We start from the raw sequence: 72,089 nt of genomic DNA, 5'->3' as shown, positions 1-72,089 counted from the left end.
AGTGGATAGAGCACTGGCCTTGGAGTCAGCTGTGCCTGAGTTCAAATCCGGCCTCAGACACTTAATAATTACCTAGCCACATGGCCTTGGGCAAGCCACTTAACCCCATTGCCTTGCAAAAACTAAAAAAAAAATTGGGGCAGCTAGGTGGCATAGTGGATAAAGCACCGGCCTTGGAGTCAGGAGTACTTGGGTTCAAATCTGGCCTCAGACACTTAGTAATTACCTAGCCGCATGGCCTTGGGCAAGCCACTTAACCCCGTTTGCCTTGCAAAAACCTAAAAAACAAAACAAAAACAAAAAAAAGCACTTGGTGCCACTGAAATGCATGATCCAAATAGTAATCTTCCTCTGAAAAAACTAAATTTAATTTGATTCAGAAAGAAATAGTTCCATCCTTTCATTTTATGGATGAAGTCATTGAATCACAGAATGAATTTGTCCAAGTTTAGATTCTGAAAAATCCTCAGTTTAAAAACTGCAACTGTATTATGCTCTTCTACCATAATTCTAGTGTTTTAGTTAATTCTCTTGCCTAATTCCCTCTTAATTCTCATTCCCTCTATTGATTATTTTAAACTTACCTTGTTTATAGCTTGTTTTTACATAATTGTTTGCATGTTATCTCTCCCATTAGGTTATTAGCTCCTTAAGAACAGAATTTGTCTTTAGCTTTTCTTTTTATCTCATTGCTTAGAATAATGCTTGGCTTAGCACATTAAGTAGACAATGAATGTATATTGACTGATAGAGCAATATGAGAAATACCTTTTTGCAGTGGAAACAGTAGTCAACTAGGACTCGCCATAGCTCTGCTAACAACAGGATGTGTGACCTTGAACATATTATTTAAACTCTCTAGCTTTTAGTTTTCTTACATGTAAAATCTGGTGGTTGGGCTAGATTACCTCTAAAGTTTCTTCCAGCTATAAAAAAGAATAAGTGGTACAGGAACATCATGGTTAAAAAATGACCTATGATTATTTCTGTTAATAATTATAAATATAATTATCTATATATGGTATGACAGTAATACCAAGCCATACATTTAGCCAATAAACCTCATCTGTGCTTTTCATCTACCCCTAAAACAACCTTAAGTCTCTGAAATCTTCACAAAAATTATCTTCCTAGGCATCAATATGACATAGAGGTAAGGGATGGATGTGTTTGGTTAGCCCAAATTGGGTCCAGAGAGCCAATTGTTAAATTTTCAATTTGAGTGTTCACATCTTGAAAATTATCAAACAATCTAAAACAAAGTTTGATGTATTTTTTGTAGATTGCCATAATGAAACAATCAAGGAAATATTAATAATGCAGATTAAATTTAAATGTGCCCAGCTCATTTTATTTTCCCCTAAAGAGTCAGAAGTTGAACACATCATAACATACCTTCCAGGGATATGGTCCCAACCTCTGTGAACAGATCTCAAGTGGTAGACATAGTTATGACATGTGATATGTTAGTGCCCCAAAACTTTTCCCTCTTCTCTAATCACTGATTGTGACTTATACTACTTAGCTCTCATACATCATGTGCATAAGGGTGTAAAGTTTAGATAGAAGATAAATTCTTGCTTATAGCCATTTCAGAATTACTTGATTACATTTTATTTATTTGTTTGTTTGTTTATTCATTCATTTATTGATTTATTTAGGTTTTTTTGCAAGACAATGGGGTTAAGTGGCTTGCCCAATGCCACACAGCTAGGTAATTATTAAGTGTCTGAGGCAGAATTTGAACTCAGGTACTCCTGAATCCAGGGCTGGTGCTCTATCAACTGCACCACCTAGCCATCCCTTAATTACATTTTACTGAACTCTTCCTAGAATCCCTATTTCTAGAAAAGAAGAGTGCCTAGAGGTAAGTTCAGGACCTCAACACCAGATCATCTGGCTTTCAACTTTAATAATCTTTCTACTAGTCTATTAAGCATGTATTTCCCTATGCTTATTTAAATTATTTGTTCACTGAGATTAGATATAATTAGTTCTCATATGAAGGCTGAGCCCATAGAGTATGACTCTTCCTTTGTTATAGTGTGAATTTATCCATCCTGATGGCAGAAGAGACAAAATTATTTATTTGCACATATATCCAAATAAAAAATAATTTGATAAGACTGTCCAAATTAAATCAGCATACACTTATATTGATCACTTTAATGCAGAGGTAGGAAAATATGAGGGAGGGGAAAATGTATGGGAAAATATGCATCAAGATGAAGGAAGGAGAGAACCCAAAGAATTTTATGGACTGCATTAAGCTTCATGTCTTTATGTTATAGATAATTTCTTTGAGGTAAAATATTCATAGGCACTGGCACTAAATAACACCACAAACACTGAAATAGATTATATTTTAATGAAGAGTAAAAGACTTGTTTTTGATGTGGGAGTCAGCTCAGAATCAGACATCGCTGCAAAGTCAGACAATTGACTCACCAGTGCTAAGATCAGAATTGTGAAATAAAAGTAACAAGAAATTAATTTTTAGGAAAAAAGTATTGAGTAAAATAAAGTATCTTAAAACTGAACTTTTTAAACAATAATTGACAACAAAATAGGAAATACTCAACAAAATGTAAATTCATTTCCATAATAAGGAGACTAGATGACTTCTTAGGAAATACCTAACTTATTTGTCAAATAAAGAGGTGAGGTCCAAAGGCAAGTGCAGGTTAGAAAATAAACTTATTTTTGAAATCTTACAAGGAAGGATGATGGATAACTATGAATAATATCATCATAAAGTAGTACAAAGCAGTAGAGAGTTCATTTAAAGTGGGGGGGGGGTTGCAAGACAAATGGGGTTGAGTGGCTTGCCCAAGGCCACACAGCTAGGTAATTATTAACTGTCTGAGGCCAAATTTGAACTCAGGTACTCCTGACTCCAGGGCCGGTGCTCTATCAACTGCGCCACCTAGCCACCCCCATTTAAACAAAGTTTGATGAGACAATCAATTAAACAGTCATCTCAAAAACATTTGAGAATGAAAAGGGAATGGGAAAAACATACAAGAAAACTGGAAAAGTTTCATAAAAATAATTTTAACAGGTTTTACTCCATTAAATAATAATATCACTTTTGGACTCTAATATAGTCCCATATATTATAAAGAAGATTAAAAATGACACTATGGAGAACACAGACAGATAAAGCAGCTGGATTGAAGCAAATGAAGCTTAAGGTAGATCATCCTGAGAACATTAAGGAAACAAATAAAAGGAAAACAAAAAAAATCTAATGAAAAATGAAAAATATTTCTCAAGGTCACTATAGGAAGTTATTCTATCTGTTACTGTCATGTAGAGACATCATATTCGCAGTCCATGATAAGCTGTCTGAAAAATAGAAATAGTTCTAAAGAAAATACAGGGTAAAAAGATATAAATTAATCTAAATATATACAGAGGATGTATGGATGCAACATTTGGAAATTCAGGATTTGATTCTCAAGCACAGGCACATTGTAAAGCTCTTACATTCAAGTATTTATTTAAAATTTTTGAAAGAAAAGATGATACCAAAGTTTAGGAAAATTATTACTTCCCCAAAGTCCGCAAAAAATATTAAATTACAAATTCACATTGTATTCTTAAGTTTTATATAGTATTTATGATAATAACCTATACATGACCAAGAGTATCCTTGATGTAAGTATGACCTAAAGATATTGTAAAACCAAATCCAACTGTACTGTACTTTTTATATATTTTTTGAATTTTAGGAAACAAACAACCCATTTCTATTTTAGCAGAGCTAAGTGCCCCTTGAAAAGGTTCCCTTCTAATTAGTTATTTCTTATATGCACATTAAAATAATATATAAGTGTTTGAAAGCTAAAACCACAAAGAATATACTAGAAAACTGATATCCCAAACTAAGGAGCATTTAAAAATTCATTGAATTTGAATTATGTGATAATGAATTTGTTCAAAATATAGATTGTGGTTATGCCTTAAGTTTTTTCCCATCATGTTTTTAAATTTATATCTGATAATGATCAATCCAGAGGGGTTCGTTTATACTCACCTGGAATTGTGATATCTTTGATTTGGAAGTTCCCTGTAATGAGACAGATTCCAATTTATTTGTGCCTTATGATGGTATTTGACCCTTGTCCATCCCCTCTCATTGACTTGGTACAGGGGGAACAACTTTCATATTGATGCCTTCCTTCATATTTCTTGATATCATAAAATACTTCTCACGATCCACTCCCTTTGCTTTGGGACTAATCCATTTCTTCTTCTTCTCATTTAATTCTTAGATCATTTATTTTCTTCTCATTATTCCTTGAAGATTCTCATTGATTGTTTAATTTAGACTGTCACAATTAAGACTTTTCTCTCTTGGCAATCTCAAGCATTTTCATGGATGATTTATTTTCTTTTCATTTTTCTTTGGGGTTCCTCAATGATTATTTTAGGCTGTCACAGTTAAGACTTTCTCTCTTGGCAATCTTAAGCATTTTCAATCAAAGCAGATTATTTTAAAATGTAATCCATATATTTCTATGTTAGTAAAACCAATTTTAATCATTGAGATGCTCAGAAAAGTTAGAACTCTGGACATCAAACTACTTCATTAAGATCAATGAAGTTTCATGGAAGATCTAAGTTGGGAATTTTAATTCTACAGTGCCTTTTTCTTATTTAGAGTAGGGTCATGGTTTAAAAGATCATATGGTCATGCATTGTCCTTTCCATTGGAAAATTCTTTCTCCCACTATCATGCCTTAGTACAGAGGTCTCCCATATTTTGTCTTCACTTCTACCTTCACCTTGTAGAATGTTCAAATATCTTCCTACAAAAGATTTTTCCTATTTTCCTAAAATTTAACACTTTGTTCCTGAATGAAACAATCTCTTTTCACAAAGAATTTATATTCTAATGAAAAAAAAAACCCAAGTATATAAAAGACACAAAACACAAAAATAAAGTTCAGGCATATATAAGATAATTTGTAGGGAAAAAGTTGCAACAGTTAGGAGGATCAAGAAAGATTTCATACAGATGATTACACTTGAACTGCATTTTAAAGCAAGAGAAGGACTTAATAAAGCAGAAATATAAAGGCAATGTATACAAAGGCATCTGATGAAAATAAAGTGAATATCACAAAGAATAATGAAAAGACAGGACACTTGGTGAGGATTGAGAGTGGTGGAGAATAGAAATATATCTTTTGATATGAGGTCAAGTGAGGGTTAGGAATTAAGAAGTCAGTTTTTTTGATGAGATCAGAGGCTTCATCAAATAACTTAGATTAAAAATATGTACAAGGATATTTCTATTATTTTAATATAAGGAATCCAGGATAGGTAACAAAAGATGCATATTATAATTTTATGTGGTCCTGTAAAAATGGAATACTCAGGATTAGTTGAGAACAATGGAGTCAACAAAGAACGGCAAATATATGTATATGAAAGAGGAGATTAGATAGAATGATGATAGTAGATAACAGAGAGTAAGTCAAATTGATTAATTTTTATTTGGTTTCATTTTCCTTGTTGCAGTTGGTAAAACAAAAATAAAAAAATGGTTAATAGAAAGTGAAATTCAAAAAAAATGAGAAAAGGTAGGTGAATTCTGGTCACAGGCCCATGTAAATACTTCTTTGGATACTAAAGGAATTGGGAATTGGCTAATGCAATTGTTAAAACCATTTTCAGTGTGAGATATACATATATACATATATATATATATATATATATATATATATATATATATATGAAAGATCATGGAACATAGGAGATTATTGTAGGTATGAAGGACTCATAAGTCCATATTTTTTTGAAAAAAGTCTGAAAGCTATTGAGCTTGATTTAGTTCTTTGGGTAAATTTTTAGATTGATATTTAAAATGATGGTAAGTGAAAATTCAGTCACAAAGAATGAATGTAACTTCATCAAAGACTGAATCTATTTTTTAAAAGCCACTAAGCTACTAATAGAGCACAAAAATGCATTAGATTTAGTTTATTTGAATTTTATCAAAAATTTGATAAAAATTTCATAATATTCTTGTGAAATAAATGAAGATAAGTGCATTAGACAGAAACATGATTAGTTGGATTTTAATCAGGTTGAATGACTGGAACCAAAGAGTAGTTGGCAGAAAGTCTCCAGTAGAATTCTTCAGGATTTCATATTCGGTTCAGCATTGTTTAATATTTATTTAAATCAATGAGTTGGATAAAAGCATAGATGGAATGGTCATCAAATTTAGACATGGCACATGTTGGGAGGGTGAACTAACACAATGAATGATATAATGAAGATGTTGAAAAATTATTGACTATCTAGAGCATTAGTCTGATAATTCTGATAAAATAAAATTTAAATAAGATGAATGTAAAGTATTGGTTTGGAAGGGCATGGTTAAAGAAGGCTATTTGGGGGAAAATATGGAATTTTAGTGAACTACCACCTGAATGTGAGCCAGCAATATGATGCAGCAATAAAAAAAAAAGGTTAGCATGATCATAGATAATACTGAATGATGAATTTGGAATAAAATGGAATTAGACTGTATTTGAAATAATATGTTCAGGTCTGGGCTTCTCAGTTTAAGAAGGACATTGATTAATAAATAGAAGATTATTTAGTTCAGGGCAGCTAGGTGGCACAGTGGATAAAGTACAGGCCCTGGAGTCAGGAGTACCTGGGTTCAAATCTGGTCTCAGACAATAATTACCTAGCCGTGTTGCCTTGGGCAAGCCATTAAACCCGATTGTCTTGCAAAAAAAAAAAACCCTTAAAAAAAAGAAGATTATTTAGGATGATGAAGGGCATTGTGTTTATTCCACATCAGAGTAGGTTTATGAAATTGGAATGTTTAGCTTAGAAAATATGGTGGAGGGGGTTTGAGGGTAGGAATATTTCAAATATATTGGAAAAAATATTGAAGATTTGTTCTGTGTGATACCAAGAGGGTAGAACTAAAACCCATAGGTTGAAACTATAAATAGGTAAATTTATTCTAGATGTCAGGAAGAATTTCCTAAAAATTAATGTATTGACGGAAAGGAGAATGAAAGTTTTCAAAAGGTGGTTTGATTCCTTTCTTTGGAGATCTTTTGGTGTGTTGTAGTAGGGATTCTTTTTTGGCAATGGGTTAGACTACATGGCTAATGAGATCTTTTCCAATTCTAAAATTCTGTGATCCATCCTTGGAATGGCAGAAAAGGAAGAAGATTGTGATCATGGTACTAAAATGAAAGTAAAAGGGGAAAAAGTGGAGATTGGGAAATAGTGGCAAATAAGGATTGCAATTTGGTAATACAGATGGGTTTATAGAACCCCAAAATGAGAGATGCTATTGAATGGTTTTGAAGTGACAGAGGAATAAGATGTATATACCACCAACCATATCCATTCCTGTCAGTCTCCTGCAATAATAAGAGGAGTAGACTAGAGTGAAAAGTGTTTTTTTAATTGAATGTGAAGTCCCCATGGAAAGTCAATTTTCTGTTAAGTTTAATTAATATTGATTGAAAAGTTCAAGTATGTAGGATAATTTTCAATCAACACTGACATAATGGCAAAAGGACAAAATGAAATGGTCTAATTGATAGGAAAATCCCATTTGCTTGAAACTGAAGGTTCATAGACTAAATATGTCATCATTTGGGAAATGATTATCTATTAACCAGGAATCCTTAAAACTATTTGAATCTCAGCAGTCCTTTCCTTAATAATCAAACAGTTTTGAAATTACAAATAGAATTCCATACTTCCAAATACAAAAGACATTATCTTTTATTACCAAATATATTTATGGTTATTCTAGACCCCACTCTTAGTTTCTCTAAACTCCAACCATTATTAGCAATAAGCATAAATTCCTCCTTTAGTGTATCCTATAACACTTCTAGTTCTTCAAGTTGTAATACAGATCTCTTTGTTTTACTCCCTTGTTTTTCTTTGAATACCTTTGAACTTTTCTTTGGTCTTTCTAATTATCATATATGTGCAGGGAAAGTATAAATTCTCATTTATTCATTTTCCTAAATTTTAGAATTATACAATTCAGGTACATTTTGTGTTATAGAAAATGTCCTTTCTATTTATAGTAATCTCAAATGACTGGACTTTACTGGAATGGATATGTATTTCGGTTGAAAATAATCACTTTCCTCGTAACTTTATTCGGTCAAGATAAGTAAGAAACTGATTTGTTGTTTAGTATCAATGTGTAGTCCTTTTCTATTAGTTTAAAGAATGAGGGTGATGGCACTTCTCATAGCACTGCAGAGTTGCTATAATAGAAAGTTAGAAGTGGGAGCTATGCTTTTAATTTGGCATTCAATTCAATTTTGAATGACATTTCCTTTTTATTCACATCTGTCACTGTAGGCAGTGTGAAACTGAAGAACAAGTTCACCTCTTGTCTTATAGCAAGGACATATTCTATCGTTAGTTTGGAGTGGTTTATTTTAAGCAATTTAAGGTGTCACAGTTAGCTAACACATTAGGAAAGGAGCCAACTCTAACACATGAAATTATAGTGTAAATGTTAATGATTATAGCAGAACATTTTGAATTTTGCTTGACTTCCTAAACTACCTTTTGCTTCCCTAATCTTGAAACTAGGAAAGTTTTGTAAGAAAATTATAATAATTGAGTTTCTAAGTTCATATGACCATAATACACATAAGAATATTATGTAAATGTATTTTAATATGTGTATTCTGGAGTCTTCTCTCCATAATCTATGCTATGGGATGACCTTTCAGAAGAGATATCTTGAGTCATTAAGTAATTAAGCCTCTTGGATGACATAAAAGTAATACTGAGCTCTCACTAGATAGGAAATACATTTTATACAATGCATACGTATCATATGTAGCAGTGAGTTGTCTTCCTATGTTACTCAGAGTAATGTGTATACAGCTCTAATGGAGGCAAAATTGTAATCTCTACTTTCTTTTATTTTCATCTTTCTCCAATAGAGATTTTCATTCCTGTCAGTATGAGAAACAAGAAATTGGGTCTAGGCATCATTCTATTTTTCTCAGAGATTGGGGGGGGGGGTACCAGGCTTGAATTTATCTACCTTATCCCTAAAGTATTATTAGCCTAGGGGACATGAATGGATTTGATTTAACTTCTGATCAATGTGTCATTAAATGGGATAAGGGATTTCTAAACTCTATCTCTAAGTTTTGATCTCTTTCCCACAAATTTCATCTCCATATTGAGCACACATGGTAAATAGGAAAGAAGTCTAAATTTGCTAATTATAGAAATACGGCAAATAAAATTCCAAGAAACAAAGTTGCAGGTATAATTCATTAATTAGGCTAACAAATAAACAATAAACTGAGGTAGTGGTCTTTCTCAGTGATCAAAAAATCACAAAAGAGTATCCAGCCACTTTGAATCTCAGTCCATCATTCTGAAAGCACATTTTTGGAAACTCCCTGACAAGTAAAAGTCAGACCTGATTGGTAGACCCTTAATGAGGAAGTAGACTAAAAGCTCTCTACTCTGTTTGATTACTTCATCAATGTGGTAGATAGAACAAAGAACCAGGTTAGAACAGAGCTCTGGACTTCAGCATTCTCTAATAATTTGGACTAGGAAAACCAAACTATTCAGGATCTCTCTGTCTTAATTTCTACTTCATACGCCAGATCACCCCCAATTCTATTTTAATTAATGGGATATTTCTGAGTTAAGAGATGGGGATTTTAATAGAAAATGGAATAATATGGATTAATATTAATAATCAAATGATACAGAATTAAAATTTATTTTCCTTACAAAATAGCTGGAGAAGGTATACATGGGAGGACATATACTAGATAATACAAAATAAAGGAGCTTTCCACTGGGAATGTGAAATAGTATTTTATGATCTCTCAGGTTCCTTCAAACTCAAAATCTATTATCCCAAAACAGATCAAAAATGATCTGAGATATGTTTCCAAGTTTTTGAAGGCTTATCAAGAAATTTATGGTTTAAAACTTGTTCAACTTGGCCCACTCAATGTGTGTAAGTTGCAGAGAAGCTAATATAGGGTTGAGATAAGGAAAAACTTCATAAGAATTAGAGCAACTTATATGAAATGTAAATGATTAGATGGTGGTGTGCTCCCTTCATTAGAGTTTTTTCCAGGGAAGTTAGATGGTGATTTGTCAGGTCAGATTTGATCTAGGTTCTTGCTCAGGTACAACTTGGACTAGGTGAATTTTGATATCCCTTTTAACTCTGAGATTTTTTGATTATGTAGGGAAATGAGAATAATAATAGCTACCCTGCCTTTCTCTAGAAATGATCTGGAATAGTTATGGAAAACTACCTCTGACACATTCTGCCAGTGTAACTTGGACAAATCACTTTATCTCTCAATGATCTAGTCAACTGTAAGACTAGAAAATTCAAAGTAGGTACTAACATGTACTCCTCTTTCAGGAGTTCCCTATAAAATCATAGGTCCAGTTCATATCTCTATTTGTTCAATTTCACAGAGATGTAAAGTTGTATATATAATCATATGAAAAAAATGCTCCAAATCACTATTGATTAGAATAATACAAAGTAAGACAAAACTGCATATCATGTCATACTTGTTAGTTTAGCCCAGGTGAGAAAAAGTGAAAATGATCAATGTTGGAGAGGTTGTGGGAAGACTGGGAAATTGATGCATTGCTAGTGGAGTTGTGAACAGATCCAACCTTTCTGGAAAGTAATATGGAACTATTCCCAAAGAACAATAAAACTGTTTATACACTTTGACATGGCAATTCCAATTCTAGGACTATGTCCAGAAGAAATTATAAAAAAATGCGAAAAGCCCTACATGTTCCAAAGGATTCATAGCAGCTCTTTTTGTAGTGGAAAAGAATTAGAAACTGAAGGGATGCACAACATTATAGTACATGAATACTATAGAATATTATTGTTCTATAAGAAACTATTAATAGTCAGACTCTAGAGAAGCATGGAATGACTTGTGGGATTTGATACTGAGTGAAGGGAGTAGAGAAAAGAGAACAATGTATGTATCAACAATATTATGAGATGAACAATCTTGATGGAAGCAATTCTTCTCAACAGTACAGAGAGCTAGGACAATTGTATTTAACTAATTATGGACTATATTATCCCTAACCAGAGGAATAAAAACAACACAAAACAAAAAGAAAAAAACAAAAAAAAAACCAACCCTTCCCAAATCTGATGAACACTTTATGAAAATTAACTCTTGTGTACCTCTTTCCCTTAATCCTAATTCCTCATGACAAAAACTACTAATTTGTAAATATGTTTGACCAAATATTTATGTAAAATGCTAACATGACTATACCCTGCTGCGGGGGGGGGGGGGGGGATGAATAAACAGTGAAAGAAACAAAAAGTCAAATAAATACATATATAGAAAGGAAGTAATTATACCTGACTAGAATCCACCTTGATCAGCATTTTAAGCTAGGAGGAAATACAATTAAACATAGAAGATTGCTCTCAAATTCCCATGAGTCCTTGTAAAGAGCATATCAAATCATTCTACTCCAATACCATTAATGCTCATATTTTTAACATCAGTTACATATTAACTTTACTACAGCACTAACTTCAGGGTTATTTCCATCATTGTTAAATTTTAGATTTGCAGCTCCAATTATCCAACATTGTCTACATGGCCCTCTCTCTCCCTCCCTCTCCCCACCTTTCCCTCTCTCTCTTTCTCTCTGTATGTTTCTCTGTCTCTATCACTATCTCTGTCATCATAAGCATCTTGGCAGTCAGAATAAACCAGGTTGGGGTAACCAACAAGCCTCAAACCTGTCTATGAATTAGTGATCTATCCCAAATGATGTTGAAAGCAGATGAAAGCAATTTGTTCTATGGGCCATGAAGGTGCTATGAATGGAATAGGTGCTTAGCGTTTGGTCAGACATCAAAGATTCTAAGCTCATTCACTACATCCCAGGTTATTGCCAGTTGTTTTAACTTTTGTCTTGTCATTGAACTTGACTCTGGAAGAGAGAGAGAGTGAAGGTAAGACTATGCATCTCTGTCTCACTTAAATTCAATTTATAAGCAATTTACAACATCACCCTATGAGGTCATTGGTCTTATTCAAAAATGAAAGACAAACATTGTCCTTCTTTGGTTCTCTCTTTCTGTCTGTCTCTTTCTCTGGCTTTGTGTATCTGTCTCTTTGATTCTCTTTTTGTCTTTGAGTCTATGTCTCTCTCTCTGTTTCTGTCTCTCTGACTCTGTGTCTCTTTCTATCTTTCTGCTGTCTGTCTCTCTGTCTCACTCTCCCCATGCCTTTAAGGAAAATTGTCTGTCAGGCAGTGCTTAAAAAGGCCAAACAAGTCACCATTCCTTGTCCTATTTACCTGATATGTTTTCATATGATGGCAAAGAAGTTAAATATACACTTAACCTTTATGAATATTCTTTCTAATGCATAACTAAGTAAACTTCATTTTGCTAGCTCTTAAATAATCTAAAAGTGTCTAATTTCATTTGTGTCAAATATAATCTAACATAAGGTAGTCCCAGATAATTAGCCCATATACTTATTCTAACTTATAATACAGATAGATAGATAGACATAGATTATTTATATTCTGAGTTCACTTGACTGACAAAGGAAAGCTTAATCAACTGATACTTCCCTACCATATCTTATAGTAATAAAAAAATAGTTTTCATATCTAATTTGAACCCCAAATCCACAAATTGTGGTCCATTTATCATGGCTATTTATGGAAACACAGATAATACTTCAAATCATGAATTAGACAAGACAGTTAACCAACATACATTTACACTGTGCCTGCTGCTGGAGGATGCAAATACAACAAATGAAAGAACCAAGTACTTATATTTGTTTTTCTGACAAGTAAGAAAATAAATCTTTATGTTCACTTTATTTTACACTGTACAGATTTATTCCTGAGAGTAATCATTTTCTGTTTTTCCTTGCCAACAATAATTTTTTATTTTTTTTTTCTTGACTCAGGCAGGACTGTTATGTCCTTGGCATTATGGCTTTGTGGGCTGTCAGGTTTTCATAAGGTATAACAACCTTCTCCTGGGTCAAGGATATGGTCCTTTTGACAAAGTAACTTTTCAAGCTGAGAGGGTTTCTCACTTCAGCAGGATTCCTTCCTTCCTTCCCTCTCTACCACTCCCTCAGCCCCCCCCCCCCCCGCCAACCTCTTTTGCTCTTCTGTTTCTGGTCAGAGTTGTTTTTTCTCAAATGTACACTGAAGAGGGAATGTTCTAAAACTTCAATCAAAAGATGAAACTGAAATTGACTGTTTCCTCAAATTAATGTGCAAACTAACCCTTCTGAGCCTTTGGGGGTATCTAAACCTAAAATAATAAAATAAAACATTCTCTAACATTACTTTTCTTAGAGATAAAACCCCAAATTTCCAATTAGTCCTGAAAAACACCTCGCTAAAGTTCAAGAGGAAAAAGGAGAGTCTAAAAACCTGACCTGCACCTCAAAAGAAATCTGTGCTCTGTGTGAGTGATTGCAACTAAAAATCTCTTCATGTTTGTCTATCTGTGCCTGTTGATGTATAATGTGACTGGTTCAATAAGAATGGTAAATATCTTGAATTTAGCTGTAGTCAGTTTTGGGAGGAGAGAGAAATTTTAATAAAAAGTACTTATGTTCAATCACCAGCAGTTACTTTGATTTTATCCCTCTGTTCTGACCTGGTCATGCCAGTGAAGTGAAAATAGCTTTCCCTCCTGTGGAGTTTTTATTGCTTGGAAGATATATAGTAAAACCATCACACAGAGAGATTATATATTTCAAAAATGAATTTGCAAACTAATGGAAATAAGATTGAGGGAAGTTCATTTTTCTGTATTAATTGAAGATTGTAAGACTTGAAAATAAACTTTGAGTGTTCACAGTCAGTCACAGAGTAGTTTAGTCACAGAAAATAAAAAATTTTAATTGTTCCATTATTTTTATTCATTGCACAAAATTAATTGAACCTTGTGATCCTGTTAACTAATTATTTTGTTGAACCAACTGAACCTTTTCCTCTACTATATTGCTGTCATTTCCCAACACTTTTTTAGTACTTGCTTGTTTTAGAGATGAACATATAAAAATGTAGACTACAATATTTGACTTAGAAAAATCTTGTGAAAATCATGTGAAAGACTCAAGCTGCATTTCCAAATTCAGAAGCAAGCAGCCTTGAGAAATAAATTGGTCTGTATATAACCAATAGAGAAAATGGAATGAGTGACAAAGGTAATAATATGAAGCCTTAATAAGCTTTGAGAATAATCTTTAGCAATAAAAATTTGGCCTCCCCAAATAATACCTATGTGTGGTACTTGATATTGGTATTAAATATTGAATTAATACCATTTTTATTATGTTTTATGTTTCATTAATTAGAAACCATGCCTTTAAGGTATGAGGCATCTATTACCAGAAAATATTCAGGGTCAATGATTAGTCAAACAATGACTGACAAATGTTGTTTGGGAAACATGAATAATACCTGGGAACACTTGGGGGGAAAAAAATCTTAACAACTTTTGTGTTTGTGAGAATATGAAGGAGAATAAAAGATCCATCTTGTCACGGATTTAAGCTGTTATCAAGCAGTTTCTTTCACTTTTACTTGACCTAGCTACCAGTCATAAGTTCTTGAGGAATAAGTCAAAATAATTGAACAGAATACTACTCTTTGGTATTTTTATAGAATAAATTTTACAAATATTCTAATATACTGATGTTGTATATTAGAAATTTACATTTTTAGAATCTAGATTTGATGCAAGCCATTGAGAAGAGAGACTTGCTGTCTAAAAGCCCACTGGAAGAAAGACCTCCCCAGGGAGCCAGGTCTATTAACACTATTATTTTTAAAAACATGAAGCCTTTAACTGCAGATCCACGGACATCACTTTAAAAGACTCTTGAAAGATTTCCATTGAAATAGAAAGTCAAGATGATGTATTGGTAATCTTTTTTTCTGTTGTAGAAGTATATTATAACAACACCAATAAAAATCTGCAAGGTGCACCCTACAATCTCAGAAATATTAAGTCACTTTTGGAAGCATAATTAATATCTTTCTGGTATCGACTGACCATTTTCCTGTAAAAGTTTGCCACATCATTGCTTCATTTTGTGATTTTTCATTTTTCTTAACTGATATTTGTTTTGAAATATACTATGAATAGATCATTATATTAATAAATCAATGCAAGATAGAGTTATTAGCATGGCAAAAGAACTAAAAGCATTTAAAATGCCTTTTAAAAACTTAGCAGGTACAAGATATGGCTTCAGTGGTGTAGTATCCCAAGTTGTATGTATAAAACAATCACAGTGTTTTCTGTTATCAATATTAACATAGTCACTATTGCTCCATACTTCTAACTGTCAACAGTGAATCTTACTTCTTGATTTAGAACTCTTAGGACTATAGACTTGGTTATTTCTTCTGATCTTGCTATGAACTCCTGGTGAATAAATTTATGTTAATCTTTCAATGATCACCAAAAAGGGGGAAATGCTAAAAATTCTTGCAATCTGTTCTTGCTTTCATAACCAAAGTGCCACATAGGTTTCTTCTGGATATAGATTGCTAAGAAGATTAACATAATAATCATGAAGATAATGAAACTTCCACCCTAATTGATTCTCCCAGTGTTTGTTTCTTCCCTTTTAGGAGGAAATCATCTCACCTATAAAACCATCTTGGCCTGAATCTTAAACCCCTTCTTTACTGTGGAATTATGAGTTAGAAATTTGCTATCCCTTTTGTTTGAATCAAAGTGGGACAAAAACTAGAAAACAGAAAGTGATGCTGTGGAGAAGTGTAACTACCAATCTGTTTTATGTACTTTCCTTTTACTATCTTTTAAGTGAACTGCAATCTGGTTTCCTACTTCATTATTCTACTCAGAATGTTCCAGTGCTACAAATGATCTCTCTTGATTACAAAATCTAATGACTTTTTCTTAGTCCTCATCTTTCTTTACATGATTTGACATTATTTAAAACCTCTATAACATTTGACACTATCAAACCTGTTCCTCTAAGATACTCTCTTCTCTCCAGGTTCTCCTAATAGTTCTCTCCTGTATCTCCTCTTACCTTTATGATGATTTCTCAATCTCTTTGTGTACTTTTCTCTTTTATTTCTATGTACTCTATCATTGCTATTTCCCATTTCAATCATGAACTTTCTACAGATGATTCCAAGATCTATATATTCAGGACTAGTATGTCAAACTAGATGAACCATATACATCTAAAACTCAGGCTCTCTGAAGCAGAACTCATTTATCCTCCAAACTTTCCCCTTTTCCTGACTTCATTATTCATGTTGAGAGCACTATCATCTTCTTCAGCCGGTAACCAGTCTGATCATTATTATTTTTATAGGAAAAAAATTACCATCATCTTTTATTCCTAAGTTGTGTACTGATTGTCAAATAACCTTAGGAATAGAACATGGTAGTTTATGACATCAATATTTATAGTTTTAAAACACTTTTCCCACTTGCCCAATTTTTTTCATCAAAATCTATTTAACTTTAATTTGTCTTAGTGAGCTTTCTTTTAGCCACACTTGTTCTTTTGTTCTGAAGTTCTTTTGCTTTTATTGTTCTCGTATCAGAAATATATTAGAAAATTTGCACACTACATGAGAAAATCATTTCCTGATGAGTGGTATAGATAACTAGAAAGAATATTGGGGACAGAGTCAAGATGGCAAAGTAGGGAAGCACTTCAACTGAGTTGTTCCCACATTCCTCTTACAAAAACTTTAAAATAATATTGTTTTAATTCTGGAATGGCAGAGTTAAGTTAAACATTCTCTAAATCCAAGGCAACATAAGAAGTCAGATGGAGAGATGTGGAACCCTGGCATAGCACTCAACTCAGAGAACACATAAGAGTAAACCAGTTTTGGGACTTGGAGGTGGCAGCTTCAGGACTTCTCAAGTCATAGACAATAAGTAAATTGGACAACTGGTCAGAAAGATTATAGGAGACTCTGTGATAGCAATGGCAACTCTATTACCTACACTGTCTTCTGCATTTAAAGGTTGAAGAAAAGTACTTTCAGTCATAATGAAGTAGAGACCCTTAGGATCAGTATCACCTGAAGCTTCAAGGGATCAGGGTTCTTTCCTGGGTCTTATACTGGTCTGGGGAAGGACCATAGCTATACCAGGAAAGCAGTGACCAAACCTGTCCCCAGATCACTCCAACTTGGAAGCACTAAAAACTTTCAAACTCTTATAACTAGCTCTGAAAATATCAAAACAAAAGAAGCTGAGTAAAATACCCTTTCCTCACCCAATAATGCCAAGAACAAAACTCAACTTTAGCATATTAAAAAGTTAAAAAAACACAATATATATTAGAAAAGGAGCAAATAACAAAAAAGAATCTGACCATAAAAATCTACCATGGTGACAGAGAAGATTAAGGCACAAATTCAGAAGATAATGACTAGAAACAGTTATAAGGAAAGACTCAAAGAAAAAAATAGATTAGACATAAGTACAATAAGAATTCCAGAAGGGGATAAAGAATGAGTCTTCTAACTCAATTAAGAGTGGAAGAGAGTTAATTGAATACATAGCTGAGAGCAAAAGGGAAAGATATTGAAAAGATAATAGTTTGGCAAAAAGAGGCACAAACTATTGAAGGAAATAACATCTTAAAATAAGAATTGGAGAATAGTAACACTTCACTGATGAAAATAACTTCTTAATACATAATTAAGTGGGAAAAGAGGGACAAAAGGTCACTGAAGAAAATGTCTTAAAAAATTAGAATGGGGGGACAGCTAGGTGGCGCAGTGAATAGAGCACCAGCCTTGGAGTCAGGAGTACCTGGGTTCAAATCCAACCTCAGACACTTAATAATTGCCTAGCTGTGTGGCCTTGGGCAAGTCACTTAACCCATTGCCTTGAAAAATCTAAAAAAAATTAGAATGAATCTTTATTCATAGCACGACTAATATGGTGATTGTGCATGTATAACCAATATCAGATTATTTACATTCATAGGACAGGGGAGGAAAGGATAAGAGGGAGCGAACTTCACAGAAATGAATGTTGAAAATTCTATTTGTGTATAATTGGGACAATAAATAAATGAATAATTTTTAAAAATTAGAATCAGACAACCCAGAAGCTAATGGTTGCATAAAACACCAAGAAACAATAAAACAAAATCAAAAGAAAGAAGAAAAATAGAACAAAATCTGAGCTAACTCATCAGAAAAATAAGTAACCTGGAAAACAGTTTAAGGAGAGGTAATTTAAGAAATACTGAACTATGGTGAGGATTCTGGGAAGAAGTCAGAGTAGACCAAAACACTTTCAATTCTCCAAATTTCTTCCACTAAAAACAAAACCAAAACAGCAACAACAGCAAACAGAACATTGCCACATATATAGAGCATCTATAGAGAGAATATAGAGCAGCAGAATTAAACAAGAGTTGGATGAAACAGTTGCCTTTCTAAAACAACTTAAGAAGACCCCAAGAAAGCCTGAGTGAAATGCAAATATTTCATGTGGACTTCATGGGAGAAGACTGAAGCTATTTCTACTGTGGAGAGTTGCCAAGGACCACTGTGCTGGCTACATGTGATTTTGGGATGTGACTGTGGGGGAAATGGAGCTAGCATATATTTCTAAATTATAAATTTCAAAGCCTCAGATAACTTTTTAAAAGGTTAAAATGATTTGTGTTTTATTGGAACATAAAGGGCAATAATAATTATAGTAATAAAGTCAAACATAACTAGCTAACTATAAATGACAATTAGCATGAATACAAGCTTTTCATGGTTTTTATATTGCAATTTGAACATTTTAACATGTTATGCATCTTGCTCACTGGGATTTTATTTTTCACTTGACTCACTGCATTATTTTCTTTTTCTTTTCTTTTTAAATATTTCCCCCCATCTTCATGCAAAAGTAAGTTTTAACATGGGATATCATGACTGGAGGCCCTAGCTATGGCTTAGGGCTGGAGAGGAGAGCCTACGTTTGAGCCCTGAGACAGATCTCAGAAAATAACAGTGAGAAGGACATGAGGCTTGGAGTATTATTCCCCACACCTGAGACTAGAACTTGATTATATTAATAGTTGCTGAAAAAATAAAAAATAAAAACAAGTAAGCAAAGGAAAAAGAACCAACCAATGATAGTTATTAATAGGGAGAAGATTTGGGTTAATTTTCAGAGGAAGATGGTAAAATTAAAATAACCATCCTTCTTTAAAAGAGAAATATCAAATGGTTCTAAGCACAAAAAGAGTTCTTGGAAGAACTTAGAAAAGATTTTAAAAATCAAGAAGAACTTAGCGGGGGGGAAAGAACAATCCAAGAATATCAAGAAAATGATGAAAATATTAACTACCTTAATCCAGAGAATCAAAAATTTAAAGAAGAAAATAATTCCTTAAAAACTAGAATTGGGCAGTTGAGAAGTTAATGATTACATGACACCAAGAAATAAAACAAAATAAAAAGCATTTTAAAAAGAAGAAGAGAATGTGAGAAAATTCATCAGAAAAAAATAATTGATCTGCAAAACAGATATAAGAGAAAAATATAACAATACATGAAAATTATGATAAAAAATAATCTTGATACAATATTATAAGAAATTATCAAAGAAAATTGACCTGAAGTTCTTTTTGGAACAAGAAGGCAAAAAGTCTTCTAAATTCAGAAAGAAATAACAGGGCAAGGGGTTAGGGTAAGTGGAGAGGATAAGACAAGGACTATTAGGGAGTGAATAGGTTAAAGAATAGGAGGACAAGGTAGTGGATAGAAGTTAAGTAGAGGAATGAGGTGGGAAAGGGTAAATAGAGTGAGAAGGATAGTGAGAAAAATAGGAAGGAAAGGAATGCATAACAAATAATTATAGTGTAGAGTATGAATCAGAAGAATTTACTCATAAAATGGAAATGGCTTATGGATTAAACATTTGAATTTTAGAAAATATTGCTTTCCAGAAATGCAATAAAACTTAGAGATATACACAAATATAAAATAGCAGAAAGTATTTTGTAAAAAAGCAGGGGTAGTAAGTATGATCTCAGATGAATTTAAATGTAAAATAAATTTAATCGAAAGAGAAAAATGGGTAACTGCACTCACACCAACATTATGTAACATTGTTTTAGATCATTGAAAATAATTATATAGTATAAAATGCCTGAGAGTATACCTGCCACAACATAGGAACTATATGAGCAAAAACATAAAACACTTTATATGTGTGTGTGTATTTATGTATATATATTCATTTTTAATTGTAGTCTTCTTTAGGGTGCAGGGAGGAAAATTGCACAGCAAAGAACAAAGGAAAAAACTACAATGAAAGAAATATCAGTTCTGAAAAAAGTTTAATATTTTATATAAGTTTCCTTAAAGTGGAAGTTTACTTTTTCATTTTTTTAATCTTTTCTGTTGTGTACATGGGATTATTTTTTTCTTTTTTTCACTCTATATCTGTTTAAATTCATAAAATACTAACAAAAATTTATTAGACTATGGTATTCTGAAAGAACTAAGATTACAACCAAGAATAACTTATCCAGTTAAACAATATAATCCTTCAACGGTGGGGTAGGGTGGGGGGTAGGGAAAGAGTGATGGGAGATAATTAATATTTAGGTGGAATAAAATACTTCTAAGCATTCCTGATGAAAAGAACAGAACAGAATAGAAAATTTGATTGCCAAATATAAGACTCAAGACAAATATAGAAGGAATGAATTGAATTTTCAGCATAATTCAGAGGAAAATATACATAGCAAGAACAACTACAAAGAGACTTAGAAGATGGATTAGTTAAATGAATTGTAAGATATCAATGTAATCTGATTTCTGAGTTGTGAATTTTGCAATTAAATCTGTTTATTTAAAATATATATTTGCTTTTAAAGTTGTAGATAGGGGCAGCTAGGTGGCATAGTGGATAAAGCACTGGCCTTGGAGTCAGGAGTACCTGGGTTCAAATCTAGTCTCAGGCACTTAATAATTACCTAGCTGTGTGGCCTTGGGCAAGCCACTTAACCCCATTTGCCTTGCAAAAATCTAAAAAAAAAAATAAAGTTGTAGATAAACAAGGAATAAAAACAAATAGCTAATTTTTTTTTAAAAGAAAGAATTTGGAGTTTTTAAAAACTCAAGCTTTAACTAGCAAGGGCAAAGTAAGTTCTAATGGATTCAATTCTTTAATAATACCAGTAGATATTTTTATCATATTTTCTTTAGTGGCTATATCTGCAAATTCTAGACAATTTGACTAATGGAGATAAAACACAAATAATATTAAAATAATGATTTTCCTTTATTATGAGTTGCTAGGAGGGTGAATTTTAAAAGAAATTAATTAAAACATGGGGGGCGGCTAGGTGGCGTAGTGGATAAAGCACCAGCCTTGGAGTCAGGAGTACCTGGGTTCAAATCCGGTCTCAGACACTTAATAATTACCTAGCTGTGTGGCCTTGGGCAAGCCACTTAACCCCATTTGCCCTGCAAAAACCTAAAAAAACCCGAAATTAATTAAAACAAATACTTCACTAAACTTTCTGAAGTTATATAAAAATGTAAAGTATATATTTCTAAATTGTAAATTTCAAAATCTCAGATAATTTTTTAAAATATTGAAATGGTTTATATTTTATTAGATCATATAGGGTAACAATAATTGTAATAAAGTCAAACATAGCTGCTAGCATAACTATAAATGACCATTAGGATGAATACAAGTTTTTCATGGATCTTTTTTTGTATTGTAATTTGAACACTTTAACATATTATGTGTCTTGCTCGCTGGGAATTTTTTTTTCATTTGATTCACTTGACTTTTTCTTTTTCTTTTTAAATTTCCCCCCCCCAACTTCATGCAAACATAAGTTTCAACGTTTACTTTCAAATCTCTGAGTTTCAAATTCTCTCCTTTCCTCCTACCTCACTCCCTCTCAGTGACAAAGTAAGTTACTTGGTGTAGGTTAAAAATGTTTAGCCATGAAAAACATTACTAGAATAGTCATGTTGCAAAAGTAAACATTGGAAATTTATTTCAAATGTGTTCAAATATAAATACAGCATTGTGTTTTTTGAGATATCAAGGTACTCTAAAACAAAATTTCAAATACCTTCACATTAAAATCAATACCTGCTGATGTGCCCTATCAATTTTGTGCTTAAAAAATTGTTTCCAGTTGTAAAAATCATCCTACTATGAAAGATTTTGGTTACTCTCAGAGTCTGACAAATTTAAAGATATTCCTGGGATATACTTGTGATAGAATAGTTATTTATATGAAATAATATTTACATGAAATATACAACCAAACTATTACATTATCAAACTGAAAATAGAATAATATCTTCCCTTTACAAAATATTTCAAACAAAAGGCAATGAGTCTGCTAAGAATAAAGAGGTAGTTTCAATTACCATTAGCCTAATAAACTCTCTGGGTTTCAGTTTCTTCCTTGCAAAATGGAGTCTTTCTTAAAATGATAAGTAGTATCTATCAAAAACCAAGAGTAAAGATTATATCTAAGAGAAATAAGTCATTCTTTCAAAATAAGACCAGGTTTGAAATAAAATTTGAATTATCACCATTGTTCCATATTAAATTAGTAATGCTTAGCTATAAGACAAGAAAAATAAACTGAAAGAATTAAAATCGACAGTGAGAAAAAACTATCACTCTGCAAATTATATGAGGTATGCTTAAAGAACCTTAGTGAATTACCTTAAAATCTGGTTGAAACAGCAGCTTTAGCAAAGTTGTAGGATACAAAATTGATCACCATAAATCAATAGCATTTCTATATATTACCAACAAAATCTGCCTTGAAGTAATAGAGAAATTCCATTTAAAATAACTGCAAACAATTTAAAATACTTGAGAGTCTGCTTGCCAAGACAAACCCAGGGATTATATGAATATAATTACAAAACACTTTCCACTTCAAATAAAGACAGATATAAACAACTAGAGAAATATTAATTGCTCTTGGGTTGGCTTAACCAATATGATAAAGATGACAATAATACCAAAATTAATTTACTTATGCAGTGACATTCCAGACAAACTACTAAAGAATTATCATATAGATATAGGGATAAATCATAACAAAATTCATCAGGAAGAACAAAAGATCAAGAATATTAAAAGAATCCATAAAAAATGCTAAGGAAGGTAGCCTACCAATACCAGATTTCAAACTACATTATAGAGGAGTAATCATCAATGCAATCTGATGTTGACTAATAGACATATTTTTAAAACTAGTTATAGCAGCTTTTTTTGTGGTGGCAAAAAAATTGGAAATCAGGGGGATGTCCATAATTTGGGGAATGGTTGACACTGATATAATGATTGTAATAGAATAATGTGCCATAAGAAATGAGCAGGATGGTTTCAAAAAACCTGAGAATTGTATAAAATGATGCAAAGTGTAGTGAAAAGAATCAAGAGAACATTGTACAAAAAATAGAAACTTGTAATCAACACTGAGATCAACTGTAGAAAACTTGGATACTCAGATTAAGATAATGACCTAAGACAATTCCAAGCCCCTCATGGTAAAAAAATCTCTGCACCTCTAGAGAAAGAACTGAAGAAGTGCAAATTCAAGCATACTCTTTTTCACTTTATTAATTTTTGCATTTGTGTGTGTAGATTTGTTTTTAGAAAGATTTTATTTATTGAATTTTACAATTTTCCCCTAATCTTGCTTCCCTCCCCCACCCGTCCACAGAAGGCAGTCTGTTAGTCTTTACATTGTTTCCATGGTATACATTGATCCAAAATGAATGTGATGAGAGAGAAATCATATCCTTAAGGAAAAAACATAAAGTAAAAGAGATAGCAAGGTCAAACAATAAGATACCAGGTTTTTTTCCTAAATTAAAGGTAATAGTCCTTGATTTTTAATTCAAACTCCACAGTTCTTTCTCTGGATACGTATGGTATTCTTCATCGCAGGGAGCCCCAGATTGTGCCTGATTGTTGCACTGATGGAATGAGCAAGTGCATCATCACCCCCATGTTGCTGTTAGAGGGTTCAATGTTTTTCTTATTCTGCTCATCTTGCTCATCATCAGTTCATGCAAGTCTTTCCAGGCTTCTCTAAAATCCCATCCCTCTTGGTTTCTAATAGAACAATAGTGTTCCATCACATACATACACCACAGTTTGTTAAGCCATTCCCCAAATAAAAGATATTCACTTAATTTCCATTTTTTTTGCCACCACAAAGAGGGCTGCTATGAATATTTTTGTACAAATGATGTTTTTACCCTTTTTCAAAATCTCTTCAGGTATAGACCCAGTAGCATTATTGCTGAATCAAAGGGTATGCACATTTTTGTTGCCCTTTGGGCATAATTTCAAATTGTTCTCCAGAAAGGTTAGAAGAGTTCACAACTCCAACAGCAATGTATTAGTGTCCCAGATTTCCCACATACCTTCCAACATTGATAATTATCCTTTCTGGATATATTAGCCAGTCTGAGAGTTGTGAGGTGGTACCTCAGAGATGCTTTAATTGGCATTTCTTTAATAAGTAGTTATTTCCAGCAATGACTATAACTTTGATTTCTTAATCTGTAAATTGCCTTTGCATATTCTTTGATCATTTGTCAAATGGGGAATAGCTTGTTTTTTTTAATTGACTTAATTTTCTATACATTTTGGAAATGAGTCCTTTGTCCAAAATACTGGTTGTAAAAATCGTTTCCCAATTTACTACATTTATTTTGATCTTGGTTATGGTGATTTAGTTTATGCAAAATCTTTTTTATTTTAATGTAACCAAAATTGTCTAGTTTGTTTTAATGGTGTCCTCTATCACTATTCCTTGATCTTCTAATTTGCTTATAATATTGTTTTTTATGTCTAAATCCTGTATCCATTTTGATCTTATCTCAGTGTATGGTGTGAGGTGTTGGTCTAATCCAAATTTCAGCCTTACTAACTGCCAATTTTCCCAACAGTATTGATCAAAGAGAGAGTTTTTGTCTCAGTAGTTGGACTCTTTGGGTTTATCAAACAGCACATTACTATAATCATTCCTGCTATTGCACCTAGTCAATTCCACTGATCCAGGACTCTATTTCTTAGACAATAACAGACAGTTTTGATGATTGATGATTTATAATGTAATTTTAGATCTGGTAGGACTAAGCCATCGTCTTTTTTCATTAAATCCCTGGAAATTCTCAACTTTTTATTTCTCCCTATGAATTTACTTACAATTTTTTTTCCAATCAGTTAAGTAATTTTTTTGGAATTTTGATTGGTAGGGCACTAAACAAGTAGTTTAATTTCAGTAGAACTGTCATTTTTATTATATTAGCTTGGTCTATATAAAAGCAGTTGATGTTTGCCCAGTCATTTAAATCTCATTGTATTTGTGTGAGAAGTATTTTGTAACTCTTTTCAAAAAGTTTCTGAGTCTGCCTTGGCAGGTAGACTCCCAGGTATTTTATATTGTCTGAAGTTACTTTGAATGGGATTTCTCTTTCCAACTCGGCTGCATCTTGTTAGTCATATATAGAAATGTTGTGGAGTTATCAGAGTTTATTTTATATCCTGTGACTTTGGTAAAGTTGCTAATTATTTCTAGTAGTTTTTAGACGATTTTTTTGGGATACTCTAGGTATAACATCATGTCATCTGTAAAGAGTGAGGATTTTGGTTCTTCCTTCCCAGTTTTAATTCCTTCAATTTATTTTTCTTCTCTTACTGCTGAAACTAACATTCCTAATATAATCCTGCATAGTAGTGGTGATAATGGGCATCCTTGTTTCACCCCTGATCTTATTGGAAATGTCTCTAGCTTATCCCCATTGCATATAATACTTCTTGATGGTTTCAGATAGATATTGTTTCTTATTCTAAGGAACAATCCATTCATTCTCTAGTGTTTTTAGTATGAATGGGTGTTGTATTTTGTCAAAAGCTTTTTCAGCATCTCTTGGTAAAATCACATGATTTATGATAGTTTTGTTATTGATATAATTAATTATCCTTACAGTTTTCCTATTGTTGAACCAACCCTGCATTCCTTGGATAAATCCTACTGGGTCACAATATATTATCCCAGGGATAACCTGTAATCATTTTGCTATAATTTTATTTATGATTTTTGCATCTGTACTCATCAGGGAAATAGGTCTTTAATTTTCTTTCTTTGTTTTAACTCTTCCTGGTCTTAGTATCAGCACCATATTGGTGTCATAGAAAGAGTTAGGCAGAGTTCCATCTTCTACTGTTTGTCCAAAGAGTTTATACAGAATTGGAACTAATTGTCACTTAAATGTTTGATATAATTCACTTAAGAATCCATCTGGCCCTGGAGAGTATTACTTAGGGTGTTCAAATAATGGCTTGTTGAATTTCTTCTTCTGACATAGCATTATTTAGGTATTTAATTTCCTTTTCATTTAACCTGGGCAATTTATATTTTTGTAAATATTTGTCCATTTCACTTAGATTATCATATTTATTGGCATTGATTTGGGCAAAATAATGTTGAATTATTACTTTAATTTCCTCCTCATTGGTGGTGAGTTCACCTTTTCCATTTTATATACTAGCAATTTGTGCTTCTTCTTTCTTTTCTTTAAAAATCAAATTAATCATTTATCAATTTTATTGGGGTTTTTTAATAACACCAATTCTTGGTCTTCTTTATTAGTTCCATAGTTTTCTTGCTTTCAATTTTATTAACTTCTCCTTTAATTCTTAGAATTTCTGATTTGGTACTTAATTGGGGGTTTTTAAATTGTTCATTAATTTTTTAGTTAGCTATTTAGTTCATTAATTTCCTCTTTCTCTAATATATTCATGTAAGCATTTAAAGACATTATATATCCCCTGAATGCACCTTGAGTTTATCCCTTAGGTTTTGTTATGTTGTTTCATTATTGTCATTATCTAGGATGAATAATTAATTCTTTCTATAATTTGTTGTTTGATCATTTTTTTAAATGAAGTTATTTAGTTTCTAATTAGTTTTGGGTCTATATCTCCTGGACCAATATTGCATGTGATTTTTATTGCATTATGATCTGAGAAAGATATATTCACTATTTCTGCCTTTCTGCAATGTATTATTAGGTTTTTATGCCCTAGTAAATGGTCAATTTTTGTGTAAGTGCCATGTACTTCAGAAAAAAAGGATATTCCTTTCTGTCCCCATTCAATTTCCTCCATAGTTCAATCAAATTTAAGTTTTCTAACAATCTATTTAACTTCTTAACTTCCTTCTTGTTTATTTTATGGTAAGATTTATCTAAATCTGAGAGCAGGAGGTTGAGGTCTCCCACTAGTAGAGTTTTGCTTTCTATGTCTTCCTGTAACTCCTTCAGCTTCTTCTCTAAGAATTTGGATGCTATCCCATTGGGTGCATACATATGCAGTATTAAAATTACTTTATTGTCTATGGTACCTTTTATGAGGATAGTTTCCTTCCTTATCTCTTTTAATGATATATATTTTTACAGCTACTTTGTGTGAGACAAGGATTGCTTCCCCTGCTTTTTTTTTTCCACTTCAGTTGAAGCGGAACATATTTTGCTCCAACCTTTTATCTTTACTCTAGATGTATCTCTCTGCTTCAGATGAGTTTCTTGTAAGCAGCATATTGTAAGATTCTGTTTTTTAATCCACTCTGCTATTTGCTTACAATTTAAGGGAAAGTTCATCCCATTCACATACAAAGTTATAATTACTTACTCTTTATTGCCCTCCATGCCATCTTCTATCCATTTGTGTTTTTCCCCTTCTTTCACTTAATCCACATTCCCCAGTGTTTTGTTTCTGAATACAACCACCTTCAGTGTGTTTACCCTTCAATATCCACCCCTCCCCTTTTATCCCCTTTCCCTTTGCCCCTTCTTCCTTCCCTTTCTTCTGTTAGTTCCCCTTTTTCTCACCCTCTGCTTTTCCCCTTTTAATACTTGAAAGGTAAGATAAATTTCTTAACTTTACTGAGTGGATGTATGTTAACTTTAAGCCAAATTTGATGAGAGTAAGATTCAGGCAGTTCTCACCTCCTCCCTTCTTCCCCTCTGTTGCAATAGATCTTTTGTACCACTTAATGTAATGAGATTTACCCCATTCAATCTCATCCATCCTCCTGTCTCCTCATTGTCTCCCCTTTTAAGGAGGTATGGTTTTTAAATCATTGTGAGTCACAGAAAGGTGATTAGTGTCCATCTTCTGGCTAAGTGTATTCTCTCTAATAGAGTTACAATTCTTGAGAGTTATTAGAGACTTTCTCCCAGGTAAGGATAAAACTAGTTTCATCTTATGGGATAGCATTTTCATGGGTAAGTCATGAGTGTCCATCACTTCTGGCTAAGTATATTCTCTCTAATACAGTTACAGTTCTCAAGAGTTATGAGAATCTTTCTCCCGGGTGGATAGCAGTTTTTTTCTTTTCCTTTTTTTACCTTTTCATGTTTCTCTTGAGTTTCCTCTTTGATGTCCAAATTTTCTATTTATCTTTGGTCTTTTTATGAGGAAATGTTGGAAGTCTCCCATTTCATTAAATGTCCATCTACCTCCCCCCCCCCCCGCCCCGGAAGAGAAGGCTCAATTTTGTGGGATAGTGGATTTTTGACTGCATTGCAAGCTCCCTTGCTCTTTGGAATATCTCATTCCAAGCCCTTTGATCCCTTCATGTTGATGCAGCCAGTTCCTGTGCAATACTTACAGTAGCTCCTTGGTATTTAAATTGTTTCTTTCTGGCAGCTTGCAGGATTTTCTCTTTTATTTTCTAGTTCTGGAATTTGGCCACAATACTCCCTGGTATTTTCATTTTAGGATCCCTTTCCAGAGGGGATCAAGGTATTCTTTCAATAACTGTTTTGCCCTCTGGTTCCATGATATCAGGGCATTTTCCATCACTAAATCCTGTAATATTAATTCAGCCTTTTTTTCTTGTCAATGTTTTGATGAAGACCAATAATTCTTAGGTTAACTCTCCTCTATCAATTCTCAAGGTCAGTGGTTTGGCTGATGAGTTATTTTACATTTTCTTCTATTTTTTCTATCTTTTGGTTTTGTTTAACAGAATCTTTTTGTCTCATGAAGTCATCAGTTTCCACAGATTCCATTCTTTTTTTAAGAGAAGAATTTTCCTTTCAATTGAATTACCTTTTGCAACTCCTTTTCCAATTGGTCAATTCTATTTTTGAAGGAGTTTTCCATGTTCCCAAGTGTAGTTTTGAGAACATTATTTTCTTTTTGCATTTGCTCAGTTGAGGATTGGAGAGAATTAGTCTCATTTTGTATTTGTCCAATTGTATTTTCCAAGGGTTTATTTTCTTGTTGTGAGATGTTAATTTTCCCTTGCAAGATGTTAATTTTCTCTTGAGTTTCTTTTCTCAGTTTTTCTACTTGATTTTTAAACTCCTTCCTGATTTCTTCAAGGAAGTCTTTCTAGGCTGGAGACCATTTCATATTCTCCTAAAAAGTTCTAGATCTCTCTGTTTTAGGATCTGTGCATTCAAAGTAGTCCTCAATAGGCTGCCCATTTCTGATGGCCTTTCTTCATTTTCCTATGATCTTTTGTTGGATTAGGGACTGGCTCTCAGATGTTTACTTTTGAAAACCCTAGAGACTTTGTTCACTTGGCTTAGTAATTCCAAGTAGGCCAGGCAGTAGGGGGCACTAGAGGCTTTGTTCATGTGGTTTAGTAACTCCAAGTGGGCAGGCCAATAGGAGGTGCTGGTTGCTTACTCTGGATTGTCTGAGGCCCTCTCCCTAGGCTTGGAGGAGGTGAGAGCATCAGCAGGGTATGAATTGTTCTTGAACAATGTGTGCTGATCCCTGGGGGAGGTAGTTAATCTCCCTTTCAGCTGAAGGAACTGCTGTCCACACCTGGGGGGGGGGATTAGAGGCAGTTACAGTTTGTTCTGGGAATAGGGCTCTGCTAAAAGTATGGATAGCATTGATGTCCAACACACTATGTAACTCTCTATGATGAAACTCACCCTCCAATCTGGCTGGGACTCACCAGACCTCCACTCCCCAAGCCAATGATTCCTCTAAAGTTGGTCCTCAGACTCACCACTCACCATTAGCCTCCATGGCTAATTCTGATCCTCTTGCTTCAACCTGACTCTGCTGTCTCTGCTTTCATCTCCGGTTCTCCCTTGAGACAAACCTTTCAGTAAATGTTCTTCTCCTAGATTCTCTTTCTGGGTTTTGTTGATCAAATTTCTGTTAAGAGTTAAGAATTTCTTTCATATTATTTTTGAGGAGAAACCAGGAGACCTTAGCACAGTACCTGTCTTCTCTCTGTCATCTTGGCTGGTAGCCTGTGTATTTTTCTTTTGGGGGGGGAGGAGGTTATTGTTTTTGTAATGGGATTAATAGGGAAAATGTGTCTTGCATGACTTCACATGTAAAATTGATATTATATTGTTTGTCTTTTCAAAGAGTGGGGTTCTACAAAAGGATTTGACAGAATTTGAAGTTCAAAATTTTTAGTTTTTAAAAATTTAATTGATAGTTAACAAAATAATGTAATTAAAAAAGGATATCAATGATAAAGTTGGAGAGTGAAATTTCAGTTAAATGATGAAATGAAAAGTGAGATTAAAGAGGGTTTAGGAAAGAGTGAGATTAGGGAAGTAGAGGCACTAAATATTTAAAAAAACTTCCTCAAGGCATTTAGCTGAAAAGTGAAGAAAATTCCCAGATGATAGCAGAAATGGATAAGTCACTCTGGTAGAATCTCAGGATATATCTTAACTATGTGATTTTTTCCACAATTTACATTTTGTTATTCCACTACCCCTGCTGAATCAGATTGTTAACAGCAATGAAAATACTGGGCATCTTTAAACTATCTGTTTTTGATACTTCCTCTACTTCTTTTCTCAAAAACCCATTTATAGTTTAAAGATGTCATTATGATTTCTTCTCTAGATTATTATTACTATAGTGAATAGAAAACACAGCTTCATAATGACATGCTGAGGTATTGTTCTGGAAAACATCCACTTGTTATTAAGATTGAAGATGAACACATGCTTCCAGCACTGAAGAAAATATTGATTAAGAATCATTTTACAGGGTGGGAGGAGCCAAGATGGCAGCAGGACTACTCACTCTCCTAGGCATCCTCTCTAAAATATTTCAAAAATCTTAAAGTTATTACTCTAACTAAATTTTTGAGAGAAACAACCCATAGAAAGATCCAGGGAGGCAATTCTCTAGCTCAAGGTAAGCTGGCAATTATTGATAAGGCTCTGCTCCACAGGAGCAAAGGAGCTTCAGCCCTCTGGGAACAGCCCCAGGGCACCTGGGAGTTCTGGCTTCCAGAAACAGAATCAGTTTCCTGACCTGCACCCCAGGGAACACTAAGCAAAACTTGGAAGATCAGCAGGGAGATCTCTGTGAAGCCCAAGCCCCTAGCACAGCCCAGGCACTCCATGCAGCTCAGATTACAGGAAACAGAAGCAGACCTGTGGAGCCAGCCAGCACACAGCCCAGTGGCAGAAGGGTGAGCTTGTGGTCATTTACAGACAAGGAGAGCAGTTAGAGCCTCACACACTGAAGTCCATGTGGGAGGGGGGTTGTCTCAAAAATATGCAAAAGCTCAGGAAGCACCTCAAAGCCAGGAACAGGCTGGGGAAATGAGTAAACAGAAGATAAAGGAACCTGATCATAGGCAATTACTTTGGTCGCATGGAGTATCAAAATGCTCAGTCTGAGATGAGAAAGTCCAAGCTTCTGCAGCTAAAGCCTCCAAGAAATATAGAAGTTTGGTTCAGGCTATGACAGAACGCAAAAAAAAAGATTTTTGAAAATAAAATAAGGGAGATGGAAGAAAAATTGGGAAAAGAAATGAGAGAGCTACAGGAAAAACAGGAAAATGAAGTCAGCAGCTTAAGTCAAGGAGATGCAAAAACTGATGAAGAAAATAACATGTTAAAAACCAGCTTAGGTCAAATGGATAAAACAGTTGAAAAAAATCATTGAAGAGAAGAATGCTTTCAAAAGCAGAACTGGACAGATGGAAAAGGAGATAAGAAAGCTCTCTGAGGAAAACAAATCTTTCAGATGTAGAATGGACCTAAAGGAAGCTGATGACTTTGAGAGAATTCAAGACACAATTCAAAATCAAAAGAATTAAAAACACGAAGAAAACATGAAATATCACATTGAAAAAACAACTGATCTGGAAAACAGATCTAGAAAAGATAATTTAAAAATTATTGGGATATCTGAAAGTCATGATCAGGAAAAGAGCCTTGACCTCATTTTTGAAGAATTTCTACAAGAAAATTGCCCTGATATCCTAGAAGCGGATGGTATAATACAAATTGAGAGAATCCACTGATCTTCCCTGGAAAGAGATCCAAAAAAACAACCCCCCCCCCAGGAATATTATAGCTAAGTTCCAGAGCTCCAATGTCAAAGAGAAAATATCACAAGCAACCAGAAGGACACAATTCAAGTATTGTAGAGCTGCAGTCAGGATCACTCAGGACTTAGCAACACCTACATTAAGGGCTTGCAGGGCTTGGAATATAATATTCTGGAAGGCAAAACAGCTTAGAATGTAACCAAGAAGCAACGACCCAGTTAAACTGAAATCTTCTTCTGGGGAAAAGATGGACTTTCAGTGAAACAGGGGAATTTCAAATGTTCCTGTTGACACCACCACAGGTAAACAGAAAGTTTGATCTCCAGTATAGGACTCAGGTAAAGCACAGAAAGGATGGATGAGAAGGGTAAATTATGAGGGACTTAATGATGATGTATTCCTTCATGTATTTCTGCATGGAAGATACTGATAATACTCATATGAACCTTCTCATTTAATAGAGGAAGTAGAAGGAGTTTTTATAGATGAAACACAAGAGAGAGCTGAATTTGAAGATATAACATAGGGTAAAAATGGAGTCAATGAGTGAAAGGGAGATGTCCTAGGAATAAAAGAACAGAGAGGTGGAATAGGCTAAGATATTTCATATAAAAGTTATTTCATGTAGCTTTTGCAATGGTATGGAATGGGGGAAGGCAAGGGGGAATGAGGGAACCTTCATTCTCATTACACATGGCTCAGAGAGGAAATAGCATGCACATTCAGTAGGGTATAGACATCTAGAGGAAAAAGGAGAGAAGGGGGACAGGAAGAGTGAAGGGGAGAGGGTTGATAATAGGAAAAGATAGTCAGATATAACACATTTCCTTTTTTACTTTTTTCAAGTAGCTGGGACTGGGTGGCCTGTCCAGGACCACATGTCTGGGTGGTTGCTGGGTCTCTGGGGAGGGATGCAGACTTGGGGCCCCAGGGCCAGTGCTCTGTCTGCTGTGCCACTTGGCAAGCCCACAGCATATTTTTGATGAGGGACAGAGTGAAAAGAGAGAGAAAATATAATAGTTGGTAGTGTGGAGGAATGCATGGAAGGAATTACGATCAGTAACACCAACTATGGAAAAATGTGGAAGTAACTTCTATGAGGAACTTATGATAAAGAATGTGATCCACTTGAGACAGAACTGATGGTATCAGAACACAGAATGAAACACATTTTTTCTCTTTCTTTTACTTTATTTCTCATAAAGTTTTATATTTTTGGGGGGAGGGGTATTATGTTTACTCTTAAACAATTTTATTTTAGTAATGTGTAAATAAAGTATTAAAAATGAGAAGGAAAGAATAATTGAACAAATTTTGGACAATGAATATAATGTAATACTTTTAGCTTTCACAAAATGACAAAGGGAACAATTCAGAGAAATCTGGGAAGACTTGTATGAACTGACTCAGAGTTAGGTAAGAAGAACCAGGAGAACAATTTATACAAAGACTACAATAATATAAAGATAAATAACTTTTAATGACTTCAGAAGTCTGATAGTGAAGCATGACTCTGCTTTATTGGCAAAAAGCTGATGGAAGTTAAAAATGTAACATACATTTTCAGATGTGTTCCAATGTGTGACTAAGCTTATTTTGTTACAAGGGAGAGAGGGAGGGAGGGTAGCAGATGGGTTATGATAGTGATGAAAAAGGAAGAAAACAGTCTATGAAACATTTTTAAAATACAAAGATGAGAGCAGAAGGAAGTTCAGAAGAGGATGAAATTAGGTCAATATTAGCATTATTGTAATAAATTTAGTATAAATTAAAATATTCAATCTGTATTTAAGAGATTCTCAAATTCATATGTAATCCTCTTTCTCTCTTGTTTTTCCAAATACATATTTGTTAGTTATATTTGTTAAGTTCCATTATAACAATAAAATTTAAAGAGAAATAAAAGAATCAGTTGAGGGGGCAGCTAGATGGAACAGTGGATAGACCACCAACCTGAAATCAGGAGGAACTGAGGTCAAATCTGACCTCAGTCACCTAGCTGTTTGACCTTGAGCAAGTCACCTAACCTCATTCCCTTGCCCCCCCAAAAGAATTAGTTGAGTAAAATTCAAAACTTTACCAAAAAATGATAGGTAGAAACTACTATTGTATATAATTGGAAAACATTTATATTAATGAAAACAAAAATAAAGATAAATTGATTTATTAAAATTGAAAAAAAAGAATCAGTGGAAAGAAAAAAACTAATTTGAAATTCTAAGAAAATGAATAGAAAACATCAGAAGAAACTATCAAAAGATGTTACACAATCATTTAATAGTACAGAAAAATGAGAAGGAGAAGTGGTAAAAAAATTACAAGTGTGGCAACTTTCTAAATTCAATTTCTTCCATAAATGTCCAAAAATCACAATCTATGCAAAGCAATCAGATTCAATCCATTATTGTTATTTTGCCAGATTCTGAAGAGAGTAAAGTGACCTTCTCTTGTTGCTCATTTCAGTTCAATTTTAGCAAAGTTCTGTCATTCCTTAAGTATTATCTGGAATTAATAAATGACCAAAAATAATTCCAGTTTGAATATGTCACGTTTCCCCTCAAAAATGGGACTTGTTTTTACTTTCCCTCATCATTTCTTTAGCAAGGGATCATATCCATTTTGTTTCCTGGGTCCCTCTAAAATTCTGATAAAGCCATTGACCCCCCCCCCTTTCAGAATAAGGCTCTCTAACAAAACTATATACTTAAGATTACAAGGAAAAGTAATTATAACAAGATACAATTAAAAAGTTTTTTAAACTGATATCATAGGTTTCAGGTTAAGAATCCCTGAGGAAAAAAAAAAGAATCCCTGAGAAGCTCAAGAAAGGGAAGATCTTTGTTGCCTTATATTTTTTTTTTTGAGTAAATGAACTAAAGCACTGAGAGATGCAGTAGGGTCAGCACAAAGAAGAAACCTGAATCTAGGTTTTTATTAACTTAACAATTTATGATCTGAGGAGCAAGCATATTTAAAATTTTAATCACTTACCACTTCTCAGTACTGCAGAGGTTTTCAAGTCTGAGCACCATTTCTCACTTCCCCCCCCCCATATCATTCTATTAAAAATAAATTTTGAAAAGTCAAAATTCTGAGTTTTCAAACAGTAAAATTCTTAAATCATGTTCCCTCCAATCACTAAGAAAAGTAGAATACTCACTCACAATCAACAAATCAATTATCTTCTTCTTCCTCTTCCTCACCATCCTTCTCATAAAGATCTCAATACTGACTTTTGCAAAGCATGTCAATTTTTTTTCTCTATTGCTTTATTCACCATTCTCATTACGTTACAAAATATATCTTCCAGTCCACTAGTAAACTTGTGTGTGTTTTCTCCCTATTAAAATTAAAATCTTGAGGGCAAAGCCCCATTTTTTTATTTAACATTTCTTGTTTACATCCTCACAACTTAGCACAGGCATGACACATTGTAAACACTTAATATAATGCTTTTTCATTCATTCATCCATAGGAATTAGTGCTAGTAGAGAACATTCAGTAAATTATCCAGTTATCCAGTAAAACTTCTTTACTATAAAGAGAAGGAAACAGAATGGTCAAGCAACTTGCCAAAAGACACATAAGTATTAAGAAATAAAACAATTCAGGTGAACTCAGAGCTCATAGATTTAGAACAGAAGTGCAATTTAGAATCTATAGTCAATCCCTCCATTTTATATTTAAGAAAACCAATCAAGGTAGTTTAATGACTTGTCCCAGGTAATACCAATCAAGGTGGAATTTGAAACCACATCTTCTAACTCCTAATCTCTCTATTTTAGCACCTCTTTGTCTTCAGTTTCACTGCTCATTCCAATACATAGAACCAATTTAAAGGTTTCTTTTAAAGTATGGAATAGTTTAAATTACAAAAACTACAAGAATTGATCAGGATAAAAAAAGAGAATTTCTTATATGAAATAGAACATTGACCTCTTTGATGCTGTTTCTATTCAGTACATAATATAGTAATCTAGTTGACTGTCCCTGCTAAATAAGAATTTGAAGCACATTTTACCACATAGCCAACAGAAAAGAGAAATAAATCATGGCTCTCTCAGAGACCATTTTTCTCATAAAAGTCATAGTCATAATCTGCCTCCTTGTCCTCATCTGTAAAATAATGATAATATTGGTGTAATATGTATTGACTAGAAGAAAGCAGCAATGTGATCTTAAAATGTGAAGACTGTCCTAAAGTACCACATGTCAAAAATCTGTGTCATGGTACTAAATGTTTCCATAAAATGAAGCAAGTTTAAATAGATCTGAAGCTAAAAGACTCCAGCATATTTAAGATGAATATGACCAGAAGGGATATTTCATGTAGTATTCTGCTTCATGGTTTGCATGGTTTTTCAAGATTCAGAAAAGCACTATTTTCAACTAATTCAAAAGGTGATTAATCTTTGAATAAATGATTCACTGTAAACAAAATCATAGCAATCTAATTTATAAATCAGAATGAAAATGGATTTAATTTATAATGAGAGACTATATATTTGGAGCCAATTATCCACTGTTTACTTGGAGGGAATTCTCTCCATCCAGGGAGCAGATCAGATTGTTTAGAACAAATAAAATTACAGCAAAAGGACATGTTCTTAAGAGATGTGGTATTCTTATTTATTTACTTTTTGAAGTATACTATAGTGGAATGATAGAAAAAAATTGAATTTGAATCCTAATTTCCTTTCAAACATTCTGGCTACAACACTGTGAGCAAATAGTTTAGCTTTTGAATTTCAGATTTTTAAAATGTGAAATAAGGACAATAATGCCTATAGCAATTGCTTGATTGAGTTGTTCTGAGGTTCAAATGAGAAAATCATGACTTTATAAATCTTTTAAAAGTTATATAATTTTTTATTTTTAGAGGCAAATAAATCTAAAGATTATTCACTCAGAAATAAAACACCCTTTCCATAGATAATAGTAATAAAAACATTACTAAGTGTATTTCGTCCAAGATATAAGGAGGTGATTGAAATTAGTAATAATAACTACTCCCTTATTTAGAAAAGGTAAAAGGATATGAACAGATAGTTTTCCAAGGATGAAATTCAAGCTATTGATAGCATATAAAAAAAGTATCCAAATATTAAAGCATCTCTGAAGTTCCTAAAATAAATGTCTGAATTATACCTCAAAAGTCACTGTATCATGCCTACTGTTTAACCATCAATAATTCTAGGTGATTCCAATAGGCTCATATCCCTAAAGATAATCAAATAAAGATTAAAAAGAATTCATATGTACAAAGACATAGACAGCAACCCTTTTTCTGAGTGGGAAACCAAAAGTATTCACATCAATTAAGGAATGGCTTGGGCAAATGATCTTATTTCATTGTAATGGAAGAATATTGCTCCATAAGAAATAATAAAAAAGGTTGGTTTCAAGGAAACCTACTCCAGACAAACAACTTTGAAAAATTGGAAAAAATTCTGATTAGTGCAATAATCAACCATGGTTGATTGAGAGGACAATAGGACTGAGAATTGATGGTCTTGGGGAAATGGGAGAATAAGACATAATTTTTGGTCATGGTTCAATGTGGGATTTTCTTTTTCTTGTTTATGCATAATTGTTGGAAAAGTTTTTCTTTTTTGTTATTGTTATTGTTTGCTTTCAAGGGAAGAGAGAAAGAATAATTTATTGAAAATTAAAATATTTTGAAGAGATTATTTCTTACTCTAGATTCTGTGAAAACTACTATCCTTATTTATATATTTGTCTCTACTTTTTATAGAAAGGAATCTCAAGACATCACTGCCTTATAAAAATTTAAAATACAAAGTTAGAGTGCAAAGGACATTTTGCATTTTTCTCACAGTTGTTTTTTTTCAAACTTTCCTTCTCTTTAAATGACTGATACAGTGACCATGTCCGATGATATATGTAACATTTTAGCCCCGTAATTTCTTGTTCCTTTGCAAGAGACAGTATGTTTCTTTATCACATTAAGATTGGTTTTTATATTTACTCAGGGTTGAGCTTTCCTTTTATTAACACTACTATAGTTATTGTGCATATTTTCCTCAGTTTTGATTATTTTATTCTCTAAAAGTTCAAATAATTTTCCCATTTCCTGATTTCTTTATGTCATTTATTATTATACAATAATACATCATTCCATTTATATGCCACAATTGACTTGACCATTCCAAAATCAATAAACAGCTACTTTCTAGTATTTTGCTACCACAAAAATGCCACTGAGACTATGCTAGTAAATACAAGATGTCCCTAAAGTTTTAGTGCAGTTTTAAGATAATAAACCTGAAAAACCACACCAAGACTGAGGGGATAGCCTAAATATTGGACTTTTCTTCTTTGATTTGATCTCCACTTGACCCCCAACATTGAACATCATTTAAATTCACTTCTTTCTCTGTATTGAATAATAAAACTTAAAGTTCTAATATCCTTCTAGGTCAGAAGTTCTAGAGGAAAAAACTATTGATCTCACTTTTAGTTTCGCTTCTCACGAATTTAGAATGTCTTTAAAATGGACAGTTTTTCCACCCCCTTCATGCTCCCCATCATCTTGATGTTTTTGACTTTCACAGGCTTTCAAACTTCCTACATTTGAAAATTTTAAAAAAGTATAATACCATTACACTGGTCTAATTAGACATGTACACAACTTGTATAATTATAATCTTCAGTACACATACCAAGGATCAAATTTAGATGTCATGGCATTTGAATATTTTCTGCATATCACAGAAACTTGTCTTCATTTAAACTTCTGTGCTAGAAATACTACAAAACTATTTTTTTTCTTTTTCGGAAACATGGAGATATTTTCCTGAAAGTAAAGATTATGATTGTTTTGTCTTCTGAAAATAAACTGCAACTAATTTGACCAAATGTTTATTTGGAATGACAAATAAAACTTCTGTGCCTCATACTTCTAAAGAATTAGGTACATGCTGAATCTTGGATTATATTAATTCTCTCTCTCTCTCAAAGAGGGAATGGAGACTTAAATTTAACCCATGTTATTACATGTGAGAGATTCATTCTGAGAAAGATTTCTCTAATTTAAGTAGATAAGTAATTTTGAGCCCCTCATCAACTTCCAAGTAGGCTATCTCCACCAATTTATTAGCCACATCCTTACCAAATCAAACCAAACCCCAGTAGCTAGAGTTCTGAAGTAATATCAGAGGCAACTGGAGATGAACAAAAAGTGGGAGTAAGTTATCAATATCATCCCTTTCCTCCCAGACAATTTCAATAAAATTCAATATTTTTAGTGTTTCTAAGGCATATTTTCTCATTCCAGATAGCAGTGCATTAACATGTACAAAATTGAAAAGGAATATAAGACTAGCCAACAAATTCAATTTTTTTGCAACATAGCTAGTCAATTTAGTACATATACATAGATACAAGTTGAGAATTTCTTCCTAACAAGACAACATTTTAAAGACAGGTTTATTGCAACTACAATTGGTGTTTTAGGGGGAGAAGAATGGAAATAAAAAGACAAGGTAAGAAGGAGCAAAAAAAAGGTTCTTTATGAACCAATCATTTAGATCTTTCCCATTAAGTTTCATTTATTTCAGAAATGTTTCCCTTTATACTCTAATTTTAAGTAGAAGAAAAATTAATACACTTTACGAAACTATATATTTGCTTGGCAAATGAACTTGTAAACCTATCAGATGAAACCTGGAAATTTGCAAGTTTGATGCAGGTCTTCTTCACCTCATGCCTAGGCTGCTATACAATAACCTACTTCATTTTGTTTGTTTGAGAACAGAAGGATATGACAACACAATATTGGCAGAACAAGGATTTAACAAGTCTTCAACATGATTGAATTTCATTATTATAAAACCTCTCTTGAAATCACTAGTATGTCAACTACTTCAACTCAAAAAGCATAAAGCACTAAGGAACTTAGTTAATTTTACTAGATACCAACCCTCCTTACTTGGATAGCAAAATCTTTTAAAAAACATAGAATTACTCCTTTGAAAGACTTTCTTTGTCATACTAGCAGGTATAGAATTTTCAGTTTATTCCATATCAGAAATTGTAGTAGGCAGAAAAATTTTATAATTTCATTGTTACTTCAATGAGTCCAATGCAGTATAATTGAGATAACAATACCAGGCAACTCTGAGGAGATGTTGAGTCATTGTGAAAGGAATACTTTCTCAGGGTCCAGTTCCAATAATGTTGCCTTTCTGCCCTCTGGACATTGGCATAGGGCCTGTGACCTTTATTTTGATGGCAAATACTTATCTCATTATTATGATTGCACATGTATAATCTCTATCAAATTGCTTACTACCTCAGGGAGGGCTTAGGAAAAGGAGGGAGGAAGAATTTGAAAGATAAATTTTTAACAAAACATGTTAAAATTTGTTTTTACATGTAACTGGAAAAAAACAAAATATTCAAATATTGAAAAGAAAATCACTGGTGCCTGAATGGAATATGAATTAGACTAAAGAGAGACTTGAGGCAGACAGACCTCTGAGTGGATTATTGTAGTAGCCCAGACACGAGGTAAAGAAGGCCTGCATCAAAGGTATGGAATAATTCATATTTCAGAAATATTGCCAAAGTGAAATTGATTGACTTTAACTTATTAGATATGGAAGGTGAGAAATAGTGAGCTGACAAAGTAGATAACAAAGTTGCAGAACTGGGTTCCCCTATTACATTAATAGAGATATTGAGAGATGAGTCAGTTTTATGGGGGAAGATAATGAATTCTGATTTAGACATGTTGAGTTTAAGGTATCTTGTGGGCAGATAGTTCAAGATGTTTGAAGGGCAGTTGAAGATACAAGATTGGAGGTCACCAAAAAGGCAGATTTGAGAATTGTTTGCATTATGCTAATATAATTACATCTATGGGAACTACTGCAATCATCAAGTGAAGAAATATAACCCTGTACTCTATATTCTTGAATATGCTAACAGAGTATTTGTAACTGCAGTCTGAGCAACGATTGGGAAGCTAGAGTTGCTCTGCACTGGAGTGTACATTTTTTTCAGTTCTGCTGAATCTTAAGGCAAAAGCCTTCCCCTTTGCTTTTGTATTACACTTATCATTGATAATAAAAGCTGTACCTTTCGTTTCTATGATATGCAACAGAGTAATACCACCAGTCTTACCTAAGTTCCTTATAAATGACAAGAGGCAAGAAGTAATATTGGAAATCATCACTCCAAATGCCACATAGGAGGTAGTTTTATAACTTGCAATCAGAAAAATTCCCCTAAATTGGAGTGCTGAGATAGATGACAATCTTTGCAAGGGAAGCAAAAATACTTCTGATGTTGCTGATTCTGAATGTAAGTTAATGGGTTTTCTTTTTTTCCTTTAGAAAACAATTCCCTTGTAATAAACAAATAAAAAATAAGTAAAATTAATTCTTTGTATTGCGCTGTAGGCATGTCTCTCTTTTGCTCTCTCTCTCTCTCTCTTTATATATATGTACATATATTTTGACACACACATATATGTATGTGCACATATGTATACATACATACATACATGAAGACAGTGCGGTGGCACAGTGGAAAGAGTGCCAAGTCTAAAGGAAAAAAAAAGATTCATCTTTCTGTCTTTGTGCTTACTAGCTCTATCACTCTGGGTAAGTCTCTTAGCCTTGTTTGCCTTAGTTTCCTTACCTGTAAGAAGATCCAAATTGGGAAATGGTTAATTACTGTAAATCATCAGACACAACTGAAATGAATGAACAACAAAATGTATATAGAGATAGAGTAATACATGTAATATGTTTCAATCTTCACTCAGTTCATCAACTCTTTGTCAGGAAGTAGGTAGTATATTTTACTATAAAGGTCTCTAGAATTGGCATTAATCACTGCATTTACCAGAGTTTTAAGTCTTTGTAAATTGTTTGTTATTATTGTTTTCCAGGTAATTCATTCTATCTTTTTGGGAAGTTTTCTCAGGTTTCTATGAAATCAGGCTCTTCATCATTTGTTAAAGTACAGATGTATGCCATTAGATATTCTTTTAGTTTCCACTTTTTAATCACTATAAAAAGTTGCCAAAATAGTTTTTAACATATGGGCCCTTTTTCTCTTTCTTTGATCTCTTTGGAGGTATAGCCATAGTAATGAAGAAGTGAATCTTTAATCACATATAACCACATTCAGAATCTGCACCTTAAAGTTGTTATTGTTGTTATTATTATTCATCTTTTGTTATCGAAAAGGACTAATGATATCTTGAGAGTGATGATAGATATAAATTAGGCAGAGTTACAAAAAGTCATAAATCTTACTCTCTCCTCAGTGTTATCTCCATATGAATATACTCACAACTTTTTTCTAACTCATTAATTTTTTGGAATTTTGATTGGTAGGGCACTCAACATTTAATTTAGATTTGGCAGAATTGTCATTTTTATTTCTCCTCAGTGTCAAAGTCTACTGGCAAGACAAAAGTTACAAAGACTGGCAATGCCTCAGGATGCAGTGGATGACCTTGGCCTTTCTTTTTATTTATTTATTCATTCATTCATTTATCTAAGTATATATTTATACTTAACTACAATAGACGTGTTGAAAAAGTAAACAAAATCTGCCCTCCCTTCACAAAGATAAACCTCATGAAAACTAAAGTGAGAGAAAAAGAAAAAAAAATTGTATTTCAGTTTGTGTTCAGATCCCAACAGCTCAGTCTCTGGGATAGATCTCATTCTTTATCATAAGTCCATATGAAAAGTTGCTTCAATATTTTTTCCCCACAGTTTCTATTCTAACTGTATTTCCCTTCATCTATTCCTTTCCACTCCCATATATTCTATTCTCTCCTTTCATTTTGTCTGTCCTCAAAAGTGTGTTGTGGAGCAGCCAAGTGAACCAGGAAGACCTGAGTACAAATCCTGAACTTGGTCTTTTTAAATTAAAGTCTTTCCCAAGCCTGAGTTTGGATGAAATATGAGAAAGTCAGGAATCTTTTTTCCTGGAATAGAGATCATCCCTGCAAATTGTCAGGGGGCAAAACACAGTCTTGAGAGTTTTCTAGTTTGTGTCTTTGAATATTGGCTTTCTCTTGTGGTTGAAGTAAAATCAATTTCCATAAAATTCTATTCACTGGCTGTAGATCATCAAGTTTTCTCCTGTAACATACTCCAAGATAAGCATTTTAAGTATGAAAAATTTGAGCCTATTTTCAGGGACTTGCTGGAGTCAGAATCCCATTTTCATTTCTAGAATAAGTGTCATATCCAGAAATATTCAGTCTTTGCAGATGCTCAAAGACTATACACATCACTATTGCAGGTAGTTCTAGGAATTCACTACAATAGCAAAATATTTGTATGCATTAAAAGAGCAATATATATATATATATATATTATATATATAAATATATATATGTATATAGACACATACACTAAAGGCATCAAAGCACACAAAATCACTATATTACACCAGTACTCCTACTTATATACTTCCATAATATCTATCCTAAAAATATTTGAGTTTAATAGATTATCTTCAGAATTTTATTAACATACAGTACTAAAAGGCATATATTTAGTCTGACTCATTTGCATTGTTTAAAGTTTAAATTTTTATTTTTATACATTATAATGTATAAAATTAAAAGGTTGTTCTAAATGATCTCTAAAGCCTATTTCAATACATATGAAATAGCATATATATTTCAATACTAAATATTCCCTTCATTGTAAAAATAAGACACACAGATGAAAGGGTAAACAATGTGAGGAAGTCATTAAGTTGAGAAGATATTTTAATGATTCAAGGTGACACCTTTTTTTTTTAAGTTTTTAAAAAGATCTAAACTTAGAAATGGGAAGGAAGAGATAAACAAAAAAGGCAAGAATTCATAGCCATTTACTGAATGATTGCAAATTTGTGAACAGTAGAAGGATAGAGAAAGAGTCAGAGTCAAAGGCTGTGTGAAATAATATTGAAAAGAGAGATAAAGAAGTTAGGATAGACAGCCAGTTCTGGTGGCTTTAAGTTTAAGACATTTTTTATTTTGAGTTGGTACCATGGCATCCAAGTATGAAGATGAGGCCATAAGACATAAGTTTTTGAGGATTATGACTAGAGGTAAAGACATGAGTTCACTATATCATTAAATCTATTAAATAAAAAAATAAAACTATAGGTATATATACAAAGAGATTTATTTGGAGAGAACAGGACAAATATTGCTAACACATAACATCTTTTCATAACTTTCCCATTGCTTATGAGAACAGCACACCAAAAACAAAAAAGTCCCAATTTCCTCTTTCATTATTTCTTATGATAAAAATCTGTTGGTTAAAATTATGTGACCAGTAGAAGCTGAAGAACTTTCTTCCTTATAAAGAACAATTTAGCCACAAAGGTCCCAACTGTCCATCATGTTATTCCATCTGACACTAGAGCAACAGATGGAGCTCATGGCCTGGAATATATTTCCTGGATCAATGCAGTTGCATTTGTAAGAATAAACCTTGTAGATGGATGACTTCTTGGCTATGGTGCTACATAGCATTAATGATTTATTAACAAATAAGACTGCATTGAAATTCTGGGGGTACTAATTCAGCCAGGGTTTGACCCTGGGGATTTCATGTTGTGATTTACCTTTTGCTTCTTAATTTTGTTTAAACAGAAGTGGAAATTTAGCAGGAAAAAAACTTATTTATTGGAATGTATAACACTGTAATGTTTTTTTGAATTTCACATTATAAATAGAATTCATTTACAGTATCAGAGGATTTCAAAGTTGGAAGAGACTTTAGTGGTCTTTTGGTTCAAATAATATCTAAGAAACTATCTCTTCTATAACATAATTAATATATGATCATCCAGTCTTTATTTTAAAACTTCCAGAAAGAAGGAAGCACTACCTCTCTAGGTAACACATTTGACTTTTGTATAGCTCCAGCTGCTTTTGAGCTTTTTTCTGACAAGTAATTTTCCTTTTTGTATCTTTCTTCTATTGCTTATTCATTTATCCTGAGGAAGAAATGGTAATCGAATAAGACTATATCCATAAAATTATATGTTTGAGTTCACCTTGGTTGAATATTCTAGGTAAGAGTTTATATCTGGCATTAAACGATTTGTAGGCATTGAACTCATAAGTATTTGACCCACATACAAAAGATTTCCTCAACAATTGACTTTACTTGTCATTTGGAGAAGAATTGGGTCACAAGGTGACACATAGTGTACACAGCAGCAACTAGGTTCAGTAACAAAAATATGGATGTCTGAGAACATAAAATCATGGATTTCGATATCGTTAATCTAACCCTCTCATTATAGAGTTGAGGACATTGAAGTCCTGGGTGAGTAAGCAACATATCTGAGATCACACTTTGATCTTTAGCTTGTGTGAAGGGGAGGCATATTTAGAAAACAGAATTGAAGCTACTTTGTGAAGGTCTACAAAAGTCAAATAGAGGAGCCTATATTTTCAAGCAACAACTAAAAGGAAGCTAGTACAGTTTACATGATCAGATTAATGTTTTTGAAATATGTATTTCTAACCTATATGGAAGGAAAGCGTAAGATCTGAGTTGGGAGACCAATTAGGAAAGTATTGTAAAAGTTCAGGTGAGTAGCTATCAAAATCCTGAGCTAACATCATGGCCATTGGGGGTGAGAGAAAGAGACAGATGAGACATATAGAACTAGAACTGAAAAGACCTGCATCTAAATGGATGTTTGGGATGAAGAAGATAGAAGAATTGAGGATGACTCCAGGTTGTGAACCTGCATTACTAGAAAGATGACAAAAAAGTAGGGAAAATGAGAAGGGACTTTGGGGAGAAAATGGGTTCTGTATTGGCATAATAAGTTTGAGATATTTATGGGACAACCAGATACATGAGAATTAATTCAAAAAATATTGGGCTACCTAAAAGTCACAATTAGGAAAAGAGCCTAGACTTCATTTTACAAGAAATTATACAGCAAAATTTCCCTGAGATCTTAGAAGTTGAGAGTAAAATAGAAATTGAGAGAATTCACCAATCACCTCCTCACAGAGTTCCCAAAAGAAAAACTTCCAAGAATATTATAGCCAAATTCCAAAACTTCCAAGTCAAAGAGAAAATACTCAAAGTTTCCAGAAACAAATAATTCAACTATACTCAGGATTACAAAGGATCTGGCAACATCTACATTAAGGGATTGTAGAGATTGGAATATGATATTCTGGAAGGCAAAAGATCTTGGTTTACAACCAAAAATCAACTACCCAGCAAAACTGAACATCCTCCCTCAGGGGAAAAGATGGATTTTCAATGAAACAGGAGATTATCAAACTTTCCTATTGAAACAACCAAAGCTTAACAGAAAGTTTGATCATCAAGTACAGGACTCTGGTGAACCATAGAGGGGATGGATGAGAAGGACTAACTATGAGGAACTTAATGATGTTGAACTATTTGTATTCCTGAATTGGAAGAAGATATTGATAACTCATATGAACTTTCTCATTTATAAGAGCTGTTAGAAGGAGTATATATGGACAGGGCACAGGAAGGAGTGGAATATAATGGTATAATATAGTAAAAGATGGAGTCAGTGGGTGATAAAGGAAAGTACTGGGAGGAAGATAAAGGAGTGGAAGAAGTGGCTAAGATATTTCACATAATAGTCAAGAAAAAGCTTTTTTCAATGGAATGAAATGGGGGAAGGCAAGGGGAAATGAGTGAGCCTCCATTCTCACAAGAAATGACTCAGAGAAGAACTAATATACACACTTAATAGGGTAGAGAAATCTATCTTACCCTAGAGAAAAATGAGAATAAAAGGATGGGATAAGGAAGGGGGGAATAGGTGATAGAAGAGAAGGAATATTGTGGGAGAGAGTACTCAGATACAACACACTTTTTGGACAGGGACAGGATGCAAGGAGAGAAAGAATAGAATAAATGAGAGTAGGGAAGAATAGAATGGAGGTAAATACAACTTGTTATAGAAACTGGGGGAGAAATCTTGAAACAACTTCTCTGGTGGACTTATGAGATAAACAAGGCAACTTATCCCAGAGCCAGAGCCCTTGGAATGTGAACACAGACTGAAATACATTTTTTTTCTGTCTCATTATTCTTCAGGTTTCTCATTTTCTTGGGGGGAACGGGTTTTATGTTTACTCCCATAACAAGATTATTGTTATAATATAAAATAAAACAATTTAAAAAATCATAAGGGGTAAACCAAAAAATTACAATATGCTTAAATAGACAACAAACATATATCAATATTTTAAAAAATGAATGACTCCATAAATAATGCTGTATTTATTTTGTATATAACTATTACTTTTATGCATAAATGTAATTTACCTAATTTCCAGAATAAAATAAAACTGTTTAAGGGAAGACACTACTTCACTTTTGACTATATAATGTATAGAGTAAGAGGCACTTTGATTGAATGATTGTCCAAAGCCTAGTGTTGCACCATTAATAATAGTGCTGAACCTTGGAGTTCCAAAGTCTGAGTTCAAATTTCAGTTCTGACATTTATGTGACATGTGGCAAATTATCTAATGTTTCTAGGTTGAATTTTCTTCATTATTAAGGTGAGGGAGTTAGACTAGAAGACATTAATGGTTCATGACATCTTTAAGTGGGACAGACCTGAGTTCAAATCCAGTCTCAGACATTGACTAGATATGTGATTCCAGGAAAATCACTTAAACCTCTATCAGTCTTAATATGCACATCTCCAAAGTGGAAATAATAAAAGCACCTGTTTCAAAGATTTGTTGTAAGGATCATATGGGATTCATATGTGAGGTACTATGAAAACAATAAATTATGGAAACACTGGCTGCTATTATTGTTTTTATAATATCAAGGTCCTATGACCCAGCTTTTAGAAACCAAGGCTTATAACAACACATTTATAAAGTTTCTGGAATTTCTTTCTTACCTGAAAATATAAATGGAGAAATGTATTGAATCACTGTGTTTAGCATTGGAAAGGAACCCTTCCGGCAGGACAAGTATAATTCCTCATTCTACTAATTAGGCAACTGAGACTCATAGATTAAGTAGCTTGGCCAAGGTTATCAACTAATAAATGAGCTTCTACTTTCTGATTCAAAGGCCTCTTTCCAAATCACTCTTTGTGAGCCTTATCATTTACTGAAATTTTAGCAGAAAATTAGTTGTATATTATTTATAAGGGTCATTTTAAAAGTACACATTAGGTTTAATGAAGTTCCACTTGACTAAAATTATTTTTTGTAAAAATTGATTTGGGCAGAACTTATAAAATAATATTTAGAAATGATTTATATTTAAAATATATTAAATATTTAAAATAATATTTAGACAATAATCCTTTAATTAAAGGAATGTTACATAACCCCCAATAGAAACTCTGGGATTTCTTTGGAAGTACATCCTGAACATTTTATGTGAAAAAAAACAGTTATAAATATTATTGAGAGAATTTTCTTTGATTACTTTGACCCATTATGTTAAATTTTTCCCAAGAAAATTTGGTTAGGACACCATTAGAATAGGAACAGAGTCTGTGACTTAACGATATTGGGACCTCCCAAGTGAGTAGGCTCACTCTACCAATGTAGATAACTATCTTCTCTACACTGTTGCCTAGAACACTGACATTTTGAGTTCTTGCCTAGAGTTCTACAGCCAATATGAAGCAAAGGTCAGGAATGAATAATGGTCTTTAGAGTTTTCAGCTAACTCTCTGTGTACTCCACCATACTATCTCTCAGTGTTTTAGTTAGAAATGAATGTTTAAATATTCCATATATGAACTTTAAAAAAGTCTTTATATTTCATTTCTCTAGTAGTCCTTTTTACCAGTTATCAATTGATCTTGATCTTTACTTTGAATAGGATATTTAGATATAATTATCAAATTATCTTGAAAACTTTTCTACAAAACATCCTTTCATTTTTAGGATTTTTCATTTATTCATTCTTTTAATAGAAACTAAGAGGTCAAAGGATCTGTCAGGCCCATTTCATTTTTTTCCCAATTACATTTATTTTTTCCAATTGCATGTAAAGATAGTAAAACATCCTTTTTTTTTAGATTTTTTCAAGGCAAAGGGGTTAAGTGGCTTGCCCAAGGCCACACAGCTAGGTAATTATTAAGTGTCTGAGGTTGGATTTGAACTCAAGTACTCCTGACTCCAGGGCTGGTGCTTTATCCACTTTGCCACCTAGTGGCCCAAAACATCCTTTCATAATGTGGATGGTAAAAGAAACTGATTGCACTTGCTTGTAAAGTGCAGTTCTGTGAAGTGAATTAATTTTAAATATTGTAACAGCCTTTTTTTTATATTGCCTTTTATGGCAGAGAAATGGAAATAAGTTGTAAATATATTACCAATAAAGGAAGACATATTTACAAAGTTTCTAGGAAGTAGAAAATAGTTGAAATGATAATGTGCTATTTCTCAACTGGGTAAGAAAATTTTTTGCTTCAGTTTATGTGATGAATTGGGTTAGTAGTAAGGGAAACAAGAGGAGTTAAAAACTTAAGAGAATTAATAAAATTATTCTCAATGCTATTCAGAAAGGTAATATTCTTAACATTATTGTGGAGAAAAGCAATTTTCAAAAAGAAGTAAAAAATCAGAATAAACTTTTAAGAGAAAACAATAGCATTTTTAGCAATATTAATAGTGCCACAGTATACAAGTGATTTAATAATGATAACTGATAACTGATCCTGGGCCAGAGGAAAAGGATCACTTACGATATTTCTATCCACAATGAGATTTTCTTCACATCTGAACTTAATCAACGAAGGCTCAGACTCTCTTTCTCAAATTCTTTGTCTATATATCACACTGCCCCCAAAAGAATCACTTAATGTTTAAGATATGACTTTTATCCAAGTGGTATCCTCAAAAGGGAGAATAGAAATGTATTCAGTGCATGATGCAAATCAAGTAGCAAGTGCCATTTATTTCCTATATGCAAAATAAATACTCAGCACCGGTGATTCACAAGCACACATTAGCAAAGTCTTAAAACAAGAAGCAATAATAGTTTATAACTACTGTTATCCTTTTCTGAGTGTTTTGTAGTTGAAACATATGAATCATTTTCACAAGTACTGAAGAGTCAAAATCTTTTTCTTAATTCTTCAAACAATCTTTGTCAATTTCTTGTTTGACCAGATAAGGATTTGGTTTCATCTTTTATCAGTGGTCTTCTAGCAGGTCCTAGGGACACCTCCCAAAGCAAAGCTCCTACCGATTGAGAAACCATGAGCATCTGACCTTTCTGAAAATATCCAACATCACAGCTCAATAACCAAAACTCAGGAAAGAAACACAATCAAGAGGTAGATCAGACTTTGAGATACAAATTTATACTGTGTAATCCAACATAGGGGATTCAGTTGCCATACCTTTAAGTTATCATGTGGAGAGTGTTATAAAGGATTGGCTCCATATTCCATGCCACTGGAAGAATTACTTGTAAAGGATCCTGGAGATGGAAGGAAGACAGTAAAAATTTAAATCATCTCTCATATTTAAATGATATTTCTTCCTAACCCTGTTTATAGGAATATCCCACCTCAACCCATACCTGGCCACAAACACTGTTCTCAGAGTGGAAAATAGCCATGGGTATCATCTACGATTTTTCTACATTACATCCCTTTCAAGAATATCCCTAGAAATTACTTCTGAAGCTCCAAATTCTCTTTATGATATGAAATCAAAGATATATATATATATATATATATATATATATATATATATATATATATGAATTTGTTCAGAGTTTTTGTTGTTGTTGAAATCATTTGTGGTTTCTTGATAAAGATACTTGAGTAGTTTGGTATTTTCCTCCAGATTCCCCTCTCCAGATCATTTTGCAGATGAGGAAACTTGGGTAAAAAATAATTGTGAGGGGTCAAAGAAATAGTAATTGTCTGAGGCCAAAGTCCTCAAAGTAAGTCTTCCTGACTTCAAGGAATTGTGCTTTAGATGTAGAAGCTGTACTCAGCATCTACCTGCCTCAATAAAACAAGCAACAAAATAACAATAAAATAGTGATCTAAAGAAGAGAATTTGTACAGAAGAGGAAAACACGCCCACAGTAAAGTAGCTTCAATGAATTAAAAGAGAAATATATTGTTGCTGCAAAAGAATAGGAACTTTTCAAGAATCCAACTAGGCACCCAAATAAAAAATTCAGAGAAAGTAGCTGAGAAAATACTGAAAAGCTCTAAATTAATTGAAACTAAGCAACTATTAGGATAACACTGTTCTATTTTAAAATTAGGGAAAGGGAAGTAGTATTTTAACAGAAATCAAACTGTGTAAATTTCCAATCAACATTGTTTTCTTTTTAAATTTTTTCATTTTATTATTTTTTGAACAAAAAAAATTGAAAAACTAACAAAGGAATTCTGTTTGACCTGAAGATATAATCAACTATTTTTTCTTCCCTTCTACAAATATATATATATATATATATATATATGTATATATATATATATAATTACCACTTAATGAATATATATTCATTAAACTAATTTTCCTTTTTGATTTTTTGATGATCTCTTGTTTTACCTTGTTTAATTTTCTTTTAAAATTGCACTTAATCATTAACATAAACATTTTATAATACAAAAACCAAAGATTTACTGCAAGGTTTTGTCATGACTTCTTTTGTTTCTATATCATCCTTTGTGCAACTGGTTATTTTAGATAAAAAAAGGTCTCTCATACATTCAATTTATCACTATTTTAGAATTGAGGATAGTACCCTGATCTGTAGGGTTAACCTTCTTTTGCCTTGACTGATCCATGAGCAACCACTCAGTTGTCAATAGATCATGCAGAAATGAAGTCAGAAGGTCTTGGGATCATATAGTATTATAAAAGACCTAAGACATCACCTAATTTAGTTTCGTTTAACTCCCTTATTTTATAGATGAGGTAGCCGAGATTTAGAGATGGCAAGTAAATTGTCCAAAGTCACAAAAAAAGTCAGTGGCAGACTTTAATTTGAACCCAAGTCTTTTGATTCCACATCTAGCACTTTTACCACTGCACTTCATCAAAAGTAAGAGGACACATTAGTAAGGAGGAAGAACACAGAGAAACAATTCCTAACCCAGAAAAAGAAAAGAAAAGAAATTTTGGGAATGTTCAGGGATTCAGTATATATCAAAATTCTGAAATAGGATCAGTAAATTTTTATTTTATTGGTCATGATAAGAGCCCATATTCTCTTTCAGTCATATAACATTAGATATGAAATTTCTGTCATTCCATTCCATTCAGAGAGAAATTCTTTTCTCCAAATATACATTGCTTCAGGCATCATCTCAACCCTCTCTGCCTTTGATGAGGTGTGATTTTAACTTATTTTCTGACTTATTTTTACAGTAAGAATACTACTTATTCTAAATTCAACATCAAATTCTTTTAAAAAACATTCCTTACCACTGCCCCAAAAGAAAAAATTAACTTTAAGTCTAGGCAATGAACAATAATTACTTAAAGGTTAAATAGAGGGGGAAAATGATGAAATTATTGAATATGGATTAAAACAAACACACACATACACACATAATATTTATAAACTTATGCCTATTCTCTCAATAATAAAAATAATAATAATAATAGTAATAATAATAATAATATGCAGTGATAATTTTTTGAGGAATAAAGTATCTTATCATATACTGGGGAGGGGAGCTTCAAGAAAGCCTAGTACATTATGAAAATAACTTAAACCTTGAGTAGAATGATAGGAGTAATTTGATTAGAATCAACCTCTCCTCAACAGACTATTTTACTACCCACAAAAGCCACCAGTAATGACTACTCAGACTAGAAAGACATTTGCTTGGAAGACTGTTATAGTTCAGAGGAACCTGGACTTGTACAGGAGATTGAATCATAAAAGGAAGACATCTGTAGTGAAACAAAAAGGCAATTTCTGCAAAAGTACATCTCAGAGTAAACAAAATATTATACAATTATATATATATATATAATTATAAAAATATAATTAAACAAGGCTAGAATTTCAATCAAAGGCACCATTCCCCAAAACATCTGCCTTTCAAAAGTTTGTATCTTGTAGAAAATTAATTTTTCATACTTTTGGAGGTGTAGGTGCATCGAGTTAGGGATATAATGGCTCTTGATGGCATTCTCTAACAATCCTAACCAAATCTTTTTATTTTAATGTTCTGCTGTAACAACATAGTGAAGATGAAAATTGGAACTCAGAGAAATCAAGAAATATCACTTGTGAAGTGATTTCTTGAGGTCTTTATAGGACCATGGATTGTAGACACAGACTGGCTTTGAATTAGTTCTAAGGAATTTGTTAAATTATGATATATCAGTTGTGATACAACACTAGCAGGTAGCTTGGCCAAGAATACTGGTTCAAGACCAGTTTGGGATACATACTGGATTTGTGACCTTGGGCAAGTCATTCTGCATGTGAGAGCTAAGCTATTCTCTAACACTATAACTTTCAAAGAAAGTGGTGACCTGCTCTCATAGAGATAGTCTACCTACTGACATCTCCCTTGTGAGTTCACAATAACAATGAATTCATTACTCTAGTCTCTACTCTTATCCTATCCAATAAGATATGCTTTCTAGTTTCTTTGTGAATATAGGAGATAATCCAACTGAGGTACCATGAAAGTTTTTAATTTCCCAACCCCTCCACCCAATACATTTGGAAGTGATTTTCATCTCCCCAGATTTCGCAAAAAAACTATGGTGGCACAGTGGATAGAGCACTAGGTTTTGAGTTAGAAAGACCTTAATTCAAATTCAACCTCAAATACTTACTAGTTGTGTAATGCTGAGCTAGTCAGCATACTGATTGCCTAACCCCTCCTCCCCCCAAAAGAAAACCAACAACTCCACATTAGTAACAACACCTTGTTTGAAGTTTTGTTATAAATTAAATGTAAATTAAGAAATTATAGATTAAATGCAAAAGTTATTCATATATTTTGAAGTGTTAACACCAACATCATTCTTTTAAAAACAAAATATGGACACAATTTAAGTTTCCTTTTCAAGAAATAGCTCCAGATGGTAATGAATGATTTGGCACCTGTGGACTTGTATAGACAAGAATATGGCAGTATTTACATATAGTACTCCATCTCAAAGAGCAAATATCTTTGTTTTTTGGTGGGGAAATTCAGAACTGCATATTCATTGGTAGGGAATGTTTCTAATGAAGCTCCTACATCATTACAGAATGCATTGACTCTGCAACTTTAAAAGGAGATTTGTCTTGGGACTCTGAAAGTTGAGGTAATTTACTCACAATCACATAGCTAACTTGTTTCAGATATAGCACTTGAACTATGATCTTCTTGACTCCAAAGCTGACTTTTCATCTACTCCACAATAATCACTTTCAGGCAATGCTTATTCAGATAGATAGACAGACAGAGATGAAATGCTGTCTCTTTTTGTGCCCAGTTACAGAAAATATATATTGGAATGATGAAATCTAATAAGATCTTTGAGATCAATTTCATAATAGAAATGATATGAGGGTGGATTTTGACTTGATTTCATTCTAATTTATTAGACAAGAACCAGTGCTCTAAATATTTAAATTTCAACAAATTAGAATCACATTCAAATTTTAAGTAAACTTCTAAATCTTGAGAGGAAGCAAATTCATGTCAGAATTTTTAAAAATAATTACTAGTACAAATTTGGTTCTCTCATTTTGAAAGGAAATATGATTTTATTTGGGGTAGCTAGGGGATTCAGTGGCTGGAGTATGTGCCTAGGAGTTAGGAAAAGGTATCTTCTCAAATTCAAAACTGGCCTCAGACACTTATAGTTATGTGATCCTGGGCAAGTCACTCATACTTGCATGCCTGAGCTCCTCATCTTTAAAAATGATCTGGAGAAGGAAATGGCAAAGTACTCCAGTATCTTTGCCAAGAAATTCCCAAATAGGGGACACAAAGACAGAAGAAGAACAAGAAGGAGAAGACGAAGAAGAAGAAGAAGAAGAAGAAAAAGAAGGAAAAGGAGGAGGAGGAGAAGGAGGAGGAGGAGGAGCAGGAGGATAAAGAAAGGAGAAGGAAAAGAAGGAGAAAGAGGAGAAGAGGATGGAAAAGAAGGAGAAGGTGAAAAAGGAGAAGAAAAAGGAGAAGAGGAAGATGAAGAAGGGCAAGAAGAAGAAGAAAAGAAATAACAAGAACATTGACAATATCAGGATCACCACCACCACCAACAGTAACAACAACATTCCAGATCCTATGCCAAGTATAAAAAGAAGCAAAATATAGTTATTGCTCACAAGGGACTTATAATTTAATGGAATCCAATAGAACACAAAAAAAGATTTTTTTCTAAAAGAAAAAAACTAAATTTAAAAGAAAAATAAAAGTTTTTTTTAAAACCCAGAAAACCAACATTTTCTACTATCCTTAGTTGCACAAAATTAGAGGAAGTACTTAAAATATAAATATTTATACAACATTTATATTAATTTTCCTAATCCCACAGCTAAGTGACACAGTGGATAGAGTGCCAAATCAGGAGTCAGGAAGACCTGAGTTCAAATCCAGGTTCCGATACAAGTTATATGACCCTTGGAACTTATTTAATCTAATTTACCTCAGGTTATCCATCTGTAAAGTGAGCTGGAGAAGGCAGTAGTAAAACATTTCAATATTATTGTAAAGAGTATCCCAAAAGGACAAAAATTCAAGAGCAATCCTACATACCACATTTTTCAGATAACTATAGAAGTTATGAGATTTAATCAGTTAGGTCCAATTATTTATTTAATTTTATCTCAGTCACTATGCTAGGTAAAAGGAATACAAAGATATTACCAAAATTATCTCTGACTTCAAGAACCTTATATATTAACAAGATAGAAAATGTGCATGTATATAGATATATGTAAAATACATATAATAAAGAACACTCACTTGTTTTTTGTTGTAAAAAGTAATCAAGAATCTTAGAGTCAAGGAGGATAAAATATGCTACAAATAGTGAACATCTGCTGAAAATAACCTGTTAGTATTGATTTAGAGATAGCTAACATGGTACATAGTTTCCATACTAAATTATATAGATTTTCAGCAAATTTATTATATAAGAAGAAAAAAATGAAAAAAAAATAGCTAATGAAGAACATGTGTGCAGCAAAACTGACTTAGGAGTACAACAACTCCCAGTTTAATAAAACACAACAATACTTTAAATTGTTTCACTTTGGAATCCTTACTCACTATTATGGTCGAAGTAACAATGACATCCTGAAGTTAATAGAATTGGTGATTACATCCAGCAAGGAAAGTCTTTTATTTTAAAGTGGTGTTTCTATCCTTTCCTGAGCCATTGATCCCTCTGGTAAAGCTTAGTGGAGTGCTCAGAACAGTGGATTTAAATAAAAAACAAAATACACTGTATTTCAAAGATGATCAAATTAGGGAAAGTAGGTGGTACATTGAATAGAATACCAGTCCTGAAATCAGGACTTTATTTCAAACTTGACTTCAGACACTTATGAGTTGTGTCTCCCTGGGTAAGTCACTTAACCCCAATTGCCTCATTCCCCACTAAAAATGAAACTAAAAGGAGACCAATTAAGTGAAAATAAATATATGCTTTTTTACCATTTAAATTCACAGACTACCTGAAATTTATCCATAGATATTCTGGGGTCTGTGGATCCCAGGTTAAGAATTTCTGCTTTAAAGAAATTTGGACAGAATTGCTCATTCACAGAGACAAAGTCTCCAGTGATTGATTGAAAGAGGAAAAAAAATGAAGATTTTAAAAAAATGACAATTTTTTCCTAAGATAGTACATTAACTGGAATGAGCACAAAGTTACATTCATGCCTAAGAAATACTCAATATTAATCTTTTTGTTTTGTTTTGTTTGTAAGTCAATAGGGTTAAGTGACTTGCCCAAAGTCCCACAGGTAGGTAATTATTAAGTGCCTGAGGCCAGATTTGAACTCAGGCATTCCTGACTCCAGGGCTGGTGCTCTATCTATTGTGCCACCCCTTCAATATTAATCTTGATCTACTATGTCACACATTACAAAAAATTTAAATCAGCCATAACACCTAGATCACTCTCCAATAAGTTTCAGAAAAGATATCAAACTACATTGTCATTGGAAGATCACAAATCTGGTTAATACATATTTATGTAATATATGTATAGGTATTTATACTTATATCTAAATAGTATATGTACGCATGTACATATACATGTAGGTTTATTGCATATATATGCATACATAGATATAATACATGTTTTCATATATATTATCTATAATATATATATATATATGTATATATATGAAGAGGGAGAGAGAGAGAAACTATTTTAACCTGACATGAAATTTCTCTAATGGCATACCAACCTAAGCATCTAAAGGAAAAACTAAGGTTCCCCAATTAAATACAAAGTTAATAAGGAAAAAATCATAAGAGATTATGATTTTCTTCTTTCAGGAACTGACAAATATAACAGAAATTTAAACAAGAAAACATATCTGATCAGAACATAGTTTTGCAGCAAACTAGGGTATGGTAGAAATTAATAGTAGGACAAAATAAAGCATTTCAATTACACATACTATATGAACAACCTTGTATTTTGTCAATACATGAAGTTCCTGTTGTGTCTTTTACTCAACTCTAACTCAAATTCATCTTTTATAGTAGATAAGAATTATATGAGACGCTTAAAAGTTTGCCTTGGATCACATAACTAGTAACTCTCAGATGTACGCTTTGAGTCTCATTCTTCTTCACTATGCCTTAGACTATGTTGTAACCACAAATTTAAATTATATAAAAACTTTAAAAGTTTTTTCCACAAAATTAATTTAGTGATAAATGGATGAAATATATGGAGTATAAATATTGTCTTATTCATATCTGACATGATCCTTAAGGAATTGATAAAAATTTAAGGCTGAATTATGATTCAATGGGTCTGAGAAATCTGAAGGCAAATTATGATAAGGAATGCTAAAAAATTGTGCACTTTTATAGTAATAGAATATTACTGCACCATAAGAAATGAGAAAAAGGAAGAATATGGAGGTGGGTGTTTATATGTAGGATGAAGAAAGCAGAACCAAAATTACAATTGATGGCTGCAAGAAAGTAAATGAAGACAAAACACTTAAAGACAAAGAAATTCATATGCAATATAGAAATGCAGATGATTTATGTGGGTATAATTTATATCCTGTTATATTGATGAATTTGTTAATTGTTTCAAGTAATTTTTAGATGATTTCCTCAGGTTCTCTAAGTATGCTACAATATCATCTGCAAGGAGTGAAAGGTTTTTCCTCATATTCAATTCTGATTCTTTCATTTTCTTTTTCTTCTCTTATTGCTAAAGCTAACATTTCTAATACAATACCGAATAGTAATGGTGATAATGGACATCCTTATTTCACCCCGATCTTACTGGAAATGCTCCAGGTTTATCCCCATTACATATAATATTTACAGATGGCTTTAGATAGATACTATTTATTATTTAAAGGAAAACTTCATTTATTCCTATATGTTCTAATGTTTTTAACAGGAATGGATGTTGTATTTTTACCAAAGGCTTTTGCAGAATCAATTGAGATAATCAAATAATTTCTTTTCTTTTAATTTTTTTTTAGGTTTTTGCAAGGCAAGTGTGGTTAAGTGGCTTGCCCAAGGCCACACAGCTAGGTAATTATTAAGTGTCTGAGACTGGATTTGAACCCAGGTACTCCTGACTCCAAGGCCGGTGCTTTATCCACTATGCCACCTAGCTGCCCTTAAATTTTTTTTTATTAAAGATATTTGAGTTTTACAATTTCCCGCCCAATCTTACTTCCCTCCCCCCACCCCACCCCACATGGAAAGCAATATGTCAGTCTTTACTTTGTTTCCATGCTGTACATTGATCCAAATTGAGTGTGATGAGAGAGAAATCATATCCTTAAGGAAGAGAGAAGTTTAAGAGGTAACAAGATCCAACAATAAGACATCTGTTTTTTTTTTTCATAATTAAAGGGAATAGTCCTTGAACTTTGTTCAAACTCCACGGCTCTTTATCTGAATACAGGTGGCATTCTTCTTTGCAGACAGCCCAAAACTGTCCCCGATTGCTGCACTGATGGAATGAGCGAGTCCTTCAGGGTTGAACATCACCCCCATGTTCCTGTTAGGGTATACAGTGTTTTTCTGGTTCTGCTCATCTCACTCAGCATCAGCTCATGCAGATCCCTCCAGACTTCCCTGAAATCCCATCCCTCCTGGTTTCTAATACAACAACAGTGTTCCATGACATACATATACCACAGTTTGCTAAGCCATTCCCCAATTGAAGGACATTTACTTATTTCCAATTCTTTGCCCCACAAACAGGGCTGCTATAAAATTTTTTGTACAAGTGATGTTTTTCCCCATTTTCATCATATTTCAGGGTATAGACCCAGTAGTAGTACTGCTGGGTCAAAGGGTATGCACATTTTTATTGCCCTTTGGGCATAGTTCCAAATAGCTCTCCAGAAGGGTTGGATGACTTCACAGCTTCACCAACAGTGTAGTAGTGTCCCAGATTTCCCACAACCCTTCCAACAATGATCATTATCCTTCCTGGTCATATTGGCCAATCTGAGAGGTGTGAGGTGGTACCTCAGAGAAGCTTTAATTTGCATTTCTCTAATAATTAATGATTTAGAGCGTTTTCTCATATGACTATGAATTGCTTTGACCTCATCATCTGTAAATTGCTTTTTCATATCCTTTGACTATTTGTCAATTGGGGAATGGGTTTTTGTTTTAAAAATATGACTCAGTTCTCTGTATATTTTAGAAATTAGTCCTTTGTCAGAATCATTAGTTGTAAAGATTGTTTCCCAATTTACTACATTTCTTTTGATCTTGGTTACAGTGGTTTTATCTGTGCAAAAGCTTTTTAATTTAATGTAATCAAAGTCATCTAGTTGGTTTTTGGTGATGTTCTCCAACTCTTCCTTAGTCATAAACTGCTCCCCTTTCCATAGATCTGACAGGTAAACTGGTCCTTGACCTTCCAATTTGCTTACAGTATTGTTTTTTTATGTCTAAGTCCAGTAACCATTTGGTTATCTTATCTTGGTAAAGGATGTTGGGTGTTGGTCTAATCTAAGTTTCTTTCATACTAACTTCCAATTATCCCAGCAGTTTTTATCAAAGAGGGAGTTTTTATACCAATAGCTGCACTCTTTGGGTTTATCGCACAGCAGATTATTATAATTGTCTCCTGCATTTGCACCTAGTCTATTCCACTGGTCCACCAGTCTATTTCTTAGCCAATACCAAACAGTTTTGATGACTGATGCTTTATAATATAATTTTAGATTGGTTAGGGCTAAGCCACCTTCTTTTGCACTTCTTTTCATTAAGCTCCTGGAAATTCTTGACTTTTTATTTCACCATATGAATTTACTTACAATTTTTTCTAACTCATTAAAATATTTTTTTGGAATTTTGATTGGTAGGGCACTAAACAAATAGTTTAGTTTTGGTAGAATTGTCATTTTTATTATATTAACTTTACCTATCCATGAGCAGTTGATATTTGCCCAGTTATTTAAATCTGATTTAATTTGTGGGGGAAGTGTTTTATAATTGTTTTCAAAAAGTTTCTGAGTCTGTCTTGGCAAATAGACTCCCAAGTATTTTATATTGTCTGAGGTTACTCTGAATGGGATTTCTCTTTCTAGCTCTTCCTGCTGTTTTTTGCTAGACATATATAGAAAAGTTGAGGATTTATGAGGGTTTATTTTATAACCTGCAACTTTGCTAAACTTGCTAATTGTTTCCAGTAGTTTTTTGGATGATTTCTTGGGATTCTCTAGGTAGACCATCATTTCATCTGCAAAGAGTGAGAGTTTTGTCTCTTCCTTCCCAATTCTAATTCTTTCAATTTCTTTTTCTTCTCTAATTTCTGAAGCTAACATTTCTAATACAATATTGAATAGTAGTGGTGATAATGGGCACCCTTGTTTCACTCCTGATCTTATTGGAAATGCCTCTAGCCTCTCCCCATTGAATATAATGCTTGTTGATTGTTTCAGATAGATACTGCTAATTATTCTAAGGAACAGTACATTTATTCCTACACTCTCTAGTGTTTTTAGTAGGAATGGGTGCTGTATTTTGTCAAAAGCTTTTTCAAAATCTATTGATATGATCATATAATTTCTGATAGGTTTGTTGTTGATATGATTGAGCATACTAACAGTTTTCCTAATATTGAACCAACCTTGCATTTCTGGGATAAATCCTAATTTATCATAGTGTATTATCTTTGTGATAACTTGTTGTAATAGTTTTGCTAAGATTTTATTTAAGATTTTTGTGTCTGTATTCATCAGAGAGATAGTTCTATAATTTTCTTTCTCTGTTTTAACTCCTCCTGGTTTAGGTAACAGCACCATATTGGTTTCATAGAAAGAGTTAGGCATAGTTCCATCTGTCCCTAATTTTCCAAAGAGTTTATATGGAATTGGATCCAATTGTTCCTTAAATGTTTGGTAGAATTCACTTGTGAATCCATCAGGCCTTGGAGATTTTTTCTTGGGGAGTTCAATGATGGCTTGTTGAATTTCTTTTCCTGAGATACAGTTGTTTAGGTATTTAATCTCCTCTTCATTTAACCTGGGAAACATATTTTTTGTAAATATTCATCCATTTCACTTAGATTATCAAATTTATTGGCATAGAGTTGGGCAAAATAATTTAAGATTATTAGTTTAATTTCCTCCTCATTGGTGGTGAGTTCACCTTTTTCATTTATGATACTAACAATTTGGTTTTCTTCTTTCTTTTTTTTAATCAAATTGACCAGGGGTTTATCAATTTTATTGTATTTTTTCATAATACCAACTTTTGATTTTATTTGTTAATTCAATAGATTTTTATTTCGATTGTATTAATTTCTCCTTTAATTTTTAGAATTTCTAATTTGGTATTTTATTGGGGATTTTTAATTTGTTCTTTCTCTAATTTTCTTAGTTGTATGTTTAATTCATTGATTTCCTCTTTCTCCAGTTTATTCATGTAAGCATTTGAAGCTATAACATATCCCCTGAGAGCTTCTTTGAGTGAATCCCATAGGTTCTGGTATGTTGTTTCATTATTATCATTATCTAGGACAAAATGGTTAATTCTTTGTATAATTTTTTTTGTTTCACTCATTCTTTAAAATGAGGTTATTTAGCTTCCAATTGGTTCTGGGTCTATATCTCCTTGGCACAGTATTGCATATGATTTTTATTGCATTGTGATCTGGGAGAGATACATTGTGATCTGAGAAAGATGCAGTCACTATTTCTGCCTTTCTGCAATTGATTATTAGGTTTTTATGTCCTAGTACATGGTCAATTTTTGTATAAGTTCCATGTACTACAGAGAAAAAGGTATATTACTTTCTATCCCCATATCTAGTTTTTCTAACAATTTATTTACCTAATTTTTTACCTAATCTTTCTTGTTTATTTTATGATTCTAATTATCTAGATCTGAGACTGGGAGGTTGAGGCCTCCCACTAGTGGAGTTTTGCTGTATATGTCTTCCTATAGTTCTTTCAGCTTCTCCTCTAAGAATTTGGATGCTGTCCCATTGGGTGCATATATATTCAGTATTGAAATAGCTTTATTGTCCATGGTACCTTTTAGGAGGATAAAGTTTTCTTCCTTATCTCTTTTAAGGCTATCTATTTTTGCTGCTGCTTTGTCCGAGATACGGATTGCTACCCCTGTTTTTATTACTTCAGCTGAAGCAAAATATATTTTGCTCCAGCCTTTTACTTTTACTCTATGTGTATCTCTCTGCTTCAAATGAGTTTCTTGTAAGCAGCATATTGTCGGATTCTGATTTTTAATTCACTCTGCTATTCACTTTCATTTTAAGGGAGAGTTCCTCCCATTTACATTCAAGGTAATGATTACTAATTCTTTATTGCCCTCCGTGCTATCTTCCCTCTGTTTGTATTTTCTCCCTCCCCCTCCCTTTATCTGTATTCCCCAGTATTTTGTTTCTGAATACCACCCCCTTCAGTGCGTTTGTCCTTCTGTATCACCCCTTCACTTTCTTTCCCCTTTATCTTTTTCCCTGTTCCTTTCCCTTCCTTTTGTTATTTCCCCTTTTTACTCCACTCCCCCTGCCTTCCTCCATCCCCCCCTCCCCTTTTCCCCTTTTAATCTTTGAAAGGTTAGATGTTTTTTAAGTTAACTAAGTAAGTGTAAATTGACTTTAAGCCAAGTCTGATGAGAAGAAGACTCAGGTATTTCTCATCTCCTCCCTTCTTCCCCTCTATTACCATAGGTATTTTTTACCTCTTAATGTAATGAGATTTACCCAATTCGATCCCCTCCCTCCTCCCATCTCCTTCCTTCCTGTCCCCCTTTTTAAGGAGGTAGTGTTTTTTAGATCATTCTATCTGAGTCATAGAAAATTCTGAGTATCTGTCACTTCTACCTATGTACATTCTGTCTGATAGACTTAAAATTCTTACAAGTTATTAGAGGCTTTCTCCAAGTGGGGTTAAAGCCAGTGACATCCCATTGGATAGAAATCTCATGGATAGGTTTTGAATGTCCATCATTTCTGTCTAGATTTATTCTCTCTGCTAGAGTTACAATTCTCAATATTTATGAGAATCTTTTTCCCCATGCTGAAATATAGCCAGTTTCAACTTATTGGTTAGCAATTTTTTTAACTGTCCCCCCATTTTTTTTTACCTTTTCATGTGTCTCTTGAACCTCCTGTTTGATGACCAAATTTTCCATTTAGCTCTGTTCTTTTCATCAGGAATTTTTGGAATTCTTCCATTTCATTAAATGTCCATCTTTTTCCCTGAAAGAGAAGGCATAGCTTTGGGTGATAGTGGATTCTTGGCTGCATTCCAAGCTCCCTTGCTCTTTGAAATATCTCCTTCCAGGACATTTGATCCCTTAATGTTAATACAACCAGGTCCTGTGTAATCCTTACTGTGGCTCCTTGATATTTAAATTGTTTCTTTCTGGCTGCTTGCAGGATTTTCTCTTTTATCTGATAGTTCTGGAATTTGGCCACAACATTCCTTGGTGTTTTCATTTTAGGATCTTTTTCTGGAGGGGAATGATGTATTCTTTCAATATCTACTTTGCCCTCTGATTCCATGATATCAGGGAAGTATTCCATCACAAGATCCTGTAATATTAAGTCCAGGCTTTTTTTCTCTTCAGTGTTCTCAGTATGTCCAATAATTTTCAGGTTGACCCTTCTCGACCTATTCTCAGGGTCAGTGGTTTTGCTGATGAAGTATTTTCCATTTTCTCCTATTTTTTCTATTTTTTGTTTTTGTTTAACTGGCTCTTGCTGTCTCATGGAGTGATTAGTTTCTGCAGACTCCATTCTTTCTTTTAGAGAGGAGTTTTCTTCATTAACCTTATGTAACTCCTTTTCCAATTGGTTCATTCTACTTTTGAAAGAGTTTTCCATTTGACCAATTGCGGTTTTGAGAGAATTATTTTCTTTTTGCATTTGCCTAATTGAGGATCTGAGAGATTTATTTTCATTTTGTATTTGTCCAATTGTATTTTCTAAAGATTTGTTTTCTTGTTGCAAGGTATTAATTGTTTCTCCCCAATTTTCCAGTTGATTTTTAAACTCCTTCCTTATTTCTTCAAGGAAGGCCTTCTGTGTTGAAGACCAGGTTGTATTCTCCTCAGAGGTTCCAGGTCTCTCTGAGTTAGGGTCATTCCCTTCCAAGAATTTATCTATGGATCTACCTTTCCCCTGACCCTTCTTCATTTTGCTAAGACCTTGATTTGGGGAGGGGCTGGTTCACAGGGGTTTGGGATCACTAGAGGCTTTACTCACTGCGTGCAGTTTATCTGGATGGCCAGTAGGAGGTGCTGGTTGCTTTCTCTGGAGTGTCTGTGACCTTGATTGAAGCCTTCTCCCTTAGCTTGAAGGGAGGAGTTAGAGCTAATGAGTCCTTTTTGCCTTCAATCAATGGTAGGCTTTGCTGTGGCCTGAGGTCATTTGTCAGCTGGGCTGGTTCTTCTGCTCACACACCTGTGCCTGAGGCAGAAGTAGTCTGCTATTGTTTCTCAGGAAAGAGGCCTCAGCTGTAAAGGAGGTATGGACTCAGAGTTCCTCAGACCAGAGGAGCCTAGGGATGGTGTGTCCTCAGCTGTCCTGCACTGGAGCTCTCCCCACAGCCCTGTTGGCAAGCTCCAGAGGGTCAGCACACCTCTGCTCCGTAGTTGACTCAAACCCCACCATCTAGACCCCCCACTGATCCAGCAGGTCCAGCTCTCCTGACCTTAGATTCCTGAGCTCCAATTCAGCAGCTAATCTGGTTGATCTGGGGCTGATCCACCCTCTGTGCCCAGATTAACCCACCCAAATTCATCTAGTGCTGCTGAGGGAAACAATTACTGAAGTAGATTTTCTTTCTCCTGACTTTTCTTTCTGGATTTTGTGGGTCAGATTTCTTTTAAGAGTTTTGTTTCATATGATAGATGGGGAAAGATCAGGAGACTTTAGAACTGTGCCTGTATTCTCTATGCCATCTTGGTCAGAAGTCATTCAAATGTTTTCTTTTGGTTTTGCTATTGATATGTTCAATTATGTTTAGTGGTTTCTAATATTAAATAATCCTGTTTACCTGGTATAAATCCTACCTGACCATGGTGTATTTACTGTAATGTCATTGTTAAAATTTTATTTAAGATATTTGCATCAATGTTCATTAGAGATATTGGTCTATAATCTTATTTGTCTCTTTTGGTTCTCCCTGATTTGGGTATCAACACAATATTGGTGTCATGAAAGGAATTTGGCAGAAATACTTCTATTGTTTTAAAATAGTTTTTGTTGAATATGAATTAATTGTTCCATAAATATTTAGTAGAATTCACTTCCATCTGAACCTGGAGACTTTTTCTTAGGGAGTTTATTGATGGTTTCTTTGATTTCTTTTTCTGAAATGGATTTTTTTTATTTTATTTCCTCTTCTGTTAATCTGAGCAGTTTGTATTTTTGTAAATATTCATTCATTTTACTCAGGTTATCAAATTTATTGGCATACATTTTGGCAAAGCAGCTCTGAGTTATCTCTTTAATTTCCTCCTCACTATTAGTTCACTCTTCAATTTTTGATACTGATAATCTTGTTATCTTCTTTCTTTTTTAAAAAAATCAGATTAACCAAAAGTTTATCTTTTTCATTTTTTCATAAAAGTAACTCAATAGTTTTATTTTTGAGATCAATGTTTTTCTTGCTTCCATTTTTACTAATCTTTACCTTGATTTTCAGAATTTCTAATTTGGTATTTAATTGGAGATCTTTATTTGTTCTTTTTCTAGTTTTTTTAGTTGCATATCCAATTCATTTTCTCTTCTTTCTCTATTTTATTTATATAACTATTTAGAAACATAATATTTCCCCTCATCCCATACATCCCTACATCCCATACATTTTGGTAAGATGTCTCATTGTTATTATTTTCCTGATATAATTATTGATTATTTTATGATTTGCTATTTGATTCACTCTTTGGTTAAAATTAAGTTATTTAATTTCCAATTAATTTTAATTTATCTTTCTGTGATTCTTTGTTACATGAAATTTTAATTGCATCATGATCTGAGAAGTATGCATTTATTATTTGTGCCTTTCTGCATTTGATTATAATGTTTTTCTGCCCTAGTCAGTTTTGGAAAGTTGCCATGTGCTGAAGAGGGGGAAAAAAGGTATATTCTTTTCTATCCCCATTAAGTTTTCTTCAGTGGTCAGTTATATCTAAGTTTTGTGAGATTTTATTCACCTTATTAACTTCCTTCTTGTTTATTTTGTGGTTAGATTTATCCAGTTTTGAGAGAGGGAGGTTGAGGTCAACCATTATTAAAGTTTTGCTGTCTATGTCTCTTTGTAATTCACTCAGCTTTTCCTCTAGGAATTTGCAAGCTATACCAATAGGTGCATACATGTTTAATAATGATATAGCTTCATTACCTAAGGGGCCTTTTAATAAGATGTAGTTTCTTTCCTTATCACTTTTAATGAGATCAATTTTTCTTTTGCTTTATCCAAGATCAGGATACTCTTGATTTTATTTTAATTTAAGTGAAGCATATTTTTTGCTCCATTCTTTTACCTTTACCCCATATGTATCTCTATGCTTCAAATGTGCCTCCTGTAAACAACACATTGTAGGATTCTGCTTTTTCATCTTTTCTGCTATCTGCTTTCTCAACAAAGTCCAAAAGCAAAAGATAGAAAGAGAAATTCCATTTAAAGTAAGCATAAACAACATTACTGAGAATCTACCTCCCAAGACAAACACAGAAACTTTATGGACACAATTACCAAAAACTTCTCACCCAAATAAAGTCAGATCTAAATAATTGGGAAAAGTCTCATGGTTTGGTAGAGCTAATATAATAAAAATGACAATTCTACCCAAATTAAATTACTTATGCAATGCCAGACCAATCAATTTGCCAAATAATTATTTTACTGAGGAAGAAAAAAAATAGTAGCAAAATTCATCTGAAGCAACAAAAGGCCAAGAATATCAAGAGAACTGATGAAAAAAATGTAGAGGGCCTAGCTCTACCAGATCTAAAACTATACTGTGAAATGGCAGTCATCAAAACTGCCTGTTGTTGGTTAAGAAATAGAGTAATGAATCAGTGGATTATGATAGGGTCAAAAGAAAAAGTAGTAAATGACTTCAGTAATCTACTCTTTGACATTTGCTTCTAGGATAAGAACTCACTATTTGACAAAAATTATTGGGAAAACTGGAAAATAATGTAGCAGAAACTAGGCATAGATCAAAATGGGCACAGGATTTAGACATAAAGGGTGCCACCAAAGATATATTAATAGGCTAAGAAATAATCTATCAGATTTATGGAAAGAGGACAAATTTATTACTAAGCAGGAAATAGAGTATGTTATAAATTGCAAAATGAAGGATTTTGACTATATTTATTAAAAAGTTTTTACACTAATAAAATAAAAATTAGAAGTTAGGAAGCAATCTTCACATCTAGGAGTCCTGCTAAAGGTCTCATTTCTAAAATATATAGAGCATTGCATTAAATTTATGAGGCTACAATTCATTCCAATTGATAATGATAAAAGGATATGAATAGACAGTTTTCAAATGAAGAAATTAAACCTATATATAATAATATGAAAAAATGCTTCAAATCATTATTGATGCAAATTAAAAATTAAAATAACTAAAATAATGTCACCTCACACCTACCAGATTAGCTAAAATGACAAAAAGGGAAAAAGATTAATGTTGGAGAGGTTGTGGGAGAATTGGGAAATTAATGCATTGCTGGTGGAGTTGTTAACTAATCCAACAATTCTGGAGAGCAATATGGAATTATGCCCAAAGAGCAATAAAAATGCTCATTCCTTTTGACCCAGAAATTCCAATTCTAGGCCTATATCCAGAAGAAATCATGAAAATGGGAAAAGTGCCACGTTTTCCAAAATATTCATAGCACTTCTTTATGTCATGGCGAAGAATTGGAAATTGAAGGAATGCACATCAATTGGGAAATGACTAAACAAGTCATTGTATATGAATATTACAGAATACTATTGTTATATAAGAAACTAGAAATGGTTGTACTCTAGAGAAGAATGGAATGAATAATAAGATCTTATGTTGAGTGGAGAAAGTAGAACCAATAAAACATTCTACACATTAACAACAAAATTATGAGTTGCTCAACCATGATGGATGTAAGTCCTCTCAGCATTTCAGAGAGCTAGGACAACCCTATTAGATTGGTTATGGACAATGGTATTCCCATCCAGAGGGAAAAAAACAAAAAACAAAAAACTCCCTGAGGATCTGATGAACACTATATTCACTTTTTAAAAAATATCTCGTATGTATTTCTTTCCCTTAATCCTAACTCATCATACCAAAAATGACTAATCTGTAATCATGTTTAACACAATTGTGTATGCTCAATTTTAATCTGACTGTTTGCTGCTGAAGGGAGGGGAGGTGGGAAGGGAGGGTGGAAGGAAATTTTGGAACTTAAAAAGATACATATGTATATGGATGAATGTTGAAAAATTTTCATAACATGTATTTGGAAAAATAAAAGATCAATAAAAAAGGAAAATCATGTACAATGTACTAAGTCAAGCACACATTCTTGCCTTATGTTATCTGCTTAGTAAGTTCAGAAATTGAATGTGATTTATACTGTCAGTCACATTTATCCCTTGAGGTGAGTTAACATTAACCATTTTATGAAAATGTGCTTCATATATTTGAGGGAGGTTGGTAGTGAGTGGAAATTGTTTAGGTTCTAGGTTATTGTATCAAAATAAAATATGTCATTACCTAAAAAAGTTCAAAAGTAAAAGCAAAATTTTATCCTCATTTATTTCAAATCAGGTATGAAAAATTTAAAGGGCAATATGGAAAGGACAAAAAGCCCTAGTTTAATAAAAAAAGAGAAGAAAAGAGAGAAACACAAATAGGAAAAATAGACAGACAAAAAGTTGAACAGAGACAGAAAGGCACAGACAAACTATGGAATTCTTTTAAAGGATTGGAAGGGCAAAGAAAAGAGTATTTACAAATACTGGCTTCATCTGACATTTGTACTATTTTTATTAAATTTCAGAGAGACTTCACTATTTATTTGTCATAGAAACAGCAAATGCTCTAAGTAGACATAAGGTAAAGTGGTTCTCTGCTTCAACTGAATGTAAAGTACATGAATCATCAAGAATTGATCAGAAATTTTGAGCAATCATTATAATAATGCTGATAAATATTCTAATTAATTTTTATAGATAGTAAAAGAAATGGAATACAAATCTGCTTCCAAATCTAGTTATCATTCCCTATTATCAACTGCATTGCTGAGAATAAAATCACTATCAGATGGAAGTGGAAGTTTTGATTTTGGATTCTGACCACTGTCTTTGGTCCCCCACAAAGAGTAGAAATAGATGAAATTAGATAATTGGCAAGTCTATAGAGAATATTTCACTATTTTGGTATTGCAAACTCTGGTTATTTGACCAGGCTTTATGAAATCTGTCATAATGGAGCTATTTCCCACAATTACCAGTAGGGAACAAAGATAAAACAAGAAATAGACTTATAAATCCCTCCAAAAGATAAAGCTAGTTCTTTGATTCAGTAAAGTACATTAAACAAAAATAAAAGCACTGATCTTTATCATCAGTTCTCTAGTTTTCAACATTTTCATCATTATCCCCTTCAAAGCATAATCATCATTGTAATATCCTGATATGAAGAGTGCAGTGACAGGGCATTTGTAGATTTTGCATAAGTCAGAGAGATATGGGGGTACAATATCAGGCTTGGAACAAAATATACCTTAGTTTTGAGGCCAATATAAGTAAATATTGCTTTTTTTCCTAAGACAACTTTGCACAGAGATCTTCCTTTGCTCTGAGGGTGAATCTATAAGGATAATTTCCTTTGGACCACAATAGGACGCTTAATCTATAGAAAAATTATTCTGCAGTCTTCTCCATAGGAAGAAGCAGTAAACATCAAGTAATTATAGATTGTGCATATGAGGCAAAAGCATTATTATTGAGACACTTGGGAAGACTATTTTCAAAGCATTATTCTCCCAAGTCTGTGGCATGTTAAATATAGCACAACCCTTTGGTTCTGAACAAAATTATGGAGCCAGTCAGTCATGGAGCTACAATTATGTTTGGAGGTCCTACTGGCACAATCAGCAATGAGACAAAAATGGGAGTAATGTATGTCAGTGAGATTTGAAATGCAACAAAAGATCTCCAGCTTTGAAATTTCTTTGTTATATGCATGGAATGAAAAAACACTGTGCTGATAGCTCTGAAACAATTCCTTTGAAGTCTAATTTCCTAAAAATTACCCCATTTATTTCCAGAAGGATTGCCCAAAGCTCAACAGCATCCACTTCATTAAGCAGTAATTAAATTTTCTATTATTTAATTTGAGCTATAAGCTTATGTATGTGTTTCATTTTCATTTTATTTCTGCATTTTATTTATTAAAGCTCCTGTTTCCCCTACTAATTATAAATAATTTGTGGAATACTTTACACCTTCTTTAATTTGTTCCCTAAAGAATTAATTTCCTTAATAAAAAAAATCTTGTTTAAAATTAATATTAGTCTTTCAGCATTGAGTTCTAATTTCATGAAATTATCTGGAGTTCTTATTAAACATCTTGTGACTATACAAAATAAGAATTACAAAGAATAACATTAGTCTCTTGACTCAGATTATTTAGGGTAGTTTTTCATTGTAATTGAAACAGATCTGGACATAACTGTAATGCAGCCTATAACCACAACTCAACAGGCAAAAAAAAAAAAAAACCAAAACCCAAAACAATCAAACTCAAACTAATAGCCAAATAGAATCATGATTCTATAGTCTTCAGGACAATAGAAGGGAAGGCTAATTCTAAACTATTTTTATTTTTCATTGTGCTGTTTTGTCTGAGAAAGGTAAAGGAAAAGAAAGCAAGAGCATAGGAAGCATTATATAGCTATAACTTATTCTTATGAAAAAAATGTTATCAGTCCAGGAAATACAAGGTGAAATCCATTCACCAATTTCCAGA

The sequence above is a fragment of the Macrotis lagotis genome, chromosome 6, assembly GCF_037893015.1.
Source record: "Macrotis lagotis isolate mMagLag1 chromosome 6, bilby.v1.9.chrom.fasta, whole genome shotgun sequence".
NCBI classification, from domain to species: domain Eukaryota; kingdom Metazoa; phylum Chordata; class Mammalia; order Peramelemorphia; family Peramelidae; genus Macrotis; species Macrotis lagotis.
The sequence above is the reverse complement of the archived record's forward strand: the minus strand, read 5'-3'. Positions refer to the sequence as shown.